The sequence below is a fragment of the Osmia lignaria genome, chromosome 3 (assembly GCF_051020975.1).
Source record: "Osmia lignaria lignaria isolate PbOS001 chromosome 3, iyOsmLign1, whole genome shotgun sequence".
Lineage (NCBI taxonomy): Eukaryota > Metazoa > Arthropoda > Insecta > Hymenoptera > Megachilidae > Osmia > Osmia lignaria.
This window is the reverse complement of record NC_135034.1, coordinates 11,053,390-11,112,829: the sequence shown is the minus strand read 5'-3', so window position 1 is coordinate 11,112,829 and position 59,440 is coordinate 11,053,390. Positions and strand designations below refer to the sequence as shown.

General features: G+C 37.0%; 6 protein-coding genes across 16 annotated transcripts; 2 read left to right on the top strand and 4 right to left on the bottom strand.

The window, feature by feature from the left end:
- Positions 1-3,198: 3,198 nt before the first annotated feature.
- On the bottom strand, positions 3,199-11,556 carry BtbVII (BTB-protein-VII). 4 transcript variants are annotated; one of them, XM_076693352.1, is made up of 6 exons: positions 11,214-11,556; positions 10,321-10,674; positions 9,889-10,242; positions 9,660-9,789; positions 5,043-5,587; positions 3,199-4,933 (listed from the first exon to the last, which is right to left on the bottom strand). In XM_076693352.1, the coding sequence occupies exons 2-6, from the start codon at positions 10,630-10,632 to the stop codon at positions 4,676-4,678; spliced, it is 1,599 nt and encodes a 532-aa protein (XP_076549467.1). In that variant the 5' UTR covers positions 10,633-10,674; positions 11,214-11,556; the 3' UTR covers positions 3,199-4,675. The 4 variants fall into 4 exon arrangements, with proteins under 4 accessions (XP_076549467.1, XP_076549468.1, XP_076549469.1 ...); XM_076693353.1 differs by lacking the exon at positions 11,214-11,556 and adding an exon at positions 10,856-11,159; XM_076693354.1 differs by lacking the exon at positions 11,214-11,556 and adding an exon at positions 10,929-11,159.
- A 122-nt stretch (positions 11,557-11,678) lies between these two features.
- Positions 11,679-14,184, bottom strand: Elp3 (elongator complex protein 3). Its single transcript, XM_034332637.2, has 9 exons — positions 14,012-14,184; positions 13,687-13,928; positions 13,400-13,603; positions 13,073-13,326; positions 12,818-13,007; positions 12,527-12,744; positions 12,181-12,441; positions 11,932-12,113; positions 11,679-11,872 (listed from the first exon to the last, which is right to left on the bottom strand). Exons 1-9 carry the CDS (start codon positions 14,028-14,030, stop codon positions 11,787-11,789), a joined length of 1,656 nt encoding a protein of 551 aa, XP_034188528.1. The 5' UTR covers positions 14,031-14,184; the 3' UTR covers positions 11,679-11,786.
- A 207-nt stretch (positions 14,185-14,391) lies between these two features.
- plx (PTB_TBC1D1_like and TBC domain-containing protein plx) lies at positions 14,392-37,496 on the top strand. 4 transcript variants are annotated; one of them, XM_034332631.2, is made up of 15 exons: positions 14,392-14,752; positions 31,259-31,405; positions 31,478-31,660; positions 31,761-32,066; positions 32,141-32,345; positions 32,502-32,618; positions 32,715-32,931; positions 33,344-33,664; positions 33,744-34,030; positions 34,109-34,270; positions 34,335-34,651; positions 34,726-34,978; positions 35,069-35,187; positions 35,256-35,480; positions 35,555-37,496. In XM_034332631.2, exons 2-15 carry the CDS (start codon positions 31,280-31,282, stop codon positions 36,467-36,469), a joined length of 3,753 nt encoding a protein of 1,250 aa, XP_034188522.1. In that variant the 5' UTR covers positions 14,392-14,752; positions 31,259-31,279; the 3' UTR covers positions 36,470-37,496. The 4 variants fall into 4 exon arrangements, with proteins under 4 accessions (XP_034188522.1, XP_034188523.1, XP_034188521.1 ...); XM_034332632.2 differs by lacking the exon at positions 14,392-14,752 and adding an exon at positions 16,032-16,241; XM_034332630.2 differs by lacking the exon at positions 14,392-14,752 and adding an exon at positions 24,920-25,812.
- Positions 37,323-42,592, bottom strand: LOC117608080 (U4/U6.U5 tri-snRNP-associated protein 1). 2 transcript variants are annotated; one of them, XM_034332634.2, is made up of 9 exons: positions 42,288-42,591; positions 41,499-41,947; positions 41,308-41,436; positions 40,666-41,224; positions 40,228-40,590; positions 39,951-40,149; positions 39,005-39,191; positions 38,774-38,928; positions 37,323-38,685 (listed from the first exon to the last, which is right to left on the bottom strand). In XM_034332634.2, exons 1-9 carry the CDS (start codon positions 42,448-42,450, stop codon positions 38,658-38,660), a joined length of 2,232 nt encoding a protein of 743 aa, XP_034188525.1. In that variant the 5' UTR covers positions 42,451-42,591; the 3' UTR covers positions 37,323-38,657. The 2 variants fall into 2 exon arrangements, 1 of the variants encoding a protein (XP_034188525.1); XR_004582292.2 differs by lacking the exons at positions 37,323-38,685; positions 38,774-38,928 and adding an exon at positions 39,670-39,790 and having other exon boundaries at positions 39,054-39,191; positions 42,288-42,592.
- Positions 42,593-42,719: 127 nt separating this feature from the next.
- On the top strand, positions 42,720-54,189 carry ca (RCC1 and BTB domain containing protein claret). Of its 4 annotated transcripts, XR_004582291.2 has the most exons (22): positions 42,720-42,980; positions 43,211-43,665; positions 43,739-44,187; positions 44,266-44,444; positions 44,512-44,915; positions 44,993-45,170; positions 45,240-45,454; positions 45,525-45,706; positions 45,794-45,921; positions 45,993-46,124; positions 46,194-46,328; positions 46,401-46,527; positions 46,607-47,169; positions 47,246-47,626; positions 47,704-48,076; positions 48,144-48,472; positions 48,550-49,361; positions 49,428-49,561; positions 49,631-49,809; positions 49,886-50,152; positions 50,875-51,200; positions 52,253-54,189. XR_004582291.2 is itself a non-coding variant. In XM_076693350.1 (21 exons), exons 2-20 carry the CDS (start codon positions 43,244-43,246, stop codon positions 50,147-50,149), a joined length of 5,586 nt encoding a protein of 1,861 aa, XP_076549465.1. In that variant the 5' UTR covers positions 42,720-42,980; positions 43,211-43,243; the 3' UTR covers positions 50,150-50,152; positions 52,253-54,189. The 4 variants fall into 4 exon arrangements, 3 of the variants coding, with proteins under 3 accessions (XP_076549465.1, XP_034188520.2, XP_076549464.1); XM_076693350.1 differs by lacking the exon at positions 50,875-51,200; XM_034332629.2 differs by lacking the exon at positions 52,253-54,189 and having other exon boundaries at positions 50,875-51,231.
- On the bottom strand, positions 51,208-56,452 carry LOC117608081 (phosphoenolpyruvate carboxykinase [GTP]). Its single transcript, XM_034332635.2, has 7 exons — positions 56,181-56,452; positions 54,952-55,209; positions 54,531-54,715; positions 54,013-54,407; positions 53,530-53,877; positions 53,192-53,458; positions 51,208-53,117 (listed from the first exon to the last, which is right to left on the bottom strand). Exons 1-7 carry the CDS (start codon positions 56,450-56,452, stop codon positions 52,659-52,661), a joined length of 2,184 nt encoding a protein of 727 aa, XP_034188526.1. The 3' UTR covers positions 51,208-52,658.
- Positions 56,453-59,440: the final 2,988 nt, after the last annotated feature.

Genomic DNA, 59,440 nt, shown 5'->3' with positions numbered 1-59,440 from the left:
ACGGTGTTAAATTCAAATATCATAGATTTCTAACACTTTCAATTGCTCAATTAAACCTTCCCTTATTATTCCATATAAATAATATAATTTTAACTTCAAGTAAAAATTTCTCAATATCAATTTACAAAATTTTCCTTCGGATAATTCAGCGACCCTTGGAAAAAATATTTCCTAAAAACATGTATCAATAATTATGGCGAATATCCATCGAGAGGTACAGCCTCTTTCTATATCTGGCCTCTAGCACGTGCTGTAGCATTGTATAAAGCGCAAGCCTCGGTCCTGTAGTAGGAACCTCCCTGCTCGCCTCCTCGCCGCACTATTGACGGGAGTTTTAATAAAAGTACCCCCACCAGGATAGCTAAACGTCGCAGTGGAAGGACCCGGTGAACGCGGAGCCAAGAAGATATTGGGTAAAGCAAAGATCGTAAGGACACTTACAGACATCAGGCCCGACGAAATTTCGGAGGAGATTGAGACCACCGTCGTCCAACCCAACCACCCCCTACCAAAAGAGTAATCGTAATTTCAAAGAGTCAGATTACCTCCGAGGGGATGAAAATATATCGTTTTATTTTCACTCCCCCAAGGATGCTATTATTTAAAAAAAAAAAGAAAAAATAACGCCACGAGATAATCACTCCGTGTTTCGAGTGACCAACAGTTGCAATGGCGTCTCAAGTGTCCCGACGTTAGATCACGAACGAACGGATATTGCTCAACGATTCGGTAAGGCAAATAGAAGTAACAGAGGGATTAAAACAGTTTGTGGTCAAACACAGAGGCTTTCCAGAAGTGAATGGTAGAAACGTTGGATCGTTCGTGCGAGGAAGTACGCGATGGGTATTGTATAGGATCCACGGGAACAGGACTCGTCTTTCTATGGGATCGACGATGCGTCATAATAGTCGAGAGTGTATTCAAAGGGTGATTCGCCACCTTATATTACGCGGCATTAGAGCGTGTTCTCTATAGAAGATTCACGGATCGAGAGATTCATTTTTGGATGATCGTAGAAACGTTCGAGATCAACGTGTTGACTTTCGATAGACCGGAGGAAAGATGATTTATCGATAGAGAATACTAGAAAGGTATACCATAAACCTGTCGCTGATGGAAAGAGCAAATCGAAACACCTGTGATTAGTCCACGATCAGAAACGGCACGGTTAATCGATAGTTGAGCAAACATGTGAACTTTGTAGCTAATACCGTGTCAAATCTAGCGGAGGGTGATCGGTTAAACATGTCAGCTGTGTCCACACCGATACTTTTTCAACCGTGAACTTTTAAACATCCGAATGCGGTTGATTTATTGACTCGTAGATACCGTCGGACGATCTCCTAATCATCCTTGTTACATTATAATATTTTAGTAAGTTCCATAGGGTTGCAAGTGGATCTATTTTGAATAATTAAATTTTGCATCGATTAAAAAAAATAAACAATATACCGAAAATTAGTCGCTCAATAATCGCAGATCGTTTAAAAATTTCATTCAAATTATCTCGCGAAATGTTTGAGAACCACCGTGAAATATTTTCAGGGCGCATGTCAGTCGTTCTGGGGGTGGAATATCAAGGGTTTCGAGGGCGGAGCCGTAGACGTGTCTCATGGCTACGATCTGCTATTCCCTCTTTCGTCGTTCTTCGAACGATAACCTTTAACCTTATCACCTAGCATGGCCATTAAGTTCGACCGAACTTTTGGATGCAGGTAAAGTTCATTCGGTTTCGTGAAAGTTTCACCTTTCTATTTACACTATCGTTCTATGAATATCAAGGACACTTGGTGAGTTTAAAACGACAGCGATACACGTACGAACATCGTTAATCATTGTTAATTGCGTTTATAATTATTCTTTTGGTTTCAATTGTGTCTAAACGTGTACCATTAACACAATCGTTGATCGGAAGAGTCGGCTTATTGTTAGACACTTACAACTTGCAATTCTTGTTTCGCCAAATTAGAGATACAGAAACTTGGAAATTTTCAGTTCAATTCAATCCCTATAATATGCTTCTTTATAAATATCAAGGGTTCATGTTGTAAGGGTTGTAACTAACTATCTCTCCTCTCAATATCACAGACAAATACCTCCAAAACGATCAAAACAACAAGCAGATCGTGTCGCGATATGAAAAGCATGTTGTTTCAGCTCGGATAATCGGTAAACCGATCACTCTGCATAATGTGATTTAAACGTCACCCTAACGAGATGAACCGCCCCAATGGTTCGATGGTCGCAAAGCTGAGGGTGGCAAGGGTGGGAAACGATTAATCCGTGACTTTCCGTTCGAGGATCGAGATATCCTTGGATAGGAAACGAGACGAGGGAACCAGCTGTGACAGGGCAGCGGCTGCACGTACAATATCGCCGTGGCTTTTGGGGGATCCAAGATGACGGTCCCTCCTTCCTTTGTCGCGTTATGTCCAACGGGGTACACGCCACCTCCACTGGCGTCAGCTTGCAACGCAAGAAACAAAACGGCTGACCCTCTTGTTCTACGTATCAGAAAAAAAAAATATACACTATCCCTTTGCGATAAGATCGTTAAAGGTTCCATAAAGACTCTTCGACTTATTATTATTGAAAATTGCAATTAGTTTCCATCGAGGACCTATAGAATTTCTTTTTTTAGGATTTGTTTGATAGGTGAAATATTTTACAAGATAATATTGGATCACGTTCTTTTATTTCGTTCACTTATGAATCTTATTCTAGGTTTACATAAAATGTAATTACTCCATACAACTGTCGTTACAGTATGTTCGCTGACAAAAAATATATATTGCATGTATGCTACATCCTCTCGTGTTTATCATCGAGGTGCGCGATTATGTGACTGGGGAACGTATCGTTCGCAGACACGGACTCGATGGGAGAAAAAATACATCTTCTGGGTGCTAAGCTCTTCCTCAGGGTATAGGACATTACGAAGTCCCTTGATTCGGAACGAAAAGGTATTCCTCTCGGGTCGATGAAAGACGATTCATCGTTTTTCAAAAATCTCAACTTCTGAATTTTTTTCATTTTCATTTTTTTAACAAATATACATATACATATATCTATCATCTCTGTAATAAAATCTTGCAAACGGGTGCAAAATACTTCTTATCTTCGACAAAGTCCAAAAATTAAAGACAACGTTTCTTCGTCTATAGAAAACTATATTCTCTTGCCTCTTTTATTCGTTGCTTTAAAAAAAAAAGAGGGCAATCATTCCAAACTCCTCTGGCCGAGTAAATGCATAAAATACACGTATCTCCGATGGAGACTGTCGTCACATTGTGTAATATCAAAAATGCGGTTCTTCTTTATCAATATTCATTCGAGGCTTCCGTCGAAACCGGAAGTCGATAAAAATATTTACATCCAAGCGATACGGTTATTTACACGCGTATAGAAATACATTAATCGTTTTATAGATACAATAATATAATCTGTCGAAAATTAATGAACGGCTTAACGTCATTATACGCAAAAGTTTTCTTCCTTAAGCGATTAATTCATTTCCGACAGACTATAAACAACAAGTACATATTGTACAAGATTACAGAACGTTTTATGATCGTTAAACAATTCCAGTGAGATTTCATAAGACAAAGATTACACTGCTCAAAGTAACTTCAGAGGATCAGCTGTTTCAATGACTTCGTTTCCTGTTAAAAGACTTTTGTTAGCAGTACTTTAAAGATCGTTATAAATAATCTGTTATCTTTACTTTCTTTTGGATAATTAGATTTACATAAAACGTTCTGTACACTCGTATTTCCTCTCCTCGAAACATCTGTCCTTAAATAAAATTCAATTCTATATATTGCACCCTCCTTTACATTTAATATAAGGACGATTCGACAGTTGCAAATGGAAAACCGTAGCCAGAAATAAAGTGAAATACGTGGTTAATTCGTTGGAGGAAAAATATGACGCTCCTCTGACGAATATTTCACTGTGGCTTCGTTTCAGTTCTAAGAAAACCAACCCCTCGTCCTTCGGTCTTAATATTTGCTGCGCTCAATATCCTCAAAGGACCTCCAGGTTTCCCTCAAACATACAATATTTGCTCCTTGGAAAATTCTTCTCTGAAACTGTAAGGCTAGCAATATGCTTCTTCATTTGTTTATTATTCCATGTATCGTTTACATCCCCATCGAAGAACATTACAACGATTTCATTTATTCAACAATTATGGAAAGAGGTTCCTCGGAAATGTCAGTTCGAGTTTACAATAGAAATAAATAATTAAAAGAATTCGGTACACCATTAAAAAATAATTGCAACTCGGAACTGATTCACAAGCGGGTACCTCGAATCATAGACGAATGAATAATTTACAATTATTTTTGGTGTCAATTTGCTAATATCCTTAGGAACTTTCGTTATCTAGTCAATTCATCTTCGTTTCTGAAAATATCATCTGGTAAGGCAAACGACAATCAGCTCTTATCGAAGATACCGATCCTCAGAGACTTATCCATCGACTGGTCTCATAAAATTTCCAAAATCAATTTCATTATAAGTATCTTTCACAATCAAGGCCTACGAGCACCTTAAAAAGACACCATAGAGTCTCAACAGAGTCGATCAATGATCAACACTCTTTTCTCTCACACATTCGAAGCATGTGTGTTGTTCAGGATTGACCAAACAAGATTTACAAAACAGGGACGCATTAGACGGAACTGGTTTTCGGTAGAGGTTTCAGCTTCAGCTCTCGACGTTGTTCGTGGTATTCTTGAAAACAGGGTACCAGGCAGAGGTTGGACTGGCACTCTGGACAATGGTACTTCGTTTTCCTTCGTAGTGTCCTGCCATGGGAGTCCGTGGTCTTCCAACAGTGGTTACAGCTCAGTGCTGGACCTAGACGTAACACTGGACAGTGTCCTAGACGTTGATCCCCTGTGCTTTCCCTTGATTCCCTAATTGGAGTCTGTAAGAAATTTAAAATAAGTTTAGTGTTGGAGAAGAATAGGAGATACCAGATTTCCCTAGGTGCCCAGGTTTAATACTTGCACCTCTTTCATAACCATATTCCATACCTGAGGAGAGGAGGAGCTTCTTCTAAGTTCCGAGGTCTTCACTCTGAGTCCAGAGGTCGAACCTCCGGTGTCAGTGATGATGTTAGGCTCCTCCGAGCTGTCCTCTTCCTTTTTGACGACAGGCGCAGGTTCCACTACTATGGAGGGGCTGATGGTCCTCCCGGGTAGCTCTGGATTCGAATGCTGCCTGTGAATCCAGTAATTACCGCTGGTAGACTGTTGTTGACTAGATAGGATCGGATGAGAGTGTTGTTTCATCAGGTAGGATGGTTGAGGCACGGTCAACAGGTTCGTCGAGGTGGAGACCGTCAACAGGCTGCTGGCTTGGTTCACCGGCATCGATTGCGGTGGCGACGGACAGATTCGTGTCTCCTCCATTGTTCTCGAACTCTGCGGTAGAGTCAGGGTGGGCGTAGTGTGCCCCGACGATGGCACAATGTGCGGGGACGTCTCGCTATCTGGTGACAGGTGATTCGGCTCCTTCTTCACACGGGGCTGACGGGTCAACAGACGACACCTCTTCACTCCTGTTTGCCTGCAGGCTACTGCAATTGAAAGATGCATAGCTGGGGGTGAACATTCTGAATTAGAGAAATCATTGATGGGCAAAGGGAAGATTTTAACGTGCAGGAAATTGTTAATTTCTTCTATGATTCTTTTGGCAAATCAAATTATTGCTTTTGGATTTAACTATCTAAGTGAACAGAGAATTTGTAACGTTTAATATGCGGGCACAGATGTATCGTTAAATGAAAAAATCTCGATAAAACTGACCAGAAATAAGTTTAAATAATATTCTTCCTTCAGGTGATTTATTACAGGCGTTATACATAACACTGACACATTAAAACTCGAGCCTCTGCATTATAAAATTCGATAGTAATTTAAATTCATTTCTTTTCATTTCCTCCCTCTTACTTTCGGGGATGAAATATCAGTGTGTAAGAGTATACATTGCTATCAACATTTTTTTTTTTTTAACATCCTATATTTATATCTATCGTTTTGTACAAATATTTTTTAAAAAAACAAAAGAACAAGGATAACAATGGGTTGGATATTTTTCATTATTACGCGAGATAAAAGAATAAAATCGTGTTCTAAATATCTTTCAAATCATTAATTAAAATAAAATTAAAAAATAAATTCTCTTATAGACAATGATAGGTTTTCTTATCGTAACTCTATCTCAATACATGCATTACTTTATTGTTTTTCCTTCGTAGATTAATGGATAGAATAGAAAAATACTTTTGTACAAATTAATATTACACATATAAACGATAGAAGTAATAATGTTTAAACGATGCTTCGCTTTTCCACGATTATCAAGAAATTAAAACTGGGATTCTACACTTTTAACTAATATGAATCTGCACGTTTATATTATACCCTGTAGTTTGTTGCATCTGTATATAGGGTGTATTACAATTCCAGAGAACGATTAAGATAAAAAGTATTCAATTAAAATGCTTTCTACACTAATAAAATTCTTAATAAATAAATACATGGACAAAGCGTAGAAATTTCAAGAAAATTTTATAATACACCCCATGTAAAAAATGGAATTTCTTAAATAGAACAGAATTACCATACAAGATTTCATACAAGTTCAATACCCAACAATTGGTTGTAATACATGTATTGACCTCGATCACTTTGCTGTGCAAATACACATTGATATATTTTTTTTTTTTTATATTTAACTAGTAAGTATATCGTACCGCTACTTTATTCACTATGTACAAAAGTTTATACGACGTTGTGTACGGACTAAAGTTGGTAAAGTAAAATAGTTTCACTATCCGCGGCACTTTGTGCACGCAAAGGGCCGATTATTGCACCAACTTTAGATTACATATCGACTATCCTCGTTAAAATCGATTTAAAAAAATTTTAAAAAAGTGATCAATGTCTATAAATATTTGAATCACAAACAAGCAAATATATTCGTTCGCGTCACACGGTCACCACCGTGTTCCCTATCACATGGTGTTAATTTCAATTTTCAAACGATATCGTTTAAACTAAAGGAACCTATTCCGGAACTTATATCCGTCTGCCGAAACATCCAGTACTGGACGTTACTATTAACACAAATGCATTGTTGTTGTACGCTAAGAACTCGTAACAGCTTCTAATTTTAACGAAGACATAAAAAATTGTCAGAGGAAGTATAGAAACAGGTAACCAGCTGTCTACACAAGAATGAAATAAAATTGATAGTCCACGAGCTCTTAGCTGTACAACATTTACATAGGTGTACCCTATTATAAAAAAAAAAAATCTCTGCAAAGTATAAAATACAACATTTTGTAATGTCCCCTTTTAACTAGAGATCTCTGTATCATACCACAAGCTTGCAAAGTACACTCTGGTACAACGTAGACTCCATCTGACTAACAATAAGTGTAAGCTTAGAGGGTGGAGGCACTTTGGAAGAACTTTGGGAGAACCTCCTTCCCCTACGTTAACTTTGAAGCAAGGAGAGTCTAACTTGTACCCAAGTGTACTCGAGTACAAGAACATTCGAAGATCGTGTGTTTCTGTTCGTTCGACGCTCAACAAATATCAATCCTTCTTTTCCAGCCGTGTAACTCAGCCTCGCAGACACGTTGATCTAATACTTTTCAAGCTCGTCTATACAATTAGTCACGTGCGGCTGATCGTGGCCGGTTCACATCGCGTTGTAATTGACACCGTGTAAATTGATCGGCATCGTGGTACTTGGCAACGCATAATCTGTATGCCTGCTATCGATGTAACCACTTAACATTGTATGAGGACTATGAGTGGTCAGCATGGTATGCGTGCTGTGGGTATTGTGTGTACTATGCGGTGTAGTGGGAGGTCCCATAGGCGTAGGGCTCTGCGAATTAACCGGTTGCGCCGATTGGGCTGGGGGCGGTGAGGAATTCACTTCTTGCTTGACCCTTGACTTCAAGCTCGGCCGATTGTTCGGGTAACCACGCTTTTTATACTCGAGCCAAAGTGTTCGATTGTTCACACCGAACATACGTGCAGCTTTACAGAACCCTATACCACCGTAACGTACTGCGTCTAACGCCCTGATAAAGTTCTCATCCGCCTGCGGATTCGTTGACCTTTTCCTCTTAATTGCGGTCTGCGGGCTGGCACAAGGACTCTGGCAGTTACTGGGACACTGTGCCGACGGTGAAGGGCCGCCCGACGACGCGTGCTGCAACGTCCCGTGGGAGGAGTTCGGGTAATTCGTCAGGGCGCAACTGGAACCAGTCGTGCTGGTACCAGAGTACTGATCGCTGATCGCCGAGGAGGCTGTTATTTCGGGCGTGGTAAAAGCTGATGACGCTTGGATCGACAGATTCGTTTGACACGAGGACAGAGCGAAACGTGGATATGTATGCTCCATAATAGTCCATTGCAATCCTGTGGAACAGACCGGTTCATACTTTGGTCAGAGCACAGGAATTAGTTTCATACAGACTATAGATGTCTTTTCTTTTTAACTAATTACGTGTATGAGATGTATTTTTTTTTTTTTTTTTTTTTTCAATGAAACACCTTATCTCTCTTAAATAACAGAACTATTCAACAGAGTTAGGCAAAGTGAAATTAAATATTTGTGTCGCATAATAAGTAGGTGATATTATTTATTAGAAATTAAAAAGGCAATTCGGCAATAATTATTTAGTAGAAGTAAAATTATAGAATTGGAAAAAAAATTATCTAATCCATATGAAATGCTACTGTGTGTGAAAAGAAAAAAAAAAACAATGCTAAGCTTTAAGCAGAAAAGAATGAAGAAGTATTTGTAAAAAAGGTCTGTGAAAATAATGATATATATATATGGGAATATTAAGAGCAGAATCTTATGGCATGGCACAGATACATTTTAAAGCACATTATTTATTCATTTATTTATTTATTTGAAGTACAGGAAAACAAGTGTGTACCACTTCACCAAATTAAAGGACAGAGCAAGGCACACATACACACTCAACAATGTTAAAGACCCAATTTGACTGTCCTCTAAAAGAACATTTTTCTTTTTTTTTTTCTATACATTGTGTGCTATGTATCTGTGTACCATGGTGAATTTTATGAATGAGACTAGCCTTAATTGAAACTTTACACTACTAATTTTCACTTTTTCCTCAATTTTCGCTCTATTTTCATGTCAAACGTCTGTTGATTTTCCTTGTGCAGTACATTTAAACGCATCTGTGCCAGCATATAATGTGTATAAATTTCACTTGTCGACATGCACTTTCAATACCCACCACACTTGCTATAGATCGCGCTCAACTACGAAACTAGCAGGGTAACTGTGTGAGAGAAAGACATCATGCATGTTTCAAATTAAATTATTGCCGTTTGTGCACAAATAAGAAAGGTAGGGTTTCTAAAATTGGTGTGATAAAAATTACAGTAGTATTGAAAATTCTTTTATAGTACAATCAAAAGACTGTTCTATCAGCAAATTATAATTCCATAAATACTCTGTATTATTACATGTGCTTCCTTAAAGAAACTGCTACCTGAAATTGATTTCAATACTTTTTCCTGCTACTAATTTTTATATATATTGCACTTCAGTATGTAGATCAACTAAACGCACGGTAAAGAATTACTTACCTTGATGCGCAGGTGGTTGCGAAGAAAGCGAACTTTGCGCCACATTTCCTCCTGATTGTTGACTCACGTCTTGTAAAGATCCATCGCTTTGTGCTGGCGTTGTTGCGGAACTGTTCTCCATGTTACTCATCTGAAATAAATTTTACTAAAATCCCTCCCTTAACATCGTGGTATCGCAAAAAAATCTACAGTACAGTTAGAAGCATCGCTATAGTGGAATTTTGCTTACAATTGATATCTGATCTTCATCTATGCTTCCTTGAGATTCGGTACTAGTATTTATCGGTCTTCTTAGACTCTCTCCGCTTTCTTGAGACACTATTAATGGTTCTGGTTTTACGATATTAGTAGCGACTAAAGTGATTTCATTCATCTCTTCTGGTTTGTCACCAGACCCAGATGTTGAGCCTGTGGATGATTTCCTTAACCTCTTCCTTCTAAAAGAAGGTGATAACGGAGAGGGACTAGGTGAACAAGATTCGCCGCGATCTCCTCCTCCAGGCTCGCTGCTACCACTCGGCCATTTGGTTAAAGAAGCGGTATGCATTTCTGCCAGTCCTTTTATTTTCAAACTCTCTGCAGTCTATGATAGGAAAGGATAAATAGAATATGATTAGCAATACTTCTTCAAATATAGAAATTTTTATAAGTATCTATGTACCTTTATAATTGATGGTAATTGATCCTGTGATATGTTCACCTCACCATAGTACATAAAGTCAACCATGATTTTTAAATCAGAAAATTTTACATCCTTCAATATGACAATCGGATGCTGACATGGATTCACAGTAAACAATGATTGGAAATATGTGCTGCAGGCAGACAATACAACTTTGTGTGCCTGTAGGTGTCTTCCTTCAGCAGCCAATGTTACGTCTACCAATGTTTCATTGTTCAACAGACTTGAAAATACAGAAATAAAGTTTGGCTGATGGTTGTTCCATCGTAAACAAAACTGTTGCATCGACATTTCAGCAAGTTGCCAAGTTACAGCCAAAAGCGATAATTAAACCTGCAAAATTATTCATTATTTAGTTCCTTATAAACTGGGTAAACATAGAACTATAAAATATCCTTAAATTTATTTTAAAAACATTTTTCTTTGTAAGCATTAAGTATTTTACATATTTCCCAACATAGGTGTATTAAAAAAAAAAGAGCAAGTAACTTATGATAATGTGTTGGTGACTGACGTTAAAAAAAATGGCATCAAGTGTAAACAAACTGTCAACGAAATGCTTGTTATTACTCGTAAAAGAACGGAACTTTTTTAAACTCATAGCGATGTTTAAACGTGTCTAAACTAGATCGGGAAACTCGATAATGCCAAAAGCTCGAATGAAATTCGTCGGTTCATCTTGCGGTCAAGTTGTCATTCTCGAAAAATACAGAAACTATTTGCCGAATCATCAAAGGGTATAGTATAGCGTTATTAAAATGCGAAAATAAAAGAAAAACCGCTTAACAATACAGTTAGAATCGCTTAGTATAACAAATATAGATTTGCATGAAGATGATCACGGAAAAATATAGGCAAATAGAATTGCTCACTTCGTTCAAACGGGATTCTCGGGGGAACGAAACCACTGTAGGCAACGTTCACTGAACGGTACAATATGGTTGAAAAATCCGCCGTTTTAATTTTTATTAGGAAAAACAGAGTTAGTCGGTGCTGCCATGAATTCGATGAAATTTTCCACAACAGATTGAGCGATGACGCTTGTGTAATTCACAAATGACGTCATAAACGAAAAATTACGATCGTACAATGGCGCGCGATGGTGAACCTCACAAAAATTCTCACGACGGATGTTGATATCGTAACAAATTTCTTATACAGTCGACAAATACGCGATCTTATCAACATGCGTCCTTAGAAAATTTAACTTGATCAATATAGCGGCCAACTTATAGAGACATCTATCGAGAATCTGTCAAGCACGACCATCTTTTATATCATGGAAATTTTGTCGGTATTTTCAATGTCTACGTGGATAAAGAAACAAAGACAGATATAAAACACTTGTACAAGACTTTAATTTAAATGTAATTACAGATTTCGTTTCCTTAGATAGAAGTTGAGAAAATAATTACACTGTTTTTATTACATGAACTAGTAGGCACTTATTTACAATCTATAAGCATTTTGGACATGTATGGACCATCCAGTTCGTAACCCATTTTTCTGTAATAGTTCCTTGTTCCAACGCCTAAACAGACATGAATATATCAATGACTAGGAAATGATTAGTTTCATTAAAATTCATACCTGATATAACAGCTATTTTGTGTGACTGATGTTCTTCTCTGGCTATCCGTTCAGCTTCTTCCATTAATAACATTCCAAAACCTTGATGTTGAAACTTTGTAGGATCACGGGCATTTACAGGAACGACGCTGCCATAAACGTGAAGTTCTCTCACTATCGAGCATCTATCTTTAAGTTCTGGTCTGTAAAATGCACTCGACTGATACAATTGTTTTTTACTTTTAATTTTTTCGTTAATTGCTGTTTTACCTAAATGTCTCATTGGAACATTTCCTCAATCTCAATAATCCAACTAAAATATCTTGCGTTGGATCTTCGTACGACAAAAATGTTTCCCATCCACAATTAGCAACATAATCGCGACGTATAAGTTCCACTTCGTAAGGTTGTATTTTATGGTGTATTTCTTGGATTCCCACTTCACGAGTTCTAACATCTCGACAATCAGTTCCCAAGTCTTTCATTCTTGCCAATGCTAATTCACGCAAATTTCCATGTTCTACACCCGAGCTATATATTAACAATTAGGTTTCAGCAAAATAAGAATGTTATAAAGTAGAAGTAACATACATGTATGTACTCTAATTAATGTTACCTGACTAAAGGCATAGGTATATCTCTTTGTACACGATATACACGAGTCCAAGGTGGTATCAGAGCCAAAATACGCGCTATAAGATCCACCAATACACTTGGTGAATAACTTTTGTACCTTCCAGTTTTCCATAATTCGTACAAACCCGTACCTCGTATAACGAGTGTAGGATAAATTTTTAATCCGTCTGCTCTGAAAGCAGGATTTTCAAAAAATTCCTAAGACAAAACAAACTTTGAAATGAAAGATCTTAAAAATTTCCCAGGTAATTTACTAAGAAATTTCACTTACAATAAATTGATTGACATCTCTTTCAATATCAACATTTGGTAAATCAGGCATCATGTGTGCTATTACTTTGAAACCAGCATCCTTTGATAATTGAAAGCTCTCGCATACTGCACGAACAGTATGTCCTCTGTTAGTATCTCGTGCCACATCTTCGTATACCGACTGTACGCCAACTTCTAAACGGGTACACCTACATCAAAATTTTTCTCCTCAAATATAAGATTCGTTTCATGAATAATACTACGGTATACATACCCGTAACGTAACATATCGGATAGGTGTTTTTTAAGACAATAGTCAGGTCTAGTTTCTATAGTGATTCCAATACATTTCGTTCGACTTCGTTCGGAATATTTTACCGCTTCATCAACATTGCTGCTGACATGGCCAGACAATGCGTCGTGTAAATTTCGAATGAAATAGTCTCTGTAATCTTCTGGCAAAGCCATGAAAGTCCCTCCCATAACGATAAATTCAATTTTGTCTACACTGTGTCCTAATTGCTTCAACTGGAATATTTTTCATTTATTATTTAGTACAATTTTGGTTCTGCAAAGACATTTAATTGCTGATTGGTTCTACCTGTTCAACACGATGTCTGGTTTGTAGAAATGGATTGTACCTTGCACGTATGGCTCTCATTGATGTTGGTTCATAACCAGTATATGATTGAGTAGAATATTCAAAATCAGAGTCAGGTCCACCAGGACAATATACACAAACATTCCCTGTCATATTGATGTGAGGACATCTATGTGGCTTGCACATTACAGCCACAACAGCTATCTGTTGTAATTTGAAAACCATACTTTTGAATATATGGTAATTATAAAAATATTCTTAACTACATAATACTTTAGAATACTAACTCCACTAGCAGTCCTAATAGGTTTTGCTTTTAATTTTGGTACCAATATACTTCTTGCATCACTAGGTACAGCTGATATGATATCAACTAATCTAGGTGAGGATTCTAAGCCATACTTGGAAGCAATTCTAGTTTTTAATTTATTTAAATCAACATCTCTGTTTGCTTGATGTGCTTTCAAAAGTTCCTGGATAATCTCCCCTATAGTCATAACCATACGTTCCTCTTTACTTTGCTCAAATTCTAAAAAGGAATAGAATGCATTTAATAAAATAATTGCTTTCCTTTCTAGTATAAATGGTTTAGGTTGAAGTATAGGAACTTGCCTCGTTTCTTTCGAACCATGTTAACAATTTGAAACAACCTTTAACAATGATAATATATTCAGTGTCTTGTCTGACAGCTTAAAAATGTTTAACCAGTAAATCCCACATGGTATTATTACTCCTATTCGTATATTTTTGCCTTTCGTGTATATAACCAGTGACTACAGATCCAAGAAGACTAAACATGCCTTTGTTACCGATGGGACGCCATTTTTGGGGTACGCGGTACCCCAAGATTTGGTTTCCACAGTTGATATAACAGTTGTCTGTTTTACTAGTTCTTCTCTTACCATACCTCGGTAGAGCATGCATGGCACAACTACCTTATTGTTCCTTCATAAGTTGATAGAGTGCGGAACGAGTCTGCTCAGAGAACACTTTCGAAATTGTCGGTATTTCAGTTTGGGTGAGCCGAACTTATGCAAAGTGATCAGTCTATCCTATATCTCATCCGTGGTGACACCGCTGTTGCTGTTGCTCAGTGAACGTTGTCGCTCGCGTTGGAACGGTTCGTGTTGTGATGAGTGTTAGTTTAAATACGAGTCAATCTTGGACGCGCAATTCGGCAGGAACGAATTACCGCGTGTTTAATCAGCGTTCTAACAAACACACAACGAGAACAAAAATGTCAACCAAGGAGTGGATCGGTGAACGTTAGATGCGAAGACATTTTGTACGAATCTGGACAAGCGACAGTCGAGGGAAAGGCTGTGAGGTATCCTGGCGCCAAATCGCGAGGGGGTAAGTGAATTCCTTAAAATGGCACGGGTTAGAATTTAGGTTAGGTCCTTCGTACGAAATTTCTTAATATACAATACTTTATTTCTCATAATTTTATCGCATTACACTGCTGCTGGATAAAAGAGTTTAAGATCAATGATATTATGAGTGAAAATGTCACTTGTAATGCAATTCTGCATTGCATAATTGGCGCGTTAAATAACAACTGATTCGGTTTGATATTTCGTTGAAAAAGAGTAAGATTTTAAGTAATTGTACGTTGTGTACCGCTACCGAAGATATGTCATGCATAATGTTACGTTGTTATATAAACAAAAAGGGAAACTAACGTTCGCTATTGCAATATAGTAGTCCTGATACTGTAGTGGTTTGACATATGTATTTACATTGAGCTTTCAGTTTTCATACAAAGGCATACGTGTGTTAACAATTCTTTAAATTTAATAATTTTATAACTATAATTTCTTTACCAAATGTATACAATTATATATGTGTAACTGTATTATCCTTTTCGCAGTTAAACTTACACAATACGACACTTCCTGTCTCCGATCTTGATTACGTTTCCTCGAGTTGACAGAATTCTTTGCTAAGAGTGATTGTTTTCATTTCATTGCGCATTATCAAGCAGTAAGATAATATCTTTCACTCTCGAAAGCTGAAAGTCTCGAAATTCAATCTGACGCATATACATTACATAGACGCAAAACATGAAACTCGTAATTTATTATTATTCTTTTTTTTTACGTAAGAATTTTCCATTATTTATGAAATTTTGCATGTAAATCTAATTTTCTGACTCTCACTTAAGCAACGTGCAAGTGGAAAGTAACGCACCAAGTTCGATGACTTCTATCGATATAATATATAATTTCTAATTACATCATAATTATCTCTTAATGCAAAACGATAGTTATAAAATTCATTTTCATCTTATCTTGCTTTTTGAGCATCGATAAAGATAACACGATATTTACGCGACGCACCGGGTGCGTCGTGCAGAGATCTTGATTACCGACTGGAAATTATGTCCAATGACCTCTCGGCGAAAATTCTGATTCACTTATTGTTAGTGTTTATCAAAGAATATAAACGTCCATGCGGTGTCTTTGTTCGGTCGTGAAACGAATATACTTGATTTTGGCTCGGCGTTGAACAATATATTCGCAAAGTGGCTAGTAGTCATGAATTCGTCTCCGACCGGCCAATTGGACGACTCGCGATCTGCAGCAAATATCCGGCTACTATTATTAAGTTTGTCCTTAACGATCGTTACGGGTATCGTCTCGCTACCATTAGCTGCCGTCGTACGAATGGCACCGGACCCGTTCACGCAGTACGCGAGCCTATCAATTCGTGATCCCGTGTCACTGTGTTTACGTCATTCCTGTTAAGTGACTCCAGGATTGTCTATACGGAAGTCCGTAGGTAGTGTGTAGTGTTCTCGAGGAGATCCTGAGGGAATTGTGTCGCGAGGATCTCCGTTCAGGTAAGCTCCTTGTATTAACAAGGACCATAGCTTAACCAGCTTAACTGCGGAATTTAGTTTCAAAAATCCCTCGTGGGATGATTGATTAAAATCGAGCAACGACGAGTATAAGGTGTGTCGATATAATCGTTTCAAAATTCATGTAATCCCCTGTTATCTCGATGGGTTTAGAAAATAGTGTCGTTCTTTGATTATTTGACAATCGTATTGAGAAAGTTGTATTTTTAGCTCGGTTTGGTAAGACGCGCTCAGGTGCATCTTTTCATCTTTATCTTCCGGATGAATCATTTCGGCTCGATATTACACCGGTGTTTCTAAAAACTATATCGATACGACTCTATCGAATGATACCAATGCACGATGTGGGTTATCGTCCTGGAAGGATTAAATTTCGTTCAGGTTATTGTTCATTACGCCACGGTTAAGTGAACGCGACTTGTATTGATAAATAAGTAAGTACCGTCCAACAGGTACTTGGTACGTATCAAAGCGTTCCACGATTATTATCGCGCGGTTGTTTTATTCAAATAACACGTTACACGGATGATGGACTTATACGCATATTGGTAATTCGTCATATTATCGTTTCCATACGCCAACGCCCAGCTCGATAAGGGATCGATCTGGCTGTACGATTTTAAGTGTGGAACGTTTTAAGATAATTAGTTGGGAACAGTGTTTGCTCCCCTTACCAGATGTAGTAACGGTGTAACCTCCGAATTTATTGACACTGAGATGTGGGCGATCCTCTCGTAATCGCTAAAAATATAAAAAACTGCCTACTATCGGTTAAAAAGGAACAACCCGTTGCAAGATCTCTTTAGAACGGTTGATTCTTACGTAAATTGAAATAGCTAGCAGTTACTTGTTCAATATCTTATCTATACAACAATTGACGCTGGTCGAGGCAACGTTGTTGGTCGGAAAATTATAATTGCAAAGTTTCCTTTGCTCGCGCGAGTACGGCAAGGTTTCGTATAACCAACCGGGTAGGCTTATTATTCCCATCCTTCGTCTCGTTTTACCTCTCTTTTTGGATCACCATGCTGAATATTATACGCTCTACGTATATTATGGAATTTGCATCTTTGTTCACCGAAGTAGCACGCTGCGCGTCGTTGCGCTTACCGGGGAATGTTCAGTGTTATGCCCCGTGCACGCCCACACGTGCGCGACAGATAAAACGTCGCCGCGTATGTGCGTGGAACATTGACGGAAAGTGGGACACTCTTGGCTGACCATGAATTTCTTGTTAAGCCTCGAGGATTTACGTTTAAGCGTCCTATCGTATTGCATGGAATCTAGATAGAAAGAGGATTAATTTGAATGACGTTCAACAGACATCTACCATTAATTCACGTTTATTGTTTCTCTCTCAGCGAACAGTTGTACGACCACTCGAAATAGCTGTCTCGTGAAATTTTTTAATATTCCCGGACAATTATCTTTTATTTACCATTTTTATAAAGCACTCGGGATATTAATTCAAATATATACAGTGGGCCGCAAAAGTATTCAGTACCATTGTAAGTTAATTTGTACAGCTTCACAAAAAATTTGAAGTCATTTTTAAACGGTGTCCGAATACTTTTGCGCCCCGTTGTACATAGGGTCATTCTCCTCGGGGATGCCTAGAGGCAAATTATGTAAATAATTGCCCGAAAAATCGATTACTCTCAGCTATCCTAGTGATCATCAATTGAGAACCACTATATCAAAGTAAATCTGAAAGATCGATGGACACTATCCAATTGCTCGACACGGATCGATACAGTTCTGAAACTCAATTCCGTGACGAAATTGGAATGTCGTGTTGATTGTCCGTTGAGCAAAGTTATCGAGACTTAAGGAGCGTGCATTGCGTTTAACGGGTACACCCGTTGATATGTAACAGACGACCATAATGTCGTAGTTACACGACATTGGAATTCTTCTTTCGCGTTATTCATTTCGCGTCTCGCTAGAAATCTTTCTAACAGCAAATATTAAATACTTAATTTTTCTCACCGATTATTTCGGAAGATTAAGCAAAGAAATCTATCGAGCCTTTCTCGTTTAATAACCGTTCCCGTCGTATCGACATTCGTTGCACACGTGCATCGCTTACATAACTCGCACGATGCACTCACGTCTATGTTCGTACGTGATTCTATTTTCGGCAGGGCTGCGTTTCGTTGTCGAAACTTTGATCGACGGGCAACAATATTTATCCGTTGCTGAAACGCGGCCAATCAATTTATATGTTAAGGGTAATTCGTAAAATGAACGAACACGAGGAAAGCCATCGTTGTCATTGAACTTCAACATCATCCGAGGGTGAATAGATATTTTTCTATGAATGGAACGAATAATTGCTGGCAAAGATTCGCTGAACAAACGTATCGCAACCGAGACTCTTTATTTTAATATGAAAGAACTGCTGACATTTGTTCCATAACTCGAAGGACATTTCTCGGAAAGATACGTCCGTATGGTCAATTGCACAGTTGACTCTTGGCCCTTGCCGCACTCTGTGCGACGCGTACCATAGTACCTCTGTTAATAACAGGAGCCGGTTAAAATTACCTATTACGTGTTCATCGCTTGTTTTCTTTCTACCGTTTCCATTCTATATTCTACAGGGTGTTACGCGGTTTAGAAGCACCGCTTCGAAGATGATTTTTATCTGGAAAATAGAGCAAGTTCTACTTGTACCGGTACACCGGGGTCGATCGTCTGGAAGAAGTTAAAGATCCTTTAAAATTCTTCAACTTCTTCGCTATGCCGTCGTTACCGTGCTGCAGGAACTCTGGTCGTTACGTGTGAGAAATATGGTGAATCCAGTTGGTTCCCACAAGCATGTGTAGCCATGTAGGAATAATATATGAAGAAGGGGAAAAGGCGCTTACCGACTTCCGTTGGAAATACTGATCTCCACTTTTTATGTTAGTATATATCGATTGCCAAGTGTAGGAGTCTATTTATTTAAAGTGCTACTGCATATTACAGTTTTTTTTTTCTTTCTTTTTTATCTCAAGTACCGTTCGATTGCTAGCGTTTAGTCGAAACGTGACATATCTTCGAGGTCGTGTGATAATCCAACGATAAGGGATTTAATTTTCATTAGCTTAAGGTTTTTCTTCGTTGCACGCTTTGTTTTTCCTTCCGTCAGAATATCATGCAGTTTCTTCGATGCACCGGGTCTCCACGTTATTAACCCTCTTCTTTCGCCACGTCCTCGCTTGAAGCCGACCAAGTACCCTCGAGTACCGTCTTCTAATGGTGTGCACTCGAGGCCACCGACAATCTTAACACGCGGACGAGTTGTTGAAAAAAAAAAAAAAAGAAAAAAAGAAGGAAAAATATGGTATATACGTTGGTAGCTCGACAGCAACCATTGTGTCCACCGCTCATTAGGCTTCTTATCAACGTTCCGTTAATTTCGGGTAATCTACGGTACTACTTACCGATACAAAGAAATCGTCGGAATTATCATTTAGTTTTTCTTTTTTCAATTTTTTTTTTCAGGAGTTTCCGGTTTCGAAATTTTCATTTGAAATAATCATTATATTAGTCACCCCCGCGCCGCTCGACGCGTTAATTACACGCGATAATAAGTGGAAAGCTTAAATTGAAAAATGCAATAATTGCATTCTGCATAATTGCAGTCATAGCGTGTCCGGCTACGTACGACTGTTTTTCTACTGTCGCACTGGCGCTGCCTTTCAAATTATTTTTTTAATCTTTTGTTAAAAGAAGAATCGAGTGTCTAATTTTAACCGAAGCACCGTTGTATCCGTTTCGTAGATCTTGATCACGATTGACCCAGTTTAAATAGGAGTCTATGTTTTACCTTCGATATTCGTTAAACTGCCTCGTTAATTTTCAAGAAAACGAGGCGGTGAATGAAAAAAATCCGTCAACTTTATCGTGAGAAGTGTATGTAGGTACGTTCTTCGCCACGGTTGCTCGTAAAAAAATATAAAACTGCCCGTGTACGTTGTGGCAAAGCGAACGAAAAAGAGGGTTAATTAGCGTACAAAGGACGGCTAGGTTACACGAAACAAGGAAATACGTAGCGCTCTTTATTCTTCCTGTTTGAAACGGCAAACTCTAATAGGATGATTACCATAAGCTCCAGAAAATTTAGATGAAATCTAGTCGTGCTCGAGATACACCCTCGCTATTCTGAAAACTTCAACGCGGTTTTCATAGAAAATAATTCTCATACCGTGTCGTTAAATCGCGATTAAACAAATTATTTAATCACGTCCATAATGATGATCAAGCAATTTGCGTTATAGCCTGATAATTAAACGTTCGAGTCATTATCGGAATTCAGAATCTTCCAAGTCTGGCGTATATTAAACACGGTTCGACGTTGAATAAATTTCAAACGTCCAAGAAGTTGGAGCTGAGATTCAGGTTATTAAAATGGACGTAAACAAGGATGAAACTTTTCTCTTATTTTGAAAACGTAAATTAACGCGAAAGTGTCTGGGATAATCTGCGATTCATTTTAAATCGATACGCTCTGAAAAAAAGAAGCGGAGAAAAGTGATGCTCGAATGTATATACGAAGGACTTTCGGTATTTCATGTTTCTTAAGATATTCGAGATCCGTTATAAATAAATTATGAGAAGGATCCGTTATAAGTGGAGATGCAGTATTATTGTACAGTAGCGGGCATGGGGGGATTCTTCAAGAAAAAATGGCGATGCCAAGGTGTGGGTGCTCCCACGTGGGCTACCCCCTCCTCGTGTCCTCAGCCCTCTCCAAACAGGATCCCAACGGGCCGCAATTATGGCGATTATGCAATACAATAGGGAAACGAAATGAAAGGATATTTCATGGTTCATTGGCAAGAGCCGGTATTCTTATTGCATTCCAATGGCAGGGTAGCTCCGTGTATACTGTTACCGCGACCGTGTAAGCTTAAACTCTTTGATAACGTGTTGGTATACCTTGCGCAAACTGGCACCCACCACAGACACGTTTATCCTACCGCTATATACAGTGGCTCGCAAAAGTATTCGGACACCGTATAAAACAGAATACCTCGTTTGAAATTGGACCAAATGAAATAAACTGGAGGTTCTTTAAGCAGCTATGCAATTTCGACAAATTGTAATTTTTTAAAACAATAGAAGCACATACCTCGGTAAATTAATTTGTATAGCTGCACAAAGAACCTCGAGTCATTTCATTTGGTCCAATTTTAAATGAGGTATTCTGTTTTAAACAGTGTCCGAATACTTTTGCAACGCACTGTACGTATTAATCATTCATCTTGTCTAATTTGAAATTTCATTGATATCAGTTTTTCTGAATAATTGAAATTTTACGATACACGTTGAACTTAATCTCGCCTCTGATCGTTAAGTTCACCGAAGCTAAAGGTCATTGTAAGGTGTGTAATCAGCTTCGATTCACGTTAAAGCACTCTCGGTGCACCTTTTCATCGGATATCTCCACTTTCAGGGAGAGACAAAAGGAGCCGATTTAATTAGAGACCGATTAGTATCCGACGAGTGGTTCTCACGTGATCCGGTTAATTGGAGTTTAACGAGCGTCTCTGTTAGCCGCGAAAAACGTCTCTGAAGCTTCGATAGAGAAGAAGCCGAAGTCCTTGGAATCATGGAAAAAGCAAGCGCATCGGTACGCGCGATAATTAGCATCGCGATTATCCGGAACGAAAATTGCTCTTGCGTCGAACGACACGTACAGTGAGAGGCAAAAGTGAGTAGACTAGTTCTTCGATGAAAAGTCGTGATTTTCAGAAATTTTAATTACTTATAACTTTTAAATGCGTTGACCGATCAACAAATTGTAGATTTTTAAAACGATGAAAATACATATTTTAGCGAATTAATTTTTATAGCTTCTCAGAGAACCTCAAGTTATCTAGTTGAATTTTAATCGAGGTATTCTATTTCGAACAGTACTTAATTACTTTTGCCTCTCACTGTATATTACTTGACGTATTACGGTGACGTAACGATCGCGACCGGTTGTGTACAATCGATCTGACGATTTTTCATTGAAACGCGCGTGATTTAGGTATTTCGAGCGTTTTCGAAGGAAAACAACAGTAGCCTTCGTTTTGGAAGTTCGTTCGGCACACTGACACGGTAAGATCGTGATCGCGTGTGCGAAGAAAGAAGTTCTGTTAAATCGCGCCGGCCAATCTCTTGGCCGCGTTAATTTACGATATTCATCGACCGTGCACACCTATAATTAAAACTCGGCCCGTTAAACAGGTCGTGCCGCGTCGTTCGCGTTTTTGAAAGTTCTTATGGTCTATATAGAATTCAGTTGCGTAACGTTTTTTTTTTTTTATTTCTTTTTCATTCTTCTTTTATTCAGTCCAATGACTTTCTTCGAGAACCTTTCGTTTCGATTTTCGAACGAACCGCTATTTTTCCCGCGCGCCGCCTTGGATCAGAGACACGGAGTTCACATACGCGAACGCAGAGTGCAGTTTTCACTTTTCAAATAAATTTGCATTACTATTCGTATTTACTATTAATAGTTTCATTTTGAATGGGAAAAGGAACGTAGATCTTATGAAATACACGACCGCCAGAGCGTTAATTAGCAAAAAGGAAAAAATTAAGAAACTGCAGTTACGTAAAAAAAAATGTTACACCTCATGAATATTTTTAATCGCTCTGAAATTACGTTAATTACTTCCTCCTCGCCGTTGATTCGCGAGGAAATTATTTTGTCCGCGTTTCTTGCTCGACATACAGAAAATAAGTGAAGAATTCTGTTTACCTTTATTCAAAATTAAGTTAAATATCGTGAACGTGTGTCGAATATGTTTTCGCCAATTATCGCATCACGATTTTCGTAATTTTCGATTCGACGATGCAACCATCCCCGCGAAGACTTGTTGATTTTTCAATTTCTGTACGTTTAGTTTTAAGGTGCGAAACGACACTGAAATTCTGTCGTAGTTCAATGATCTACGAGCCAAGGCGGCTGGAGACTTTTCATTCGCGCGAAATCCCCGAATTACCTTTAAATTCTCTAATACTTGAATCGCGCGAAGCGGATAGAGGATACTTGAAATGATGACGTCCAGCTGCTACATCGATGCATCGATAAAATACAAGGCTACCGAAATAGCTTGAGAAGCAAAGTCCGTCTAAAAATACGAGATAACTGCCTACTGACGGACTAACCGTGTTTTTGCCAATTCTCAACATTCCCACGAGTAAAAGTAATTTTACAGGTGTTTTCACAACGTGTGTATTTCATTAAATCTTTCCCCCGAGTCTTTACGATCCTCGACGATACGGATGGTTACGTGGATACATCCTCGCAAGAAAAACACAAGATGATCGATGCATTTGAATTGCAGATGATCGCGATAGAATTTGCGTGGAACGATGGAAAATAATATCCATCAGCTGAGAAGCAATTATGCAAATCTTATCGAGATGCAGGGTAAAAGTGACTTTCGGTTAATTTGATCAAGCTGTTAAATGCCCGTTGGCTATATTGGTTCGTCGAATCAAAGAAATTTCCCGCTTTCGTTGGCCCGTTTGTTCGATCAACAATTCCGATTGCACATGCGTTCCGTTGTTTATGCAAACAAAACGGTATCACAACATCGGGTGTAAGCAGTCTTTAGTGCGCTGTTCTTCGCGATGCAACGCATTGCGAAACTTTTATTTACGAAGAAATTTTAAGAGAGATGCATAATACGTGTGTGTTAAAATTTCGCCGGATCGAACTGGCCACGTTTGAATTGCAAATTGTATTATCGGGTGGGCAGTAAGGTTGTGTAAAATGTTGTGATCACGCAGGCACGCGCTAAAAGTTCGAGAATTGAAATGAGAAACAAAATACTGACCAAGTCACGTAACATAAATATCCGTCGAACGAGAGCCTCGTATCCTCGAAACGAATAACGCGATCGGTACTCGCGTAATTGCCATTCCGGAATGTTTATAATCAAATGGTATGCCGTAATTGTTTATTGCACGACGTGACCGAGATTTCGTTGCGTTTTATCGGCCAGACTTAACGCCAGATAAGTGCTGAACAGGTTGAAAACAAGATTCCTATTTTTTTTTTCATTTTATAAATCTTATTAATAAATAATTAATTCAATTAGTGGATTATGAATATCTTGAGAAAATTTATTTATATCATGCGATAGCATTGTTTTTCCTATTATCTTAATTCATTAGATTTCAATAATTTTGTTTGTCAATTAAATTTAATTTCTTTTACAAAAAATTCGACCGCGAAAAAATTTATTTATATTATGTGATAGCATTGTTTTTCCTGAAATCTTAATTAAATTTCAATAATTTTGTTTTTCAATTAAAATTAAATTTTTCTTTTTTGGTCTTTCTGTCCTGATTATTTTATGATTCAACTTTTGTTTCTATTCGACGTGAATCACCCTTTGGAACCTAAAGTGACAATGACTGACGGATAAGATATTGTGACGTCAGAAAGGGTAAACAAGGATGAGCAATAAACTAAGAGATCCGATCGATTAATAACGATACAAAGAGATGTTTGCTATCTGGAAACGGTAAATCGATCATATGTCAGGAACCTCTTAACCCTGTTTCGTGTTAAAATAATTCAGCAAAGTGTTACCTGGGGGGGGGGACGATTTACGTAGAGGGGTCCATTCTTGTTTTCTCCTTGAGCGTAGAGGCGCTCGTCGCGTCAGTCGATGTTTCCTCGTCCGTCGGTAAAGGTGTTACGGGAACTGCGCTCGGTCGCAAACGAACGTTGTTTCGGCACTAGAATAATTCCTGTGCACTTTGCACGTAAAGAAGTGCGATTGAATCAGTGCGGTACCTGCTTCGAAACCGAGCGGTGTTACCACTGTGCATTCTATTATCGAATCGGACTGGTAGAACATTGTTTGACATTAATCGAAGTGAAAAGGACAGTCATAAACGACGTTAAAGTTTGACAGAAACATCGAAGTGGAGTACAATTCCTTTCTCTGTATAGGACACCATGTGAACACGCTTCTATCCGTTTTTGAACGGTTGAATGGACCATATGAAAGTCTGCGGTTAATCGAATCATTGCTGTGAAAATTGAGAAACTATTGACTATTGTGAACAGCCTCAACCTTTAATATATTCACCGCAAACCGATCGGTTTTCTGATAACGTTATCGCAACTGATAATCTAAACGAATACTTAATTAATTACCATTACCGGTTATTAAGTTTTTTAATAAAGTTAGGATGAAATTTCATCCGTGATAGCCTTCGAAGGTGGGGATAAATTAACGCGGAAATTCGATGATCCATAATTATCGAATGCATTCAACAGGAAACATAATAATCTCGTTATTGAAAAACATTGTTTTGTCACTGAGAAGGTACACCGATTTCGCAGAAAATTCGGGCCGGAAGTGACCGTGAAAACGTGCCGGATTGTTAGTGGAAAAAGGTGAACGGGGATCGGAGGGGTTTGATTTTTCGCCGATGGGAAAGAGGAAAGTCAAAGAACGGAAAAATGATCACCGTGCCGATATCCGCTTCCAGTCCTTACACGAAGGTTACGTCCTACAGCGATACAAGCGCTATTGGCAAAAAGCCTGCAGTGAGTAGATCGAGAAACCGTTTAAAGTCGAAAGATTTTATTTTATTTTCACGCTGGGCGAACACGTTTCTTTGATTTTTTCTGATCAAACCAGTTGCGAAAATCATTATTCGAATGGGTATCGATTATTTATCGTCTTAAATAAAAATGCAACAAAGTTGTAACATTTACAAGTGGTATTCATATTTTATGCACAAGTAACCGAGAAGAGAGGACCTTTTCTTTGCTAAAACGGATTCATTGACCGTTAACTTCTTTTTCCCTTCTTTTTCATGCACGTAGTTTCGTATCAGTAAATTCGCAAACTTCTACGCTACTGGAATATTAAATACCTCTTTTTTTTCTTCTTTTTTTTAAGATTAACCTACATCCTTTTCTCAAGGCAATGCTAATTCGAAGGAAAAAAGTAATCACACGATTCGAGTAGCGCAAGAAAATGAAGATACAGTAACAAACGTAAACGAGACAGAGAGGTCGCATTTATTTAGCCTTGTTTCCCTTATTACCCTACTCTCTTTCTCTTCTCTCCTTTCCGCTATTTCAACCCGCCTTTTAAACTCTCTTTCACTGCTCTCCTCTAACATTGTTCCTCCCTCGTTCGCTCCATTTTCTCGGCAGTACTGCCAACAAACACAATTTACGTATAAGCTAGTTGGAAAAAAAAGATTTTTACAAGAATTGAAAGTTCCTGGCACCGAACTCGTTTGTATTATTAGTAGAGATTTATGTATTTCGAAAATTTGAAGGAAACAAGAGAAAATAAATAATTTCCTAGGGGTTAAAGCTAATCGTGAGAATAGCTATACCAAGTGCACGAGATAATCTCGTTATCCGACATTTTTTTTTTTTTTTTCGAATAGAAAAGCAAGGGTTAAGGCAAGTGTGCGTGTGTGTGTCACACCGAGCGGATCGACCACGAAACAATTACGTCAAACACGATTCAGTCTGTATTTCACGTTTTACGTAACTTTCACCAAGGTAGAGGTGAGAATGCAACGCGGTATTCTTAGACGCTCGCGAAGCAACAACAGTCTTCGATCGCGACCAAGAGAAATATTCGCGGATAAGGGACGTCGGTTGGTAAGTGGATGTTTTTCACGGAATAATCGGAACACGGTCAGTCAACGTTCTCTGCCAGAGACACGAAATTTTCTGCTTCGTTCCTCGGTCGTTGTAAATTTAGACTCTGCGGTACACCCGGTTCCACGAACCCCAAAGTCTCCTAGCCGGCGAACGGAAGCAACAAGAAAGAGGAAACAGCATCCAGACCAGCGAACTTCCTTTCCTCGCTCGAGCGCGATCAGACGGAAAAATCATCTCTGATAAGCTGATAGGGATGGAACAAGCTAAAGTGAACTAGAGCGAGATTCCCTCTGCTAACCTCCGCTTCCACAAAGTGGTCCCAGGGGGGAAAACAATTGCCCACCCCTGGATTAGAATAATCGCACGATAATTAATTATTCCCCTTTCAACCGGGAATTCGTGGAATCCACCGTAAAAAAGATCCACATTTTGTATACGAGTTCCTTCACGGATTTTTCCTGCTACACCTCGCCCTCGTGCCGAAGTTGTAACATTTCGATCACGTACCGGTGTCTGCTTTCGCGATTTGCGGTATATTTCTTCGAATTCCCAATGACAGTCGCGAAAGCGATAGCGAAATGTACTTACGCGTAAAGAAACGAGAATCGGTTGATTTATGCGGTCGAGACTAGTTCTCTGATCCAGGATTAAAAATGTTAGAAAAAAATTTATAGAACTGTAAAAAATAGTATTCTGTTTTAAATGGTGTCCGAATACTTTTGCGGACCACTGTACATGATTATTCCAGAAAAGGCGTTCGTTTACTCAGAATCTTATTATTCGGAGATTATAGTATTCGTTGCAACAAGGTATCGATAATCATATATCTCGTTGCATCGTTGTGCAGCCACCTTGTTTCAGGTTTAATGTTAATTTCCTCACGTACAAGTGATACGTTGCATTCCTTCTCTTTCCTCTTTATTGCTGTTTTTACAGTACACGTGTACGTGCAAGAAGGTACCATTCTTCTTCACAGCAGTAATATAATGTATTATGTTTTCAACGAACGATTGTTTGCGTTTCATCGAACGAGAATAAGATCTCCTGCCGAGTGTAAAAAACGTTATTTACATTGTTATTCACGAACATCGAACGAATGATTTCGATGTTACATAATGGTACTTTTTGTTATCATTTCGATAAAATTTATTCAATCGTTGCTTAGCTCGTATCGATTAAAACGACAATTTTGTCATTGATGGAACTAGGATTTTCTTTTAGAATAAGGGAGGTCCGAGTCCTTTCTTGTCCCTACCTAATTACGCCAGCCACTTCTGCAAATAGCGCGAATTTCTGCCAAATGAGTAAACGAAAATATTTACACATATTTTTGTTATTCCTATAAGCGATGTAGCGTTTCCAAGGAAAATACACTTTGGAATTTGATTTTGTTGTTGTCAAAATTTTGCTAGATGAAATGGTGGGACTGTGGTATTTAAATAACACAAGTGAAAGCTTAGGTATTCGTGGAAGGATTAAGAGCGACAAGCTGTCTGCATATAATTAGACATCTTGGCTGCTGTGCGTTGCTGAACGAATTCATCTAGAACATCTCTTCGAGCATCGTAATTTAAATGACAAATAACATTTTCTTGCGTTACCTGAAAGAAATATGACGAATAATAGAACAAAACTTGTCGCGTATTTATGATTTTTCACGTTTCATTCGTTTTACATTATTCACCGTTTTATTTTTACCTATTGTATCGAATACTAATTGCAATTGAAAGATTAGTCATCTCTAAAAAATAGCACGTATGAAATTGTTAATTAATTTTTATTCGTATCATTTTAATCTGTTAAGGTATTCGCAGTTACTTGTGACGCATTCTTCGACATTTCAATGGAAATCGTGTCAGCCAAGATCAAAGACCTTCCACGTGATCTAGGTTTACTTTTTCAACGTGAAATCGAATGAAACCAAGCATAGAGACACTGGTGGCTGGTGTAATTAGGATTTAATTATGGGCGACACCTGGCGCGCATAGAAACGTAGCTCTCGTTTCTTCTCCAAATAGGCGTCGAACGAATACCGCGCATACTTTGATAATAATGGTTCATTGCACCGAGAAGTCTATTTATATCGGTTGTGCAGTAGTTAACAATTTTCTGGTTCGCCATCGAGTATTTTGCGGTCGTGTCTGATTCACACCTTCGATATTTAATTCTTGGCCGTGAAACGCGACGGAAAAGCGAACGGAAACGATTTCTCCGTTCGTCTTTTTCCTCGCGGTTCGTGCGGGACGTCCTTGTTTTCCGAGAACGATGTTTGCGAAATGGTCGCCTCCGTTTAACTGCAACTCGTAATGCAACAGATCATAGGGTCGATCTCGAAGACGTTCAATCTAATTTTTCACGTCAATTCAATCGATCCGCATCACGATGCACAGCCGTGATCCTGATGATCACGCGTACCTTGAATTGGCTGTGATCAGTCGGAAGTGGACACGAGTATTAAACAAATGGAGCAGGGATAGACGCGAACAGATGTACTTAGAGAGATAGGAAGAAACGAACAGTTTACATCTAATATCGGGAACAGCACGACCGCGAAGTCGTCGATTTGAGTTAAATGTTGTGAAATTTGTAAATTACCACAAAATTAATTATTTTTCCTTAAATAAAAATTAGGGAAAAGTGTTGGATTAGCGTAAAACAGTGAAGTAGTTACTTTCAAACCGGAGGTTCGCGGGTTCAAATCTCCATCGCCTCGAATTTTTTTTAATAATTTTTTTTTACGAAAACAATTGTACTTATAGAATAATAATAATATTGATAATTTTTATCATAAATAAATTGATGGTATACTATTTTTTTATTTATTTATCGATGTATACTCGTTTAAAAGAGACACATAGTAATCATAAGCACTTGATACCCAAGAGCAAACGTTTCTGAATATTTATATATTTCTTCTAATCTATCCTTACTGTACATTCAATGAAAATTTAAATGACAATTTTCCTGCTCTTGTGTCGCGTGAATATTCATCGTTACGGTCTCCGATTGAAATGTATTCCCGTGTCAATAGTCGGCTGAATATTTTTCAGAAAGGTAGGGCCAGCCGGATAATAAAAAAAAGTCGAAAGAGCTCGTCTAGTAATTGGATAAAGGAAGCCCCATCGCTTTGTGCCGATCTGCTTTCTGTGTCAGCAACTGCTAGCGAAATTTTCCTGTCGCAGCCGAAGACCTCACGGTCCCTAAGATAACCACCCTCCAAGATAATCTTTTTTTCTTGTTTTCATTGATACGAATTGTTTCCTGATCGATCGTGTCAACCCACATCTTGACGTTTCTCCACCCCGCTAATCACTCGATGTCGTGCAATCGAAACCCGACCACGGTTTGCATAATAAATTGTTTGCACTTATCGAAACGTTTACGCGAAGATCGATTGCCCAGTTTTTTTTTTCTTTCCTGTTCCTCGAACACGGTTCATTTATAACTTCGTTTGTCCTCTGATCATCTTTTCTATTAGTTATTCCTTTATATTCTTTTCAGTGTTCAATCATACGCAAGCATCGCGTCATCTAGTTACGAAACGACTCATCCTCGTGAACGATTTAAGAAAAATATGTCTACGAAATATTCGTGCTAAATAAAAGTTTATTCGTGAATATAGAAAACAATTAAGAAAATTATTCGAAAGGAGATATCAATTATTCGTGATGAATGATTAATGGTAAACGTATACGATAGAAAGTAGATGTAGAACGCGGAGCGTGTATGAAAGTCATTAATATTGAACGAGGAAGATAAATGACGAGCAGAAGAAGAACAAGGAAATCCATGTGATCGACGAGTGCTCCTGAAATAAAGGTTATTTTGGTCCACGGCCATCGGCCACGTTTGATGCACGTTTCCTTGCGAAATCCGTTTTGTATATTAATGGTACAAGCTACTTAGTTAAGAAAAGCTACATCCTGGATTATTTCTGGGGTGAATTCCTCTCAACGTGAAGAAATTTTCGAACGCATGGGTGATGCGTGTTTGTAGCGTTTGCTATCGTATAACAATGAAAATTATGTAAATGAATTTATTCTTCTTTTTTTTTTCTCAATACAATAGATCTCTCGTACAACACTGTAATTTTGAATCTACTGTACGTGTAATACAATGAAGTTTGCAAAATATTTAAAGGCCTTATTTATATTTTCATTGAAAGAAGGTATTTAAGTAGGATTTGAGGATGAATGGAGGCATCTTTGAGGTGCAATGACTGCGATCGCGAACACGAAAATTGCTAATGCGATTGTTATCTGTTGTCGCGTGACGAGGATTAATTTGCGGCCTGTGAACGCTGTGTAATGACACGGTCGTGCGGGGGTATATTGCGATTCATAATGCTCCTCTTTGTCTCCAGGTTCAGCAATTCCTCAGAGACATGAAGGAGCACTCAGCCTCGTCCCGACTCGAAGGCAGGGATGCGCCTCAAAAATCGCAAAGCAGCGCGGCAAGCCTGATGTCTCTAGGTGCTGACATATCACCCAGTTCTTCCCACTTCTTCGAGGTAACAATCCGAAAGTGTAATAACTATAATTCCCTTGAATACGGAAATTAATCGTTCAGAGTTTACTTTCAGGTGCTTTACGTAGGAAAAATCAAAGTATCGCATCCAAAGGTATCGGAGGCCTTTATCGACGATGCGCTCGTAAGGTTTCGCGTTCACGGTCTTGAGAAATCGAGATTATCGACGACCAATTTCCTCACCGAGTATCAGCGTCAATCAATTTTAACGTCTTCCAATAACAGGAGAAACAGCGCGGTGAGTCAGTGTCACGCTTCACTCTCTCCAGTTTTCTCTCCTTTCCCTAACGATTCAACGCTGTACGAGTGTATGTATTATTGAAATATTATTATCCCAGGAATCGAGCGCCAGCGAGACGGGAAGTATCGAGAATGTCTCAGGAAGCGGAATCATATCAGCTATCAATCCTTTGGGAGTGCCGTCGACGCTCACCGGCTCGGTGGAGACCTTTCCAAAGCCGCAAAATGCCAGCCTAGCGGAGAAAGAGGAACGCGAGGAGAATCGGGATGCCACGAACAACAATTCGATGCATGCGCCAGAAGTGATGCGAAACAGAGCATCCTCGACCGGTAGCGTATTGAATTCCAGAAGAGATTCCATGGTTAAAACCGGCGACGAGCACAACCGTACGATGCTCTTCCAGGTGTGAAATTCACTCGATTCGTTGTACAATAAGCCCCTGTCGAAAGTATATCCTGATCTGACAGTGAATTTCAGGTAGGCCGACATGATTTGAGATTGATCAGTCCGGATAGAAAGCAGGTACTGCTTCATAAACAATTGAGAGATGTAGCGAGCTGCGTGCAAGGCGTGAGAAATTCAGAACACTTTGGTTTTATTTGTAAAGAAAATACCATAGACTGCTTTATCGGCTATGTGTTCAAGTGTCAGTCGGAATCAGTCGCGGATGACCTTGTTGCTGGTGAGTCAAGTTTTATTCTTGTTCAAATTTTTATTAAGTACATTTGTGTCTTAGTATTGCCAGAAACTCATCCAGGTATACCGGTCGGCAGTTTTTAAAATATTTGAATAAAATTGAATTGGATTTGATGTTTAAAAATGCGGTCATTTGTTATAGCTATTTCGCAAGCATTTGTGGGGACCTGTGACGTTACGAGGAAAGAAAGATATCCTGTGATTTCGTGCGAACACTGCCCTATGTATTGGTACAACAAGTTGTGCCAGGAAATCGATGGTAATTTCCTCTCTGTATTTTTCTTGTTTCTTTGATTTACAACGGAATTACGAGCGGCCAGGGATAATGAGTTTGCGTGTCTTTCTTGGCTTCCAGGCCAGAACGACAGAAGAACTCAGAGTATAATCTTCTCGCGAATGGAATTGTTGCCGGAGGACGAACAGGAAATCGTGGTTAACAAATACAAAAGCGCCGAGGCCACTGGCGGCACCGGTACGTCTCTGCGCGAGCAAAATCAGTTTTTAATGAGGCTGTTGCGCGTTCATTGCGAGGCGAAACAAGCGAGACATGTCCACGATACGGCTGAGAATAGGTAATATTATTTATTCATTTTAACATATTAAGTGTCTCTGACTGGGTGGTGTTTTCCAAATAAATCTTATCCTAAATATTGAAACTTCATCGAACTTCTGTGTTTTAAAAAACCTTTATGGCGGGAAATTAAGTAGAGCCATCTCGCGTATGTTGTTAAAAATAAGCTTCTTTGTTTCGTCGATAGGGTGCGCAAAAGTTACATCGTTTTGTAGTTCTCCTTTTAAACACCAGACTGAGCCACATCTTTTGGCGGTAAATTCACCCCCTTTTAATTATAATATCGGGTTGGAAAAACTCTATGTATACTGTTTAAAGAAAAAGAATATCAAAATATAAATCATCTATTAAATTTTGCCAGCCAAAAATTTAAATTTTTGTATATTACATTTATTTTATGATATATTTTACAGGAGTGAATTTTTAAATCAGTACTTAAGCGTAGGTGTTGGAAGCACAATATTTATGAAAGCGAAACGCTCTCTTACAAATAGCTTCGATAATCTGATGAAAAGAAAGGGTTCGCGGGACGACCTTGGTCTTATCTCGCATTTGAGAGATACGAGTCACCTCAATGCTGTGATACAAAAAAGCGGTAGCCAAAGCCCGGAAATTTCGCGACAGTCATCTATCATTGATATCTCACCGGAAACTAGTAGGCCAAGGTCTCTGAGAGTTTCACCTGAACAACAGTTAACTGTGAATACCGGACCAAAGAGTTCTATGATGGACATGTACGTAATACACTGGAAACAATGATATAGTTTAACATCTTTCTTACTGCTACTCACGTTTGCAAATATGTTTCGATAGATTTCTAAAGGTAGGAAATTCGCCAAAAATGTCACCGACAGAAACCGATGGAAACAGTCCGGTCCAGTCGAACAGTTCCTGGAGGCAAGCTATATTAAACAGAGTCGTGACTCCCAGTAAAGATCACGAGAAAGAGAACGATAAAACCGGAAACATTGGTATTAATAAGACACCTCAGACAACCCCAAAGCGCAGAACGAAACAAGAATTAAGGGATCTGTGGAAGAAAGCAATTAATCAACAGTTAATACTTATAAGAATGGAGAAGGAGAACGCGAGGCTTAGGGGTACAATATCTTGTCCAACCTGTTGTAAATAAAAGACGTGCTAAGATCAGTGTACTTAAAGCTTGGTTTCTGTTTCAGTACGTCAAGAAGAAGCGACTGTTAAGAGAATCAAATTAGAATATGACGAGCTTAGTAGTTGTGCTCGCGAATTGGTAGAAGTATGGGATCTTCTCGTGAGCAAAGAATCGAGGGTTTCCACCAAATGTGATAATCAAATGCTGTTGCACGCTATTAAACAAGGTAAATTATCGGGAAACTTTGTTCTATGGTAGATCGTACTAATTATAATAATTAAACGATTCAGGTGTACCAAAAGGAAAGAGAGGAGAAGTGTGGCAGTTCTTAGCCGAACAGTTTTGCTTGAAACAACCGCCCATAGATACACGCGATTTTCCAAACTATAATACACCATATGATGTGCTTTTGACACAGCTTACGTCACAGCAACATGCAATATTGATCGATTTGGGACGAACGTTTCCAAATCATCCTTATTTTAGTTCACCTCTAGGTCCAGGGCAATTAGCGTTATTCAATTTGTTGAAAGCTTATTCACTTTTAGACCACGAGGTTGGTTATTGCCAGGGACTTAGTTTCGTTGCTGGAGTTCTGTTACTGCATGTAAGTATTATAATTCATATGTTCTAACCGTTTATCGATTTCCTCGACTTTATATTTTTGTATTATTCAATTAGATGTCCGAAGATCAAGCATTTTTTCTTCTACGGCACCTAATGTTTCGAAGAGGCCTAAGGAAATTGTATCTTCCCGATATGGCGGCATTGCAGCTATATTTATATCAATTATCTAGATTACTACACGATAGGTTACCAGCGATTTATAATCATTTCGATAAACAGGAAGTTTCGCCTACACTGTACGCCGCGCCATGGTTATTGACCTTGTTCGCCAGTCAATTTCCACTGGGTTTTGTAACTAGAGTATTTGGTAAATTGATTTACACGATCAGATGAAGTTTTAAGCTCCTGTCTGCACCTTAGAATTCTAATGTTGATTTATTTTCATTTACCCTTTTAGATTTACTCTTTCTGGAAAGTACAGAAGTACTCTTCCGTGTAGCAATGGCATTATTAGAAGAGCATCAAGATCAATTATTAACGTGTGACAGTTTCGAAGAAATTATGGAGTATCTTAAAGTAAGGGAAATTCTCCTGGTGTGTGTTTCAAGTTGAAAGATAGGTTTCTATTTTTATTTTATTTCTAGACCCGTGTACCAGCCGTGGATAGAGAGGTTTTGGATCGAGTGATGAAACGCGTGTTCTACCCGGACCAAGAGATCACGAAACAGTTGAACGAGTACAGGGTCGAGTACCAAGTGTTGCAGGAAGAAATGATGTCGGTGAAGCCGCAAATGGAAAACTTGGAGAAGTTTAAGCTACTTAACAAACAGCTTACCCAAGAAGTAGCACAGTTGAACGAACAACTAGAAGTAGGATATCCAGGGATCGATCTTATTTCAAGCATAGCATTTCTAAAACTAATTCAACCAAACTTTGTTCACAGATCACCATGAGTAATTTGCATCGTCTGGAGACAGCGCGATCGGTGCAACAATCGACTCTATTAAAACTCGAGTCCCAAAATCGTAGTTTAGAAGTGACCGTTGCTACGTTGGGTGCGTTTATCCAACAGTTATCCGAAACCCGTCCCGACATCGAGTTTCCCGGAGAGATTCGTAGAATTATTGCACAACTGAGCATTGCCGAGAAACGAAAGAACAGTATTGTCCGATCTTATCCCTTAAAGTTGATCGAGGACAATACTAAACTGGGAATGATAAAAAGCAATTCGACAGGTAGAGAATCTCATAATTTCATGAAAAACAATATCACCGTAGAGACACCTTATCCTTTGAAATCTACATTGAGCCAACCGAATTTAGCTACCAAACTCGAAAGGGTTTCGTCATTCTTCTCCAATTCGCACAACCACATTCAGAAGCAGCGAGCTCAGTTAGCCGCTCTTAGAAACGAGTACGCTGAACAGACTATTCGGAACGACGAGAATGATCCAAAAACTGTCAATATAGATATACAAATCACCGATGCGATGAACTCGACCAACGAGCAGGTGGCGCAGAATGATAATCATCTAAAGGTTCAGGCGGTGAACTTGGAGAAATCCGCGTCGTTGCCGCTGAACGCGAAGATGAAGCTGAAGTCGTCGAAATCGGCTTACGAATTGGGCTCGATTAAGAAAGTACCAACTACCAAGTTAGAAGTCACAAACGACGATGATGTGACTAACTTAACCGGAACAATACATCCTTTGGATACTTGTAGCGACGTGAATTTCAGATACGGTGGAACGACGAAGTTGAAGTCGATCAAATCTACCAGACTTCCAAGCCCAAGCGGTCAAGATGAAGCTGTGAGCAAGAATGCTCAGAATCAAAACATGGAAACGTTGAACAGATAACAATTACTTATGATGTTACGCTCAAGGAAGATACCTTGGAAGGTAACTAACTTGAGAAAGGTATATCCAAAAAGCTAATTGTTAGCAACTGTATTATACGCTCGATTCTTTACCTCCACCGTTTCATACTGCATTAGTTATCTTGTATACAACAGTTTTGATACGATGATGATCGATTTTCATTTTTTAACAACCGTGTCTGTTTAACTGACCGTCGACCGAAACGCTGACACTCGCACTTCCCTTTCGCGGTACTTATACCAATGATTTTTAATATCTTACGATGAATGGAAAACAAACCAAGTCAATTTATAATATATTATACAGATTTGACAAATTGTCAAGGTTAGCTGAATATTTTAGTATATAGGTACATGTACATAAGAAAAGAAGATAGAAAGGATTCGTGCGATGAATGAATAGCTATTTAAAAAATATTCATCTAATTCGTATAATTTATATTAATCTTGACGTGTAGGAAAAAAATAAGAAATATCTACTTGAATATAACGTAACAGATATGCTGAGGATGAGGGATTTCTTTTAAATGACAGTAACACAAAAATATTAGATCTGTTGAATTCTGGTGAAACAACAGATTTGTAAATATTCCGTAAAGTATAATATATTAAATTTCGTCGTTTTGACGATTATCATTGTGTTACTGATATAAGTTTCTTAGAATTCAACAAATAGAGAATCATATCCATAATGTAAAGTAAGTATCAAATTGTACAATATCGAGCGAAATAGGCTTCGAATTCGATTAAGAAATAAATATTAAATAAAAGACTAAAATATTTTTTATTGTTAGCGTATAGTTACCCAGTATTTTTATTTATCAATAAAGATACTAGTTTTAATAAACCAATTGAAATTTTTGACAACCTTTTAAAGCTGATTATAAAATTTAGCTAACAATAGGAAATACATCTTATGTTTTTTAGTTCAAAGAAATTCCTAATTACTTTTGTGTAAATCGTCGAGAGAAGTGCCAAACTTTCCCAAAAAAAGAAAAAAAAAAGAATTGTGGATAGTGAATAGAGAGTAAGTCTTAAAAGTATTGTCTACAGTTGGAGGTATATTTATAAAATACAATTTATAAGATCATTGTGCACTACATAAGATTCAAGGAATCAAGTATTACTATTTTTGCACAAAGGAAAGCCTTGTGATATCAGGGATATATTTAATATCATTTAGCATTCTTATAATTAATCGTTACCATTTTCAAGAATATACCGATATAAATTGTAAAAATACTCAGTAAATATCGGTGGCGAATGTTATCATATATTTCATTGACGATTAACTGCGGATCTTCTCATTCAACGGAACAACAAATATTTTCAATCTCACAGATAATACTATTTCGTAGTGAACAAAGAATGTTCAACAAATGTTTATATAGTGTATCATTAGGAACGATAAAATATTTTGTAGTATTCAACTTTATATCTTCCAAGTAGTGATTTGTACGAATAGGTTACTAGAAATGATAAATTGTGATTGAGTATAGAAATGGGAGTAATGTTAAAATATTCATAGTTTTTATGCACATGTTACTGTTAGTATATATGTAGATATTGTATTGTTTTAATGAATATCGGTAAGAATAAGAGATAGTTGTGAACATCGTTTGTTCCCCACTTAATTTTATTGTGATAACAGTCAATTTATTTAATTAAAATAAACGTACTTTGAGTGAGAATACAAAGTACCCCATCGAGATGAAACAATATCGTTCATATTGTTTTATAATACACATTCAAAACACTGAAAATTATACCAAAAAAATTAATTTTAAACGAAGTTTCAAAAGATCTTCCTACCAAATATAAATATTTGGGCCATATCATTCGTAAAAAATAAAATTTCATTATAACGATTTGTATGATGTATAAATGAAATAAATTGTTAAAAATTAATATTATAAGCTATCAAACAATCGATGTGTTTAAAAACAATGAAAGAAGGATATAAAAGGGATTTAGCCTCGTTTATAAATTCACATACTTAAGTGTTACTTTATTACCATGTATTTCGTTTTAACAAAACAAAAAATAGGTGCAATGCCTTTATTTTACGATGATTAATGTGTTAATTTATCTGAAAAACTGTACTGATACAAGATTTCTTCCTGCCTGTATATTATATACAATTCTGATTCAACTTAGCTTTAAAACCTTTAATGCTTCGACTTTGATATGCTAGTCCTGAAAAAAAGAAATAATTGTAACATTCATGTGACAATGTCTTAAATCACATCTTATTACGTAACGATATAATACGAAACAATCTTACGTTTGCATCTGTTTGCTTCCACTGAGAACTATGTACGGTGATTGAGTTTCCTTCTGCTTCGCTTGTAATAAATTAAGCGTTCCAAGAGGTGTATCCGTCGAAGACATACGCTTCATTAGGACTTCTTGTTCCGCCTTTTTCATTCGCTTTTCAACCTAGAAATTAGAAAATTATACAGTCGTAATGTCTATAGTTTCAAAGTGGACACAGAATGTAGAAAGAAGCTCAGACCTTATTCTTCCCCGGACCTTTTCCGTGGAACTTGTGCGAAAGATATCTAAAAGCTTCTTTTGCACTCAAAACGTGTCCATCGTCGTCGATGTACTCCAATTTCACGTTAGGTTTGAAACCATCTTTTTCCTTGAATTCTGAAGTTGGACCATTGAATCGATCTCTTCTGCCAAACTTATCGTCATCTCTAAACGGAAAAAGATGGATGAAATAATTTGAACACGATATAAATCAAATAAGAAGTTATATTAAGTATAGAAATTTATAGTAGCCCATGGAATTCGGTGTTTCGAAATTTACGTTACCGAGAATATGTAGCAATTAAAAATAGGCTATTGAATTTTTGAAGATACATTACATTATGCGATTAAATCAACACGAATCTAAACAAGTCAATAAAAATTAATTTATTGTGCTATTTCCCGTAAGGAAGATTAAATTTGATTTGAGAATTACAGAAAAAAAAAGATAACTCTATGAACTTCGTCATATTTTGTATGTTGAAACATGCAAATATAGTATAAATGAAACCATACTATCGTTGAGTAGATATAAGAAATTATTTTTATATTTAATAAATTAATATGACTGATCCGTACCGGACTTGTCTAGAACAGTTGTATGTATCTCGCTGGCGACAATAGAATCGCATAATATAAACATACCTCAATTAATCCTACTCTCTTCTCAGGCCTTTGATCATCTCCGACAAAGTAGTTAACTCTTGCGGTAGCGGATCATCCATTTCCAAGCACCGAAATCAGGGCTCTAATTACGACTGTTAAACTAACAGTGAAATTCACTAGAGACTTGTCTAATAACATTCGTTTTGAATGGATTCAATAGAAGAATATTTCTTACAATCGTTTTCTAATCAGAATTATCATTTGTGAACGTGTTGTAAGGAAGCTTCTTATATTGAACAATAGTTACGTTCCATACATACCCATAAGTTTTGTCTTCTATCGAATAATTCTGAGCCTGTAAGTGCGCGAAACGAGACGCAGACGGTCTACTACTATCCTCTTTTTGCAAATAACCTTTACTCATTGCCAATTTTAATGCACCACCGACACCGTGTCCAAGCGAAGGTTCCGCGTCTAAAATCGCAGCTTCCATCGCTACTGGCTCTGTTATACTTTCATCTGTCCGGAAAGTACAATAGTTTATAAGTATTTTACAAATAATTGTAGCCCATATATGTTAAGATTATGAAATGATACCTAATTGTACAGTATTCCAGGCGCCACGACCATCATCCTCTTCATCATTTATTGGTGGTTCCTCTTTAACTCCATCCATTTCGAAATCCATAAGTTCCTGCCCATTTTCTTCTCTGTTTCCGGCAAGTCCATACGTTGGAATGTCTCCTAAAGTTCTACAAAATTCTGCTGTAGCATTCAGAACAATATTCCCAGACTGATTTTCCTCAGAACTAAGGGGTTCATGTTTTACAGTTTCAGCAACTTTTTCGATATTTGCCAAATGTGATTCTTTCAATCGTTGAGCTTTTTTCAGTGCCAACTGAAGCTCTACTTCTTTGTCATCTTCCTCCAACTTTACTCCGCTAAGATCTTCAGGAGGTGCTATATTTGAAAAGTGGGAACAATAGGTTACACGTTAGATATATAATATAATTATTAGAAATTTGTGCGAAATACCTTCTAAATCGTCCACGTCTAAACTGTCGTTATCTTTTGCATCCTTAGGTCGTTTACTTCTCCTGCTACCTAAGTCGCGAAGGTAATCGTTATCTTCAGGAATCAAGTCCTCTGCTTTTAATTTCTTCCTAATTTTTCGAACCTTTTTCTTCGGTTTCTTAAACTTTGCAAGTTCTTGATCATTGTAATATTCGCTAGCTAGTTTTGGCTCTGCTAGGATCAATGATTCTAGTCGTTTATTAGCTAAACGCTGCTTAACGTAATCGAGTTTACTCTTATTATCTTTGATATTATTAGCTCCCAATACAAAAGATTCTTTCTTCTCGCCTTCGATTTCTTCATCATATTTGTCTAAGATACTTTTCTTAGGTAAACCAAATTCATCAAAGTTATCGTCATCGTATGCATCATAACCAGGTTTCTTAGTTTTATTTAGAATATTACGCTGATAACGTTCTTCGTCTGTTATATTCACATTGACGAGCACGTCGTCGTCGTCTTTCAATACTTCCTGGTCTTTTAAAGTCAAAATAACTGTTTTACCTTCTTCAAACTTTTCCTGTAAAACATCAATATTAATTATTAGAGTATTTCTTCTGTAAGAATAATTGGAAAATCCGAATCCCATAGATAAATACTTACAATATCATGCTCTACTTTAAGACCCTTTAAATTTTTTTCGGTATAAGCTGTATTTCGAGCAGCATGTATTTCTTCCTTGACTAAATTTCCAATACCAAATTCCTCATCCAATTGATCTAACATTTTTGCCTAATGAAAATTAAAAATTAGTTAAAAAACATGTAAAATGTTTAAAGCATTTCAAGAATTACCCTTTCTTCTGCTTTCTTCTTCTCTTCCACCAAACGTCTGGTTCTATCAATCCAAGCCTTAGCATCATCATCAGAATCACATTCCCCTAAGCTTTTTATTTTTGCTAGATTAGCTTCAATAAGCCTTTTCTGCTTTTGAGTACCAATTTTCTCCTTCAATTTTTGTGACTTTAACTTCTCATTAACATCAGGAGCAGGTTTGTGGTAAAATTCTCCCAAATCATCTTTGATCTTATTAGGATCATCTTTTGAAGTACTATCAACCTCTAATGGTTTTAAACCTAATTTTGCTCGTAATTTATTAGTTTCTTCAATGGATAAAGAACTCTGAGCTGCACCACCTTTGACCGGTGAAGGACTATGCTGCTTGGAAATTTCAGGAGGTGGAGGTGTTGATGGATGTGATGACTTAGAGATTTTTGGTGGAGGAGGTGCATTAACTATTTCAACTGAAATAAAATGAACAAAGTATTAACTGACATTAGACATAGTATGTTCATCATAGTAAATGCTTATGTACCTATGCAAGATATAAATATTATTCGGTTTAATCCCCTTCAAATTATTTAATCTCGTATTCAACACTGATAAGTACATTTCTGCGGATAAAACGCGATACATTTTCAACATGAGGGAAAGGAAATTGTTAAGAATAAATGAAAAGCATATCTCGAATAACCGCTCAAACATAACTACAGTTACGAGAGTTGTAAAAAAAAATAAACGATATTGAGAAATGCATTGCATAACGTATTTGTATATCTTAGAAAGAATGAATCTGATAATAACCATCGCTATCATAATCCTTGCGTTCTTTCCTTCTATGCTTTTTATGATGCCTGTGCTTATCCGTTTTCTCGCGTTCAGGCGTATAGCTACGTGAGCGGCTTCGGTGCCGCTTCTTCTTAGTATCCCGGCTCTTCTCTGTTTTATGCCGTTTATTCGAACCCATTCTTATCTTTTCAATGAACTTTTAAAATGTACGATGCACTGTTTTATCAAAAATCTAAAACTCGATAAACTTTATGCATCGATAATTACTGATACTGTCCACCATCTTTTCGATGAGTAAGTGATAGCCAGTGACTGTGACTGGACATGCCTTTGTTCTATAGGATCATGATTCTGGGGTTCCCTAGTACCCATAGATATTTATTGAAGTGCGCTACAAACATTACCAACCCCAGAATAGTGATTTAATCTTTTCTGTAGTGGTTACATTGATGGTTACAATGTAATCTAACCTTGATGTTCTGACGTTTAGAAATTTGACGGCGGCGTTATTGTAAAAATGTAATGCATTGTGAATAATTTAATTCCTTCATTTCTTGCATATGAAAGGATATTACGGTTAAACGGAATGCGCAATGTGATAATTGGTCTAGGTTTCTTTTGCAATCATTTATTTTTAGCACAAGAATTTCTTAAGAGACAAAGCTTTCTTCTCATCAGCTATATTATTTTACGAATATATAAACACAGGTATCGCAGCTAGCAATATCTTATTGAATATTTTTAACGTTATGTTGCGTGATCCCAAAAATTATTAACATATCCTAAATATTAATTTGTGTTTAAATTTCTTTATAACTAATGTATAATAAAACTTATTATTATAGAAATTTAATAATTGTATATCATTTATGGAATATAATTAATGTTTGCAATGATTTTCTATTAAAAACATGATGATATGATATTATATGTTTTAGGTAGTACTAAGATCAATAAGAATCTGAAATATAATGATCTCAGAAATTGGTACAGAAGGCTTTCAGCCAAGAGGGCTATCAGAAGAACGCCTCTTTAAGTTGCAATGTTTGATTAAAGCAACAGAAATACAGCACAGTGCTCAATGTGAATACGGAAATAAACTATTTTTAGCTCTTACAACTGGGAATGCTGAAATTTTTTTATATTACAAAAAGGATTCTACATCTGCTCCAATAATTAAAAGAATTCCTTGGTTCCAAGGATCTCACAAACAAATTTCAGCTTTATGTTTTCACTCTGTGGGATCATGGTTGCTCTCTGCAAGTGTTGATGGCTCTGTATATATTATTCCTGCTTTGTGCTGGGTTGATGAAAGTTATGATAGAGATAGAAGATGGACCAGTGATGATATAACTTCTTTTCCTTCTATTAGTTCACAATCTTCCCATTCAAAGTACATTTTATATATAAATTTTACACTAGATATAATTTTATCTCTCATAATTAATACTGATTCCGATTTACAGACCTACAGCAATAGTATGGTGGCAAAGCTCAGTAATACCTGCTGAAATTGGTATTATTGGAACTGAATATGGGGAGATTTTATTTATAAATCTCGAAACTGGTCACCAAACGAGCGTTACACAAGTTAAAGGAAATATTTCCAGTTTGCACATTTGCCATGATCAGAGTAATGACATTGTATCTCTCTTAATAACAAGCCAATCCCGACGGCAGTGGCGATTACTTTTAGAACAGCGAACATATAGCTGTTTGCATCATTTGGAAAATGGGGAACCATATAATGTATTGCACACAAATGACAACATGTACGATAATACAAAAATATTTGCTTCTACTAGATCCAGACTGCAAGGACTCAAGCAGTTGTCTGTTGACAAACTTGCTATACTTAGACAAAAGTTGATAGAAACAAAAAGTCAAGCTTTAGGAGAAAATCTGCAATATCATGGTCTGCAGTATTCATGATAAATAATATAATACAACTAAGTGTTGTTTAAAATCACTAATGAATCGATTGATTTTACAGATATTACAAGTAACAGAAATACTCATAATATAACTATTCATTCTGATCCATCTACAGAGGTGAATCAAAATCAGATAACACCTGAATTAATGTCATCAGAAGTGTTTCTGATGTCTCAGTTTGACAGAGAAGGCCAACAATTATATACATGTTATCATTCTCTAACAAATCAAATACTGGTAAGGAAATATTTTTTAATCTATAGAAAACGATGAATGTAATACTGAAATACCTTTATAATTACAGGTATATGGACCTAATTTTAGGCCTCTATCAGCACATAAAGTAGTTGAATCTTGTAGAAACGTTTTATTAACTCAACGTTTTCTTTTTATTACTGACGCTAGTCAGCGTGTAATGTATGTGATATCAGACAGATTATCCGAAAATCGTGATGTTGATAAAAGTGATATTGGGAAGTTTAATCCAGAGTGTATCGTTGGTTACTTTTCTTTAGCAAATAGCAAAGAAGTAATACGTGCCGTGTACAGAGCTATCGATTTCACTAACAATGCGCCAACACCACCTTCCGATGATACAAGAAATAAATACACGTTACCAAAGGGAATAAATGATATTAAAATTGAATTACCTCATGTAGATACTTGTATAATTGTAACAAATCATTCTGTGTATAAAGTTGTTCTAAGGTTGGTATTGTACTTTCAATTTTCATATTTCATCGATTTAGATCAACGGGTTATCGTTAATAATCTTTCACTTTAAGGAAACCAATATTGTCAATTTTTATGGAATTAGTATTGCAAAACAATGAACTTGAAAAAGCAGCAAAATTGGCTATAGTATTTGGCATTAATGCGCAACAGTTGTTAGAGCAAGCTGGTGACATACTTTTGACAAACAAAGACTTTCCACGAGCGGTGGCTTGTTATAAATTGTCTAAAGTAAGTAAAAATAATATCAAGATTTAGTTATGTGTATTCATATATAATTCTTGAAATTACTGTTTCCAGTGTAGAATAATGAAGAGTATGTTGAAATTTGCATCTGTTGGATATACAGCAGATTACACATTACGTTGTCTCACACACTGTTTAGCTTCTCCAGCTATTAGTGAGCTACCTATTGCATCAAGAATACATCTTTCTAATTTGTGTGTTCTTGCCTTTATCGAACGTACGCTTAGAATTTCATCTCAAAAATCTAAAGCGATATATAAGGAGTTTTTGTACGTATTTTATTAAATATTTGATTCATGTGTTGGTACATTATATTAACAAAAATTATTTATGTTACAGATATTTCTTATCTACAAATTCTTTTTACGATGAATTGTTAGCGGTTAATATTGCGGGACAAACGTGTCTCTGGGAAGTGTTGCATCATCTAGCAACACAGAAGGGTCTTTATGGACAGATGTTGGATATACTTATGAAGACAATATATTCTTTCAGTACAAGCAATTTCTATCCAACACCATGTAATGTATAATAATTACAATGATCATAAAATTATTTGAACACACGTGTTGCGTCGCGAGAATTAAACATTTCATGAATCATTTCAGATGGTTTGTTAATATGTATAAGTGAACCAAATTTAATGCAAGCAATTTTAGTAAATCCTGAGTTAGCTAGAAGTCATATGTCATTTATTGTTGATAATCTTCAAAACTCTCAAATTTTTGTACTTCAGGTAAAGCTTTAATCCTTCGAAAAAAAGGTATTCATTTCAACAACTTAATTTAATTTTTGTTAAATGTTTAGAGATTGGTCACACTATACGATCCAACGAATCCAGTGATAAGACCTAGAATAGTGCGATGTAGAATACGTCATAGAACTACTTCGTATAGTTCTCAATCTAGTCAGTGTGATTCTATAGATCTCGTGGAAAATGTAAGTATAAGTTGTTCATTAATCTCAATTCATTCTTTATACCTGTTTATACTTTAATTTCTTCCATAGGATGAGGCTGACACATTGATAGAAGAAATTATAGAAACTTTTTTACTAATTTTACTGACTTTGATTTATAAAAAATCTATTTTACATCAAGAAACTTCTCTTACGTGTAATATTGAATTATTAAACGTTAAAAAGGTAATTATCACATAAGCTGTTCTGTATCTTATATCAGTAGATAATCGTATATTTCTGTACCCATTAAAATAGGATAGGAATAATACTACTTATGGTGCTGATTTCAAAAGAAGGCCTTTATGTGCTGGATTCTCTCACGTTATTCTTATTAGAAATGGTAATGTTTACACATGGGGAAGTTCTGTACAGGGACGTTTAGGTAAGCATACGTACAATTATAAAATGTATCATTTGTTATTTCCAGTGTGCTTATATTTTATGTTCTTAATCATTTATAGGAACTGGTCCATCTGTATTGAGATTTGGCCCTCCACAAGCTATACCCTTTTTTCGGATCATGGAAGTCGAAGTTCTTAGCGTATCCTGCGGTCATTGTCACACTTTAGCAATGACTAACAATGGTGTTTATGCTTGGGGATCAAATCAATTCGGTCAGTTAGGTCTAGGCAAAATTTTACAATGTTCGTCACCCGAATTAGTTGCTTATTTGGCTCAAGAAGTTATTATCGATGCCGTGGCCGGTCAATATCATTCTGTCGCGTTGACATCGGATGGCAGAGTTTTTACATGGGGCTGGGGAGTCCATGGCCAGCTGGGCCATGGTAATACCGATAAAAAGATGGTTCCCACGTTAGTCACATCTTTACTTGGTACAGTTATACGTTACATTAGCGCCGGTCATGCACATACACTAGCCCTTTCAACAGAGGGTGCGGTGTACGCGTTTGGTTGCAATATTTTCGGGCAACTGGGTGTAGGGAATAATGTTAAAAGTTCAGTGCCAATAAAAGTCTTATTATCAGAGAAAATATTTCTTATTGCAACTGGATATTTTCATAACGTAAGTGGAGTTCTTTATCTTGTTTTAATTCAATGTTATCGCATAAACATAATTTATACATATATCTTTATACTAGCTCGCCGTTAGTTACACAAATAAGTTATACGTATGGGGAGCAAGCCCCCAAGTTCTTCGATTGCAAGCACAAACACAAAAGAGGGCTCGAATATTGGAGCAACGAGACAATATTATAAAACAGTTTGAAAATATTGATGAATTTGAGAAAGTCCCGGATCAAGCGAGTATGAACGACACGAATGAAGAGGTTTTCGAAGGCAATGCACAAAATAAAGATGCACAAGTTAAATCGACGGAAACTAGTCATTCGGAGACACGGAAAAAGCAATTAGATAACGTTTGTCTAAAGAGTGTAAATGTTGGGTCGATCGAAGAAGTCCAAACACATTTGAAACCAACAATAGTAGATACAAGTTTAGTAAGAGGGGATATCATACAGGTTTGTGAAATGATTTTTAATTAAACTTGTTCTTTGACAAACAAGATTATCATTTTCTTTCGCAACATTTTGAACAGATATCGACCGGGTGTCATCATAATGCCCTCGTAACGAAAGACGGATCGCTTTATACGTGGGGTCGTAATTTAGATGGTCAAATAGGCGACGGTAGCAGAAGAGAAATACCAATTCCCACTCCATTATGTTACAATCCTGCTTCTGTCTTTGCACAAGTACCTCCAAGACATAATGCTTACAAACGAGGAGACGAAGAACAAGAATTTGATGGTGGATTAAAGACGTCCACAATGGGAGAAAGACATAGAAACTCGAATGATGAAAGTAAACCATTTCAAACGGAAAATAATGAATCTAGAGAAAAAGTAAATCCTATAATTAAAACTGTTGGAGTCTGTTGCGGTTATGATTACACGGTTGCCATTCAACCAGGTATATACGTTATATAATTTATTATTCAATTAATAAAATTCTAACTAATTCTTATATTCTTTTTCAGGAGGTACAGTTTTAGCTTGGGGTAATAATAGCAGAGCGCAATTAGGCCGGGTTCTTGCAAAAGATACACGCGAGAACGACGATAAACTTGTATTAATTAAAAAACGCGTTGTACGACTACCCCATACTTCGCATAGAGCTATGGAGGTGCCTAGTCAAGTTCCTAACATTCCTGCACCCATTATTTCTTATCAGAGTTATGATGTACCTCCTCTTGCGGGTGTTATTCGTCCTTTAAGCGTTATAGAAAAATCATCAGGAGAGTTAACGCTGCATTATGCATTAGAATATTTCTCTGGTTTATACGATTCTTCAAGAATCATGGATAAGGTTGGTTTATTATTTCATGTAATTCATAAAACTGTTGAAGTAAAACAATGAAGTGATATATCCTTATACATTTTTAGTGTATTGAACTGAGTAATTATCAAGCTTGCTCAAAGATAGCTATGCTGCAACATAATATTTCTGAAGCATTCTCATATCAACTGAAAATTTTACACCTAATGAGTATTCGCTCTTGCTCAAAAACAAAGTCTGAACATTTACGTGAAAAGGCAGAATGTAAGACGGCAGAGGATACTGAAATAAAAACAAAGTCTTTAAATCATAACGTTAAAAAGAATACTGAATTATTTAATAAACAAGTGGAAAAGAATTTAATCGATTCTGTCGAGGATTGTGCTGTTAGAAACAAACTGAAAATCCCAGCGAGTAAATCATTGAATAGTTTACAGATACTTCAACAAGAATTGTACACATTTGATTGTCAAGGTGGTTTAGAGGAATTATGCAAAGACGCGAAGTGCGAAAACGCACCTTCAGAAATTTTTGAAAACTCTTACGATTCTGATGCTAATTCTGAATCAGATGAGTGGGTGGAAAATCTTGTTTTGATGCAAGAAAAAGAAAGTAGAACCGAGGACAATTCAGTATCCTCTGCTGCTATAAAAGAAGCAGCTGAACAAAATCAACTGTACAAAAGCAGTGAAAAGAAAATTTCATGCTCTCGACAAAACAACCTCATCAACGAAGCCGTTAAAGTGATTAAATTTTTCTTAAACGAAATGGAAAGTGAACCGGATACGACCAAGTGCAAAATATTGCAAGATACTCTTGATTTCTGGATTGAACATGAGTTACCTATACAAAGCATAGAAAATGTATTTTTAGAGCATATTGAATCAATTTTTTACCCTCTTGGATTATTACTATTCTGGTAAGTAGCTACATTGTTATTCAGAGCTTATTTATCAGAATCAATTAATTATTATAATTCCCACAGTCAAGAGATAATGGATAAATATTTGGACACAAATAAGAATGATACAGAAGTCAAGAACTCTACTCTGGTTAATTTATTTTCTGTTAAATTTTGCCTTCAAGTGTGTTCTATGTTATTGAATCATATTGATCAAGGTAAACTTGTATAAACGATTTTAAACGTGTTTTATATTACACTTCTTGTAAATCGTTTTTGTATCACAGATGAGCCTGCACCCGAATTTATCAAGCTGTTATCATCTTTAACTGCTGATCATTATGGACCACCACTCACTGGATATCCAGGTTCGAGTGGGAATAATACTTCGAAACAAATGATAGAAGGGATTATAAGTACTGTGTCTTCTAATACTCACGATTCTAGATCATTTGTACATATTAAGGTGAATTACAAATATTCCTGTAGGCACGAAAATAATTAAAATAAATACTAAAAAAATGTACATTGTTGAAAATTAGGATCCAGACACAGTGTATCGATTTCTCGCTGCTGAAGAAGATACAATGGTATTTACGTGTGGACATCATTTTCCATTGTCTACCTACAAAACGGAAGTGATTTCAACAATGGAAACTGAGTTACTGACATCTGAATCACTAGTTCTTCCATGTACAGCTCAGTATCTAGGAAAAATGTTATTTCAAACGTCTAAACCAGAAATATTGTGTCCATTGTGTATACCACGAGCATTGGAAACGTTGGTGAAAAAGAATAATGGGTGAGAAGTATGTACCTGAGATTTTATTTAGAAGAAACTGGTATACAATTTTTTTTCTTAGGCTCTTAAAGAACACAAATTATGCATATAAAGTGAACATTAAAATTAATTTTAGTAGACTAAAATATATTAAAAGTACTGTAATCTAGTTAGATTAATAACTAAGTATGAAATGGACAAAATACTTGCCATTGCAATTCGAACATTTATTCAACAAACATCACAGAATATTGTAAAGGATTAAAGCTCTCTATATATTCCAAACCATATTTTTTAAATTATCTATATATACAGGTAACTATTCATAGACACAAAAATTTATTAAACATATTACTGAATATAAAAAAAAAAAAATACTATAGTGCACTAATTTTTATATTACTTAAAGACTTTTGTCTTATTAAGTATCATAATTCTTTGATTACGCACATTGAAATTGAACGTATTGTACTGGAAACAGATCTTATGTGTTCATAAATCGTTGGTACTAAAAGGTACTGTAAGGTAATAAGAAGAGCTAGATTATGAATTGATATTTTTGTTTTTGTATATTGTTTAAGTTCATGAGCATCACAAAATCAGAAAAATTTTAATTAAACGCGTGACTTCTGATTAGTATACAGTATAATAAATTTCGTTATAATTAGCACTATAATTAAAAAAATTAATTAATTCAAATACAACGATAAATATAAGAAATAACGAACTAAATATTATTTCTCTTTGCAGCAATTTGTAGTTTGCAATGACTAAAAATTTGAGTCTTATTAGAATTTCAATCTTTGGTTTATAGCATAAAAATGGCTATAAAAAACATGTTACCCAGGTGTGAGGTTTATTAACCAAATGCTAGTTGTTGTGAAATATAATATACAATTGTACAGTAGTTATATTACATTAGAATTGTATAATAACGGAACACTAGAGAATGGATGCAGTTATCTAAAATTGGTGCAAAATACTAAGGACTGAAAAAAAAGTACATTCATCTAGTCTGAAAAGTATATGCCAGAATTATATAATAATTAATCATGGTAGAAGTTTTATTAATACAGGTATATATTAAGTGATCTTTTTTTTTTTGAAGTTACATTTACTTTTAATTAGATTAATATAAGAATATGGTAGGAAAATAGAACTAATATATGTGTATAGAATACAAATTTATAACGTAAACAAGATTTTTGGTTACAAATGGAACAGGCTGGTAGAAATGTTTTATTGTCTTTTAATGGTAGAATTGCATGAAAGTGAAAATATAATAGAAATATAATATTATATGTCAGAGATCTTCATCATGATTTCAGTAACCAAATAGGAAGGTTTTAGGCATTAATCAATGCAAATTTTATTATAATTATGTTAAATTATAAACTGCCGAATATTTTATCAACTTAATAAATATAATGTAACATATTAAATTTAAATGATTCATGTTAGTTATTTTAACTGGTCAATATTTTCTTAATTAGTATGCTACGTGAATCAATTTGTAGAGGATTGAAAACTCTGAAACAGGGAACAGTCGTTGAAGAAAGTGCAATATATGAAAGGAAAATCGCGTTGAATAAAATCTAAATCCTTCTGTTCAACAATGGTACATTTTCCTATTAGTTATTCTTTTAAATAAACGATATACCTATATACTATATTTTCGACCTGCAAGACAGTCTTCCACGTCTTGTTTCTCGATACGTAACATACGGGTATGATATATTAAAACAAATATTCAATTTATCACGAATAAATTCAATGGAATTTGTTTGTGATAAAATGTATCATGTATCTTTCGACATCACTTGCGTAATTATTTTAAGTATCGTATCAATTACGAAACGTATAACAAATTAATTGAAATCAGATGTTTTTCATTAAATTTCAATGAATTTGTTTAATTATACGAACCGCAATAATGATGTAACATACGTACGTATATCCGAATGTACAGTTTTGAACGTCTTATATATTGAAGTCTTTCATTGATAGTACTTAGACAATTAAAAATATTGGATCAATAAATATGATTAGCAGAACGATTTATCGAGTTTTATTTCAGATTAAGCGAATTTAATTCTGTCGTTTAATTTCTACCTCTTTGATTTTTTAGGTGGTAAGGGAGGAGAAAGAAATACGAAGAAATCCTTTCCTGCTTTTTCAAATGTTTTATTTAAAAACTTTTATCCAAAAAATACATACGTTTTCCATCACAATCAATGAATTCATTTTACTTGACATTCATCAGTCATAGAAGGAAGAACTCCTGCCAAACATTCGTCTCGGCGATGAAAATGATGAGAAATAAATTGAATGAATGATGTATTTAATATTCAACTCAGAAACAAAAATGTAATACTATGTTTACGTTTGAACATTGAATCTGTTAATGATTTAGATATACCAGAAATGATTGCAGATCTAACATATTCAAGTGGATCTGAATTTTCATACAATTTTAATTGAATTTTGGAGATTTTAACCATAACAGAATCAGGTTTTTATTTAGAATGATGGAATTAAAATTGTTCGATATTACGTGCAAGCTGATCAAGCTCGAGACGAATAGCTTCCGGTAAATCATCGCCAACTTGGGCATCGAAATACTTTTTAAGGTCATCAACTTCCTTCTGCCAGAAACTTTTCGATAATCTGAACAATTCCTCCATGTTAACGTTTTCTCTCATGTTGTCCAGATTAAAGGAGTCTAATTTTGGTAGTAAACCGATCGGAGAATCCATCGCGACGTCCTCGCCGTCGATCCTCCGGAGAATCCAATCCAGGACACGAGAGTTCTCACCGAAACCTGGCCAGAGGAATTTACCGTCTGCTCCTTTCCTGAACCAATTCACGTGGAATATCGCTGGTAGTTTAGCATTTTTCACATTGGCCATGCTCAGCCAATGACCGACGTAATGTCCAAAATTGTAGCCGAAGAAGGGCCTCATCGCGAATGGATCGTGCATGATTACCTTACCCTGATCATCAATTATTCAATATATATTAGCATGTACAATTAAACATTTATCCGCTAATTACATATATCACATACCTGATGTTCTGCTGCAGCAGTCGCCTCGGATCTCATTGCTGCTCCTATGAAGACGCCATGCTGCCAGTTTCTTGCCTGATAAATCAAAGGAACACCTTCAGGTCTGCGGCCACCGAAGAGTATAGCATCTATAGGAACCCCATTTGGATCTTCCCAAGCAGGATCAATGATGGGACACTGGCTGGCTGGTGAACAGAATCTGGAATTTGGATGTGCAGCAGGTGTCTTGGATCCCCTGTTCCACTTATTACCCCTCCAATCGGTGATCTGCTCAAAATATCACTTCTTAGATAATATTTACCACTATCACTGTCACTGTTAATCTCTGATCTCTATACCTCAATGTCTTCACTGATCTCTTTCTCCAATCCTTCCCAGAAAACTCCACCGTCGCTGGTAGCAGCCACATTAGTGAAGATTGTATTCTTGAAGATGGTCTTCATGGCGTTTGGGTTTGTGGCGTAGCTGGTCCCAGGTGCCACGCCGAAGAATCCGTTCTCAGGATTGATGGCGCGAAGTCTTCCTTCTTTGTCGAACTTCATCCAGGCGATGTCGTCGCCGACGCACTCGATTTTGTAACCGGGTAGAGTAGGCTGCATCATAGCTAAGTTGGTCTTTCCGCAAGCGCTGGGAAACGCGGCGGCCACGTAATGTTTTTTACCTTTTGGACTCGTGATACCCAGTATCTAGAAAAGGTAACTGATACAGAATCTCTTTAGACGAATGAACAAACTCGTGAGCACTGAGTAACGATTGAAAAGAAAAAGATGACTCGAAGGATAAATGATATTCAAAGTAAGCATTAATAGGGTGTTACGTACGAGCATATGCTCTGCAAGCCAGCCCTCGTCCCTGGCAATGGTCGAGCCGATTCTCAAGGCGAAACATTTTTTACCAATCAAAGAATTTCCACCGTAACCGCTTCCGTAAGAGGCTATCTCGTTTTTCGCTGGGCTATGTAGAATGATGGTTCTTTCAGGATCGCATGGCCATGAAGGTATTACGTCGACTTTCGAATTTGATTTTGGAACACCAACAGAGTGCAAGCACTTGACGAAATCGTTGTTTCCAAGAGCCTCGAGGACCTTCTTTCCCATTCTGGTCATTATTTGCATAGAACAAACGACGTATGGAGAGTCTGTGATCTGTATTCCAATTTTTGACAGAGGCGAACCCAATGGACCCATGCTGAACGGGATCACGTACATTGTTCTGCCTATAATGATTATACAGGATATTCTAGGTTTGTCTCGACTTACGTTACGAAGAACTAAACACACCTTGTATTTTATTTTGTTAAGTAACAGATAGAATGAACGTAAGACCACAAGTAACTGACCTTTCATGCATCCAGGAAAACGTTCTAGAATAGCTTTGTCCATATCAACCGGAGAAATCCAGTTACCCAGTTCTCCGGTAACACCATCGCGTGCCGTTGGTATCGTATCACGCCTTGACTCGGTGCTAATGAAGGTGCGTTTCTCAACGCGTGCTACGTCCGCCGGATTCGTTCTGGCGAGCCAACTAAAAAAGCAAATGAGATATTTCAGCTACTAAACATCTGGAAAACTTGGAATTCGTTCGATCTAATATCGTCCGATCCTTATGAGACGAGTGTCGTTTCAACAGATGTTGGAAAATGGCCAAAGAAAAGCATTGCTAGAAATATCAAGACGGCAATCGCGAATAACTTCCTTCAATTACTAACGTACCAAACATATTTTATTATATATACTAATTCATTCATAAAATATACTTACCAATTCTCATATTTTGGCAGGGGCAAGATGGTTCCACTTTGCTCGAGGAGCTTCAATTGCTGATGATATTCCGCATCGCTTCCGTCGCAAATGTAAATATCCTTTGGACAGCAAATTGATGACCATTCCTCGATGTACGATCGAAGTTTCGGCGCGAGAGGTTCCGTCAGTGTGTTTAGCAATGGTGTTTTTCCAATGTATTCGTAATTGTTGTTAAGGGACGGATTTTTTGCCGCATGGGTGACCAATGTTGACACCCTGTGAATAGGTAATGTTAATATTTATTTCATTGATAAGATTCTTGTAAAAACATGCTCGCTGTACATTTAACACCTGTTTGTTTTAGGTATGGGATATCAGAGTAACAGGTGGTTCTACGAAGTACCGCGTTAATAACACGTCGATCGATTGGCTCTTACTCCATCACTATAGCATAAATCTTGTCAAGTGAAAAAATGAATTTTCACATAGCCAATCCGCAAGGTAATGAAACGTTCATGCATTCACTTTGTCATTGATGTTATATGGTAAAAGATTATCATTGTTTTAATATACTGCGATGAAACTTAATTAATTTTTATAAAAAAAACGACTTGATTCAATATAAACGCAGGCTTGAAAAACCATGGTAAGAAGATTAAACGTATTGAAAAATGTACTTAAAAGAAAAGAGAAAAATGCAACGTCATTGTTGTTGAAAGTTTATTCATAATATTTTTACAGAAGACGGTAATTTTATTTTGTTTGCTTCGCGGCATCATTGTAAATAAATGTTGCACGTAAATTGCGTAATGACGATAGCGTTGCATTAGATCCTAAGATAAGATTATATAATAGAAGCCTAATATAGTTAACTGAATGGTTTCTTTGCAAAGGTAGTTTTTTCCATCTAATCCACACCGTTAGTTTTTATATAACAATTCTGTTCGATCAACAAATTGAATTATTCGCACTTGAACGGATATGAAGAGTACAGTTCAATCAATTTCAAAGCATCAAAATAATATTTTCTCAGATGCCGGTTACGCGTGTTAAACGAAACTCTAATAAAAAATATAAAATTACAGATTCTGGAAGGCATGGAATGTCCGAGCGTCAAAATGTGTTTAAAATCAAATTACACCGCATGAAAGGAACGAAGATCTCGCCCCAAAACATGGTAATTTTTCAAAGAAAACATACTGCTTTTTTAAGAGAAATACTCAAGAAAATAAGCACAGCTTACTCACCGCGGGTGGTAAACGTCGACACACGCGTGCGGCATGTCGAGTCTCTTTCCACAGCCGGGATGAGTTCGATGGCTCAGAATCGCGAACCGTGCTGACTGTCGTTTAATCTCGAGGACATTGATCGATTGACCAATTCTAGAATACCGAAGACTTCCCGGATGAACGATAGAAGATCTTCTGAAAGAGGCAGCTACCACGGAGAAGTTCCTGGTTACGTTTATACCCTTTCTAACGAGACTCGACCAGCGAATCGGATCGATTTTCGCCGACATCTCTGTTGCTGGTCGCTTTTATACGATCGTCAAAGATACCGGCGAGTCCTGGTGGCTCGTTTCGCCTATTGGCCGGTCGCACTTCCGGTCGGTATAGTGGGGAGAGATGGAACGCTGGCGGAATCGGCCGCGGACTTCGGATCACTCGTTCAGGGATCGCAATTGACCTGATTGTTGGCCTTTTTGCAGATCGTGCCTTGGTGCAGACGATGATGCAAACACCGTAGATGCGATTTCGAGATGGCAAGACGAATCGAAAAAGGTCCCTGAACAGAGGAACTTCCCGGCGATCCGCGACGCGTCTGCGGCCGCGAGTGACCGAACGACTCGACTCTGTTCCAAGCTGAGGTTTAATTGGAACACCGGCCGACAGACGACGCGTAGACGGTAAAAAGTACACGTAGGAGCTGATTGATCGGAACTCGACGCTGTCAGTAGTAGTCCTTGAGATTTTCTTCGACAGCTAATCGAGTAAAGAGCTGCCAAATTCGGTCGCAGCTGGTCGCAGCTGATCAAAAAGGACTGTACTCTTGATCACACGGTTACGGATAGACTGGGCTCGAGCAATACGGTTCGAGAAGTAAAAGCAATCGCGGGCGCGATTAATCGGCCCACGCCTTGCATTAAAACGAAATCGGTTGGTTGGGCCGGTCGGGTTTTATAATGAAAGCGTTACTGCTACTTGCTCTTCTATTTTTGCGCGAACACTTTCGCTTTTCGCTATCTAGCTCACATGCTTTGACCGCTCGCGCGATTATCCCAGCGGATCGGTGCACTCTTAATTACCTGTTATTTTTCATAGACCAAGTCGATCAAGGAATTTGTCAATTTTCGCATGGTACACATATTGAATTCTAGATACTCGATCGATAACGAGGCTAACAAGCCTGAAATCAGATACGAGGAGAATCTAATTGTGTAGCTTATTAGCTTGTTATTGATTCGCGGATCTGAATCAAAAGATATCGATCGGCGGATATACCGTGCATCTCGGTAAACTGTAATAGAAGGTTCAGGTTCCACCACTTTTGAACGTCAACAGCTGTGCAATCCGCGAACGATTAAGTGGCTTATAAATTTAATATTGGTCAATGCAAATCGTGACGCTGCTGTCTAATCGATTAGACGGTAGTACAAAGTATAAATACCAGGATGTAGCTGGAATTTAAGTGAATTAACTTTGTCAAGATAATCAGAACAGACATGAAAAAAGTTCTTGAAATCGCACTTCGGGTTACATCATTAATAACATAAATATTGTTGAATGTAATTAAAAGTAATTTCGTATTTTGACGGTCAATGTTACTTATATCTGACCTTGATACATACGTAAATTTTTAATTTATATTTAATTAAAAAATTAATCGTTTCAAAGCATACATTTCAAAAGCTCTTAATCTAAAATGACAACATCCAAAGCGGTACTTTAAATGTGTTGCATCTTGTTGATTGTTTGAAAATTATATTATAGATTAGCATTTAACCGTCGCCTTGAGAATACTGATCCCGTTGTTTTTGTATCAACGTCCTTCAATCGTTATCTAGAAGATAATTAGTGTTTTGTTAGCCGAGAAGGGGAGGACCGAGAAGCACGATGCTCCAAAATGAGAATTGCGCGACGATGAGCCAAGAGATGGAAAAAAACTTGTAAAACGTAGACAACGAAAGTAAACAGAACGTCGCATCGACGATTCTTTATTTTTTCTCTTCTCGTAACCACTTGAATAGATTCGTCGTTTTGTCGCATTATCGCGTTAAATGTGGGATTGGCGAATTATCTCGAGCAGACTGTGAACTACGGACCAAGCGAAGCGGTGTTGGATTGTGTCGAAATCGAAATGCATTCTCATCTCTTCAACGTAATGAGACCGAAAAATTCATGAATAATTCGAGTATCCCGCTTTCGATAAAGTCAACAATGATTGCGATCGCTTTGTTGCTTGCTGTGTTTTCTCTTATGAAATACATTGTGTTGCTCGTATGATTAATTTTGCAATGAAATGGATTAGATAACTGTTGATTGTAAATTGGAAAATAATTTTGTTAAATTAAGACACTACCTTTTAGAATTTACAAATTCAGGGGTTAATAAATACCTCCCTCGACTCACTGAGATACTAATAAGGATTTCTTTTTCTTTTTCAGATTCATGAATTGAAGTCGCACCCTGAAACTGAATCGAGTAATAATATTGCATCGGATGCAATTGAAATGAGGACGATCGAGAGAGTTATAATGCAGCATCGAGAAGAGATTGTATGCATGAAGAATATAATGACGACGGAACCGATCGACTCGCCTTGTCGAATGCATTCGAGGTGAATTTGTTACAGGAAAAAAAGAAAAAAAAGACGACGTCGAAGCAAGATTGCTCAGAGAAAGGAAACGTGCTTAGCTCGTTGTACTTTGATCTAAGCTGGCCAGTACGCGCAATTCATGCAACATTATTGTTTACTGAGATTTCTCGTACAATTTCTCATAATTTTTTTGTTTGGGATTTCCGAGTCGGTTGCCTTTAATCATGCAAATGATTAATTTCCTGGAACATAGGATCACGGATAAAGGGGACATAGGGTACGCGAAAATCTCGATGTTTCGGTAAACTTCGAACCTGTTTTGTTTTCTTCAATGAGAGATACCGATACCTTTCGTTTCCTATAACTTTAGTGGAAAGTTAATATCATTTGTTTCAAGTAAACAAATTTATTTTGTTAAAGCATACAAGTGTTTTGTTTTTATCATGAATCGTAACAATTGCTATTTTATACTGTTCTTCCAAGGAAAATTATAATTGAACAAATCAGGATTCGATTGTTACGATTGATTTTAATAGTGTCTAGTTTCAAGGCAATGTTCCATTACAAGTTTATCAGGTTCCAATATTTTTCTTCACCCTACGCAGCTAATTAATCATTACGCAGCACATCGATAATTATAAATCATTTTTTCAGTCGGACACATTTCTTTGTTTCTTTCTTTCGTTCGATT

Excerpts from the sequence above, each read along its gene's own strand:
- LOC117608081 (XM_034332635.2), bottom strand. The coding sequence starts at position 56,452 with ATGTCGGCGAAAATCGATCCGATTCGCTGGTCGAGTCTCGTTAGAAAG. Across the intron at positions 54,408-54,530 it reads TTTTCCTGGATGCATGAAAG|GCAGAACAATGTACGTGATC; the intron begins GTCAGTTACTTG and ends TAATCATTATAG. Across the intron at positions 53,459-53,529 it reads AGATCAGTGAAGACATTGAG|ATCACCGATTGGAGGGGTAA; the intron begins GTATAGAGATCA and ends TATTTTGAGCAG.
- LOC117608080 (XM_034332634.2), bottom strand. The coding sequence starts at position 42,450 with ATGGGTTCGAATAAACGGCATAAAACAGAGAAGAGCCGGGATACTAAG. Across the intron at positions 41,225-41,307 it reads TTAAAGTAGAGCATGATATT|GAAAAGTTTGAAGAAGGTAA; the intron begins GTAAGTATTTAT and ends GATGTTTTACAG. Across the intron at positions 40,150-40,227 it reads CTGGAATACTGTACAATTAG|ATGAAAGTATAACAGAGCCA; the intron begins GTATCATTTCAT and ends CTTTCCGGACAG.
- ca (XM_076693350.1), top strand. The coding sequence starts at position 43,244 with ATGATCTCAGAAATTGGTACAGAAGGCTTTCAGCCAAGAGGGCTATCA. Across the intron at positions 45,707-45,793 it reads CAATTTCTATCCAACACCAT|ATGGTTTGTTAATATGTATA; the intron begins GTAATGTATAAT and ends GAATCATTTCAG. Across the intron at positions 48,473-48,549 it reads CTTCAAGAATCATGGATAAG|TGTATTGAACTGAGTAATTA; the intron begins GTTGGTTTATTA and ends ATACATTTTTAG.
- Elp3 (XM_034332637.2), bottom strand. Across the intron at positions 12,745-12,817 it reads GAGATGTCAATCAATTTATT|GAATTTTTTGAAAATCCTGC; the intron begins GTAAGTGAAATT and ends GTTTTGTCTTAG. Across the intron at positions 12,442-12,526 it reads ATACCTATGCCTTTAGTCAG|CTCGGGTGTAGAACATGGAA; the intron begins GTAACATTAATT and ends GTTAATATATAG.
- BtbVII (XM_076693352.1), bottom strand. The coding sequence starts at position 10,632 with ATGTCGATGCAACAGTTTTGTTTACGATGGAACAACCATCAGCCAAAC. Across the intron at positions 10,243-10,320 it reads AATTACCATCAATTATAAAG|ACTGCAGAGAGTTTGAAAAT; the intron begins GTACATAGATAC and ends TTCCTATCATAG. Across the intron at positions 9,790-9,888 it reads ATGAAGATCAGATATCAATT|ATGAGTAACATGGAGAACAG; the intron begins GTAAGCAAAATT and ends AATTTATTTCAG.
- plx (XM_034332630.2), top strand. The coding sequence starts at position 25,726 with ATGATCACCGTGCCGATATCCGCTTCCAGTCCTTACACGAAGGTTACG. Across the intron at positions 32,067-32,140 it reads ACCGTACGATGCTCTTCCAG|GTAGGCCGACATGATTTGAG; the intron begins GTGTGAAATTCA and ends AGTGAATTTCAG. Across the intron at positions 32,619-32,714 it reads GTTGTGCCAGGAAATCGATG|GCCAGAACGACAGAAGAACT; the intron begins GTAATTTCCTCT and ends CTTGGCTTCCAG.